The sequence below is a fragment of the Budorcas taxicolor genome, chromosome 2, assembly GCF_023091745.1.
Source record: "Budorcas taxicolor isolate Tak-1 chromosome 2, Takin1.1, whole genome shotgun sequence".
Lineage (NCBI taxonomy): Eukaryota > Metazoa > Chordata > Mammalia > Artiodactyla > Bovidae > Budorcas > Budorcas taxicolor.
The window spans coordinates 71,044,544-71,116,632 of record NC_068911.1 but is presented as its reverse complement, the minus strand read 5'-3'; the positions used below and the strand labels follow the sequence as shown (position 1 = coordinate 71,116,632).

General features: G+C 37.8%; 2 protein-coding genes across 2 annotated transcripts; both read left to right on the top strand.

The window, feature by feature from the left end:
* The first annotated feature begins 31,641 nt into the window (after positions 1-31,641).
* Positions 31,642-51,545, top strand: BBS5 (Bardet-Biedl syndrome 5). Its single transcript, XM_052664335.1, has 12 exons — positions 31,642-31,723; positions 34,690-34,772; positions 36,408-36,473; positions 37,070-37,119; positions 37,233-37,360; positions 39,788-39,923; positions 40,801-40,896; positions 44,788-44,850; positions 46,236-46,370; positions 50,131-50,214; positions 51,120-51,143; positions 51,296-51,545. Exons 1-12 carry the CDS (start codon positions 31,665-31,667, stop codon positions 51,395-51,397), a joined length of 1,026 nt encoding a protein of 341 aa, XP_052520295.1. The 5' UTR covers positions 31,642-31,664; the 3' UTR covers positions 51,398-51,545.
* Positions 51,546-54,254: 2,709 nt separating this feature from the next.
* On the top strand, positions 54,255-68,428 carry KLHL41 (kelch like family member 41). Its single transcript, XM_052636438.1, has 6 exons — positions 54,255-55,465; positions 58,888-59,045; positions 59,166-59,273; positions 62,036-62,221; positions 65,176-65,322; positions 68,094-68,428. The coding sequence occupies exons 1-6, from the start codon at positions 54,356-54,358 to the stop codon at positions 68,203-68,205; spliced, it is 1,821 nt and encodes a 606-aa protein (XP_052492398.1). The 5' UTR covers positions 54,255-54,355; the 3' UTR covers positions 68,206-68,428.
* The last annotated feature ends 3,661 nt before the right edge of the window (positions 68,429-72,089 follow it).

Sequence of the window (72,089 nt, the reverse complement as noted above, 5' to 3'; positions counted from 1 at the left end):
CATTGTGATGTTACTGTTAGCATCCTGTTAACTCTTGTCCTTCTTCCAGTCTCAGCTTAATTCTCCCAGAAGTTCCCCTTATCCTCCTAGACCAGGATAGGCGCCCTGTTACACACTCTCTGAGCACCATACCCTCATCCCAACAGTACTCACATAGTTGTTTCTGTAATTGATTGTTTCATGCCTGTCACCCCTAGTAGACAATCTACGCCATGAATCACAAATTGTGTGTATTTGGTTCAGATTTTCAGTACCTCGCACAATGCATAGCATACTGTACATGGTCAATAAATGTTTAATGAATAACTGAAAAAAGGAAAGCAAGTGATTTTCAAAAGATGTTCACCCTTGCTCACAGATAAGAAATAAAAGTGAAAACATCAATGGAATTATCAAATGAAAAGTTTAAAAATCTGATAATACATTGTGTTGTCAGCAAGACTTCACTGCCACAGGTAGCCCACGTGGGGAGTGCCATAGGTCGGCAATCTCTTTGAAATACAGTAAGTAAAATAGGTCAAAACTTAAATGCATATACTCTTTTACCTGGCGGTTTCACATCTAAACTTTTATTCTACTGTTACACTTTTATTTATATTCAAAGACTCATATACAAGGACATTCATGATTTTGCTTGAATAGAAAAAAATACTAAAATCACTCAGGAGAATTAAATAAATTATGGTACTACCATATAATAAAGTACTACATAGCAAGGAAATAATGAGTTTTTATATATGATACATATAAAACATTTAATCATATTTATAAAATATTAATATATATTTAACCAATACATATTGATTAAAAGTAATATCCAAAAGTCGTAAATGGGAAAATAAAATGCAAGACAATGTTTATCCCTTTATTGTTGTGGTTGTTTTTAAAGAATATATATATGCCTATAGGATATATCTTGGAACATACATAGGAAACTGATGAGACTTTCCCTGGTGGTTCAGGGGCTAAGACTCCATATTCCCAATGCAAGAGGCCTGAGTTCCATGCCTGGTAGGGGAAGTAGATCCCACCTGCTGCAACTAAGATCCAGCAAAGCCAAATAAATAACAAATGTTGTTGTTTAGTTGCTGAGTCATGTCCAATTCTTTTGCAATCCCATGAACTGCAGCCCACCAGGTTCCTCTGTCCAGGGGATTCCCAAGCAAGAATATTGGAGTGGGTTAACATTTCCTTCTCCAGGGAATCTTCCCCATCCAGGGATTGAACCTGCGCTTCCTGCATTGGCAGGTGGATTCTTTACCACTGAGCCACCTGGGAAGCCCAAATAATAAACAAATAAGTATTTTAAAAAAAAAACAAACTGGTAATGGAAATTGCTCCTGATGAGGGAATGACTGGGAAATTAGAATCAAAGACAGAATAAAAAGGTTTTTTTGAATTCAGGATATTTTTCTTTATTATAGCTATGATATTAATTTTCTGTTCTTTTTTAAATCAAACTATAACTGACTTATAATTCTGAGCTAGTTTCAGGTGTACAGCAAGGTGATTCAGAAACATATATAGATGTATATTTTTTTCAGATTTTCTATTGTAGGTTATTACAAAATATTTAATATATATGCTTTGTAGCATAATCACTTCTGACCTCTTTCGTCTCTAAACATCTAAAGGACAGTGGAGCCCTGGATGTCTTGAAGTGCTAGTTAAATTCAGAATACAGATACATTTTGTACAGTGATTTTAAAATTATCAGATAGCTGATTTCAACATTTAAAAGTTGGAAGATTTTTAATGGATACATGTATATGTATGGTCAACCCCCTTTGCTGTTTACCTGAAATTATCACAACACTATTAATCAACTATACGCCAGCATAAAATAAAAAGTTCAAAAGAGTTATTTAAAAAAGATGTACAAATCAAGGAAAGAAGTTGGAAGATTTTTTTATAAAACTTGGGTTTCCTGCTTTTCTTGGAAATTCAGTTTACATTTGACTGAATTCAGTTCACACTGCAGTTGTATTCTTCCTAAACGCTAAGGCTTTAACTCCTTCTTTAAGATGAGATGTGTGTTTTCCAATTCACCCACATTCCCATCTTTCAGTCTTTAAACCTTTTTCATACTCTGAAGGTGTTTGAGATCATGGTCTCTGAGTCTAACATCTCTACAGAGTAAGGGACAGATGGATGGATGAATGGATGGATGGATGGATGGATGAATGGATGGATGGATGGAGGGAGGGATGGAAGGATAAATGAACAAACTACCTAAAAAGAATCTGCCTGCCATGCAGGAGACCCTGGTTCAATTCCTGGATTGGAAAGATCCACTGGAAAAGGGATAGGCGACCCACTCCAGTATCCTTGGGCTTCACTGGTGTCTCTGCTGGTAAAGAATCTGCCTGCAATGCGGGAGATCTCTGGGTTTGATCTCTGGGTTGAGAAGATCCCCTGGAGAAGGGAGTGACTACCCACTCCAGTATTCTGGCCTGGAAAATTCCATGGGGTCACAAAGAGTTGGACACAACTGAGAGACTTTCACTTTAACCTAACATGTGGCAAAATTTACATCTTTCACATAACTCCTGCTTTCCAGGGAGCTTGACAGCTCAATTCTCCTATTTAGTCATTCTCCTTCTCTATTCTTTTCTTGTCCTGGGATTTGTTCAGAAAAATTCTGGTCTGAGTGGAGAAAAGAGATATCGTTTTCTTTTTAATAAGATTTTCCATTTTCCCTCCTAAAACACATAATGAGAATGAGGGCAGGCTTTTTTTTTTTTTTTTTTTTTTTTTTAAGTCACTCCTGTGCCTCTGAAGCTGGGAAAGTAAAAACTCAAGAGGGACCCAAGCAAGTCACAGCTTTTGCTTTGATGTGCTCCTGGTGACCCACGTTGAAGCAACACATGGCTATGGGTTCCCATTGTTAGAGTAAATGTGGGATTGTGGTTTCTTACAAAGGGGATTGCGGTTTTGATCAATTCAAAGGACCCCATGGGCAGCCAGGGATCAGCATAAAGAGTGAAAAGGTGAGTAATAAATATGCCACTGCATTAATACAATTAGGTTTATTTTTTTAAAAAGCACTGAAGGAAAATGGAACATAGGAGGTTTACAAAAGCAGCTGACATGTTCTATGTTTTAGAGAACAATTTATGGCTAATTAACTGTCTAGAATCATTCTAACTCCCGTACATAGGAAAATAAGAGCCGAGACAAAGAATGATTGATTTTAGTGGGAAAGTTCTGTATTGGGAAATGAGAGAGCAAGGGGAGGGGGGCAGCGTAAGGCAATTATTTGGAAGTATTGAATCTGTGCAACTTAGATGTGGAATCAGGATTTTGCAAGAGCAGTTTTGTTGCTGCTTCTCTTGCTCTTATTGCTGTTTGTGTTGTTTTAAAGTATCTGGTAGTAAGGCAATAGTTATATTTGTCATGGAAGAGACTGGATCACAAGATTTACTGGACTCCAACAGGAGAAGGTATTAATCCGGTCTCCTGTATACAAATTATCATGCTATCATTATGAGAGGTGAAAAGAAGAGCTTTTGGCTTTAACAGTAACTTTTTTTCCAAAATTAGTGTTACCTGGATTTCAGGGGTGCTGAGAAAGTGCACATAATAGGAACAGGCACAATCATATTTTGAAAATGCAAATAATGTCTGTTAAATCATTCTGTGTCTTGAAATAAATCCTTTCTGCTAATAGTTCCATTTGCATCCACTTTTCCTACCCTTGCTGCTGCTGCTGCTGCTAAGTCACTTCAGTCGTGTCCAACTCTGTGTGACCCCATAGACGGCAGCCCACCAGGCTCCCCCGTCCCTGGGATTCACCAGGCAAGAACACTGGAGCGGGTTGCCATTTCCTTCTCCAATGCGTGAAAGTGAAAAGTGAAAGGGAAGTCGCTCAGTCGTGTCCGACCCTCAGCGACCCCATGGACTACAGCCTACCAGGCTCCTCCATCCATGGGATTTTCCAGGCAAGAGTACTGGAGTGGGTTGGCATTGTCTTCTCCGTTCCTACCCTTGAAATACTGTCAAATCAAGAGTGTGAATGAATATCACTAACCACTAGTGAATATCACTGATTTATAGTAATGAATATACCACCAGTGAGTATCACTCTAATCCCAAACATCTACATTCAAAATAAGGCCTAGCATTAGTGATATAGTGATGAGCAAAGGTGCCTTCCAAATTACGGCCTAAGCACAGACAACAGCACCAGGATTCATCATCTTCTGGCTCTCTCTCCTCCACTCTCTCTAAAGATCAATTGCTCTGATGGTGATTACCCATCTCCTCCCTCCAGAAAGCTTCTAAGAGAAGTAAGTGAAAATATAACCACAGGAAAAGGAGGAGTTAGAGTCTGATTATAGAAAACAGGATGGTCCATCGTTGGATGACGTTGGATGACATTTAGGTTGGTAGAGGGGAATTAATATAAACAAACAGCTTGGCTTTTTTAAAAATTTTATTCATTTATTTATTTGGCTTTACCAGGTCTTAGTTGTGGCACACGGGATCTTCAGTTGTGGCATGCAAACTCTTGGCTGCAGCATATAGGATCTAGTTCTCTGACAAGGGATCGAATCCCGGCCCTCTGCATTGACTGGACCACCAGCGATATCTTCAGCTTGCTTTCTGAAAGGGAAAAACTGGGCTCTAGATTCTGTCCATTAGCTGATGCCAAGCTCCAGAAAATATAAAGTGGATTAAAGGAGTTGATTAGCATTTAGAAAAGAAACTGGAGCAAGGCTCACAAATTTATCTTTTTTTTTTTTCTGATAAGATGTCTATATTGGTAGATCAGAGATAGATATCTGATATAAGTTAGGGATTTCAGAAAGTCATGTGTCAAAGGGTTTTCATGATAGTTTTGTAGGCAAAATGGAGAAATCAAAGCAATGTGATAGGACAGATAAGATTGACAACTTTAAGATGGAAGGGATTGTCATTAAAAGTTGGCTTAAAGCTCAACATTCAGAAAATGAACATCATGGCATCCAGTCCCATCACTTCATGGGAAATAGATGGGGAAACAGTGGAAACAGTGTCAGACTTCTATTTTTTGGGGCTCCAAAATCACTGCAGATGGTGACCGCAGCCATGAAATGAAAAGATGCTTACTCCTTGGAAGAAAAGTTATGACCAACCTAGATAATATATTCAAAAGCAGCGACATTACTTTGCTGACTGAGGTCCGTTTAGTCAAGGCTATGGTTTTTCCTGTGGTCATGTATGGATGTGAGAGTTGGACTGTGAAGAAGGCAGAGCGCCGAAGAATTGATGCTTTCAAACTGTGGTGTTGGAGAAGACTCTTGAGAGTCCCTTGGACTGCAAGGAGATCCAACCAGTCCATTCTGAAGGAGATCAGTCCTGGGATTTCTTTGGAAGGACTGATGCTAAAGCTGAAACTCCAGTACTTTGGCCACCTCATGCGAAGAGTTGACTCATTGGAAAAGTCTCTGATGCTGGGAGCATCAGATTGGGGGCAGGAGGAGAAGGGGACGACAGAGGATGAGATGGCTGGATGGCATCACTGACTCGATGGACATGAGTCTGAGTGAACTCCAGGAGTTGGTGATGGACAGGGAGGCCTGGTGTGCTGCGATTCATGGGGTCGCAAAGAGTCAGGCATGACTGAGCGACTGAACTGAACTGATGTCTTCTCTATGCACCAAAAACCTGACTCAGGTTCAAAAAATCTGCATTGATTTAGTTAAGTTTATCCACTGATGTATCAGAGCACATTGTTTTCTGAATCTCTTGTCAACAGATTTTATTTTTTCTCCATGTACTCAGGGCATTAGAAAGTACCTGGCATATGGTAGTAGGCATTTAATAAAATGAAACAGATAAATGAATAAACCTATAGGTCTTTTATAATATTCTTACAAAGTTCTTTTCTTAGTCTTAACCTAGTCAATATTTTAAAGAATAAATTGGTTGAAGATACAACAAAATAAGGGATTAATGACAACTGTACACATTAAAACAACAAAGAGGCTTCCCCAGTGGCTCAGGTGGTAAAGAATCCACCTGCAGTGCTGGAGACTCAGGAGACACCAGTTCGATCCCTGGGTAGGGAAGATCCTCTGGAGAAGAAAATGACAACCCATTTCAGTATTCTAGCCTGAAAAATTCCATGGACAGAGGAGCCTGGCAGCTACAGTCCTTAGGGTAGCAAAGACTCAGACACGACTGAAGCAATGGAGCACAACAAATCCATGAAATACAATGGACAGAAAGGACATGGGTCAATGCCTACATGACAAAGTTTGAAAGTGAAAGTTGCTCAGTCATGTCCGACTCTTTGGGACCCCGAGGACTATACAGTCCATGGACTTCTCCAGGTCAGAATGCTGGAGTGGGTAGCCTTTCTCTTCTCCAGGGGATCTTCCCAACCCAGGGATCGAACCCAGGTCTCCCACATTGCAGGTGGATTCTTTATCAGCTGTGCCACCAGTGAATTCAAACAGTGCACAAAAGGAGAGGAGGTTACTATTACTTCCCAACATGAAGTAATTTACTTTGCAAAAAGAGATGACAGCTCTCATCAAAAAGACCACAAATAACAAATGTTGGCAAAGATGTGGAGAAAAGGGAACCCTATACCCTGTTAGTAGGAATGTAAATTGGTGCAGCCACTATGAAGAACAGTGTGGAGGTTCCTCAAAAGACTGAAAATAAAACTACCCTCTGATCTAGCAATTTCACTCTTTGGGTATATATTCAAAGAAAATGAAAATAGAAAATATTTTTAATTGAATGAAAACAAAATACTAACATACAACAAATTGTGGGATACAGTGGAAGCAATGTTTATAGGTAATTATATAATGATTTATATTAGGAAAAAAGAAATGTGTCTACCATATCAATAGCCTAAAAAAATTTTTTTAAGCCACATGATCATCTCAATTGATGTAGAAAAAACATTTGATAAATTCAACTTCCATCCCAGATAAAAAGTCTCCACAAATTAGAAATAGATGAGTTCTTTCTCAACCTATTGAGAAAGGCACCCTCAAAACAAACAAACCTACAGCTAACATCATACTAACTGATAAAATACGGAATGTGTTCCCTCTAAGGTCAGAAACGTGACAAGGATATTCACTCTCACCACACCAATTCAACATCATAGTAGAATGCTTAACAAGTGAAATAAAGCAAGAAAACTATAAAATGAATACAGATTTGAAGAAAAAAATAGAACTGTTTCATAGATAATGTGTAGAAAATCCCAAGGGAGTCGACAAAAAACCTCCTAGATTAGCAAGATCACAGGCTACAAAACCAAAAGAAAAACACCAATCATATTTTCATTTGGGAGCAATAAACAATTGAATACTGAAATTTAAAACACATTACCACTTACAGTAGCTCCAAAAAATGAAGTATCTATGTATAAACCTTACAAAATGTTTGTAAGAACTGTATGATGTAAACCTCAAAACACTGGTTTAAAATAGATAAATAAATGGAGATACATACTACATTCAAGGATTGGGAGACTTGACACAGTAAAGATGTCAACTGATCTTACATCAACTATCTTTTTCAAAAAACTTTTAATGCAATTCCAATCATAATTCTAGCAGGATTTTTTTTTTTTTTTTGGTTCGTATCACATAGCAAGTGGGATCTTCGTTCCTCGACCGGAGATCTAGCCTGTACCTGCTGCAGTCCTAACCACTAGGCATCCAGGGAATTCCCCTAGCAGGATTTTTTCATAAATATAGGAAATATATGGGAAAGCCAAGGAAGTAGAATAGCCATAGTACTTTTAAAAAAGAAATAAATTTGGAGGAATCACACTACTCTATTTTATGTTTTACTACAAAGCTACAATAATCAAGAGAGTGTATTATTAGCAAAGGAATAGACATAAATTAACAGAATAGAATGAAGTCCAGAAATAAAACCACACATATATTAATTTTGACAAAGATGGAAAGACGTTTCAATGGAGAAAGGATGATGTTTTTCAATAAATGGTGTTTGAACAATTGGGCATCCAGAAAAAATACAACAACCCATATCTTAAATCATATACAAAAACTAATCAAAGTATGTTATAGACCTAACAGTAAAAACACAAAACTATACAACAGTTAGAAGGAGAAAAATAAAAAGTTTCATGACCTGGGTTTAGGCAGAGTTCTTGGACATGAATGACACCAAAAACACAATCTCTAGAAGGAAAAAATCTGATAAATTGAACTTCATCCAAGTTAAAAACTTCTCCTCTATAAAAGATATTCACTGTGAAGAGAATGAAAAACAACCTTCAGATTGGGGGAAATTACTTGCAAGTTATATGTTTGATAAAGGACTTGTGTCTAGAATATATATATATATATTTTTTTAATTTTTTAAACTCTTGCCTGAGATTGACATGTACATACCGCTATATTTATTTATTCATTGACATGCACACATTGCTGTATTTATTTATTTATTTTTGGCTGTGCACGGGCTGATTCTCTAGATGCAGTACGGAGGCTTCTCATTGCAGTGGCTTCTCTTGGGGAGCACAGGCTCTAGGTTCTGGGGCTCAGTAGTTGTGGCTCTCAGGCTCTCAAGCCCAGGCCCTGTAACTGTGGCACACGGGTTTAGTTGCTCTGCAGCATATGGGATCTTCACAGACCAGGGATCAAACCCGTGTCCCCTGCATTGGCAGGCAGATTCTTATCTACTGTGCCACCAGGGAAGTCCATATATTTATAAATACATATACAGATAGAGAGATATAGATATTTTTAAATCTCAAAATTCAATAATAAAACAACTTAATTAAAAATTGAAAAAAAATAAATGTGAGCTGACATTTCACTAGAAAGGATACACAGAAGGCAAATTAGTATAGTCCAACATCTTTAGCCATTCAGTTCAGTTCAGTCACTCAGTCGTGTCTGACTCTTTGCGACCCCATGAATCGCAGCACGCCAGGCCTCCCTGTCCATCACCAACTCCCGAAGTTCACTCAGACTCATGTCCATCGAGTCCGTGATGCCATCCAGCCATCTCAGCTTCTGTTGTCCCCTTCTCCTCCTGCCCTCAATCCCTCCCAGCATCAGAGTCTTTTCCAATGAGTCAACTCTTCGCATGAGGTGGCCAAAGTACTGGAGTTTCAGCTTTAGCATCATTCCTTCCAAAGAAATCCCAGGGCTGATCTCCTTCAGAATGGACTGGTTGGATCTCCTTGCAGTCCAAGGGACTCTCAAGAGTCTTCTCCAACACCACAGTTTGAAAGCATCAATTCTTCGGCGCTCTGCCTTCTTCACAGTCCAACTCTCACATCCATCATGACCACAGGAAAAACCATAGCCTTGACTAGACGGACCTTAGTCGGCAAAGTAATGTCTCTGCTTTTGAATATGCTGTCTAGGTTGGTCATAACTTTTCTTCCAAGGAGTAAGCGTCTTTTAATTTCATGGCAGCAATCACCATCTGCAGTGATTTTGGAGCCCAAAAAAATAAAGTCTGACACTGTTTCCACTGTTTCCCCATCTATTTCCAATGAAGTGATGGGACTGGATGCCATGATGTTCATTTTCTGAATGTTGAGCTTTAAGCCAACTTTTTCACTCTCTTTCACTTTCATCAAGAGGCTTTTGAGTTCCTCTTCACTTTCTGCCATAAGGGTGGTGTCATCTGCATATCTGAGGTTATTGATATTTCTCCTGGCAATATTGATTCCAGCCTGTGTTTCTTCCAGTCCAGCGTTTCTCATGATGTACTCTGCATATAAGATAAATAAGCAGGGTGACAATATACAGCCTTGACGTACTCCTTTTCCTATTTGGAACCAATCTGTTGTTCCATGTCCAGTTCTAACTGTTGCTTCCTGACCTGCATACAGATTTCTCAAGAGGCAGGTCAGGTGGTCTGGTATTCCCATCTCTCTCAGAATTTTCCACAGTTTCTTGTGATCCACACAGTCAAAGGCTTGGGCATAGTCAATAAAGCAGAAATAGATGTTTTTCTGGAACTCTCTGGCTTTTTCCATGATTCAGCGGATGTTGGCAATTTGATCTCTGGTTCCTCTGCCTTTTCTAAAACCAGCTTGAACATCAGGAAGTTCACGGTTCACGTATTACTGAAGCCTGGCTTGGAGAATTTTGAGCATTACTTTACTAGCGTGTGAGATGAGTGCAATTGTGTGGTAGTTTCAGCATTCTTTTGCATTGCCTTTCTTTGGAATTGGAATGAAAACTGACTTTTTCTAGTCCTGTGGCCACTGCTGAGTTTTCCAAATTTGCCGGCATATTGAGTGCAGCACTTTCACAGCATCATCTTTCAGGATTTGAAATAGCTCCACTGGAATTCCATCACCTCCACTAGCTTTGTTCATAGTGATGCTTTCTAAGGCCCACTTGACTTCACTTTCCAAGATGTCTGGCTCTAGATTAGTGATCACATCATCATGATTATCTGGGTCGTGAAGATCTTTTTTGTACAGTTCTGCCGTGTATTCTTGCCACCTCTTCTTAATACCTTCTGCTTCTGTTAGGTCCATACCATTTCTGTCCTTTATCGAGCCCATCTTTGCATGAAATGTTCCCTTGGTATCTCTGATTTTCTTAAAGAGATCTCTAGTCTTTCCCATTCTATTGTTTTCCTCTATTTCTTTGCATTGATCGCTAAAGAAGGCTTTCTTATCTCTTCTTGCTATTCTTTGGAACTCTGCATTCAGATGCTTATATCTTTCCTTTTCTCCTTTGCTTTTTGCCTTTCTTCTTTTCACAGCTATTTGTAAGGCCTCCCCAGACAGCCATTTTGCTTATTTGCATTTCTTTTCCATGGGATGGTCTTGATCCCTGTCTCCTGTACAATGTCATGAACCTCATTCCATAGTTCATCAGGAACTCTATCTATCAGATCTAGGCCCTTAAATCTATTTCTCACTTCCACTGTATAATCATAAGGGATTTGGTTTAGGTCATACCTGAATGGTCTAGCGGTTTTCCCTATTTTCTTCAATTTGAGTCTGAATTTGGTAATAAGGAGTTCATGATCTGAGCCACAGTCAGCTCCTGGTCTTGTTTTGTTGACTGTATAGAGCTTCTCCATCTTTGGCTGCAAAGAATATAATCAATCTGATTTTGGTGTTGACCACCTGGTGATGTCCATGTGTAGAGTCTTCTCTTCTGTTGTTGGAAGAGGGTGTTTGCTATGACCAGTGCATTTTTTTGGCAAAACTCTATTAGTCTTTGCCCTGCTTCATTCCGCATTCCAAGGCCAAATTTGCCTGTAACTCCAGGTGTTTCTTGACTTCCTACTTTTGCATTCCAGTCCCCTGTAATGAAAAGGACATCTTTTTTGGGTGTTAATTCTAAAAGGTCTTGTAGGTCTTCATAAAACCGTTCAACTTCGGTTTCTTCAGCGTTACTGCTCGGGGCATAGACTTGGATAACTGTGATATTGAATGGTTTGCCTTGGAGACGAACGGAGATCATTCTGTTGTTTTTGAGATTGCATCCAAGTACTGCATTTCGGACTCTTTTGTTGACCATGATGGCTACTCCATTTCTTCTGCGGGATTCCTGCCCGCAGTAGTAGATATAATGGTCATCTGAGTTAAATTCACCCATTCCAGTCCATCTTAGTTCGCTGATTTCTAGAATGTCGACGTTCACCCTTGCCATCTCGTTTGACCACTTCCAATTTGCCTAGATAGGGAAATGTAAATTAACACTAGAATGAAATATCAGTAAACATATATTAGAATGGCTAAAAAATTTTACATACTGACAATACCAGGTGCTGGCATGTATGCAGAAGGACTGCAACTCTCAAATATCACTGATGGAAAAGCAAAATGGTGCAACTAACCTGGAAAGCCATTTGAAGGTTTTTGGGGTTTTTTTTTTTAGGTGTTTCTCAACAATCCCACATCTCAGTATTTAGGAGAAATGAAAACTACCTATGACAGAAACTAGTATGTGATTGGTTATAGTAACTCTATAAAAATTGTCCCAAACTGGAAACAACTAAATATCTTCATACCGGTGAATAGATAAACAAACAATGGTACAGTCATACAATGTAATACTATTCAGCATCAAGGAATGAACCAATGATACATGCAACAAACTGAATGAGTCACAAAGGCAGTTTAATGAGTGAAAAAACCCAGTCTAAAAGTTATATACCGAATGATTCTGCTTATACTACATTCTTGAAAAGACAAAACTATAACTGATGGAAAACAGACTAGTACTTTCCAGGGCTTAGGAGCGAGAGGAGGGTGTGATTACAAAGGTGTAATAGGAGGAAATTAGGGGTGGGGTGGGGGTGGAATTGTTCTGTACCTTGAGTGTGGTGGTGCTTACACAAATCTATGCATGTGTAAGAGTCACAGAACTGTTCACAGAAAATGTTAGTTTCACTGTATGTTAATTTTTAACCATATAAATTTTAAAAATAAGTTATGACCGTTTTTATTGATTACAGCTCAATATATGCCAAAAGTGTGACTTGAGGACCAACACCAGACCAACCAGCCAACAAACAAAAAACCCAGCTTTGGCTACATTAATGGGAGAATTAAATACAAATCAGAGAAATTTATAGACCCATTAGATCCTACACTGATCTGACCACATCTGTGGTATTCTGTTCTAGTTGGACATTGATAAAATTAACACCGTCTTCAGGAAGGAGACCAAGATGGCTACGTACGGGATGGTGGAAAGAACTGAGATATTTAACTTGAAGACCGGAAGGAATGACATGGTAACTCTCTCACCATAGGAAAACTGCCCACTAGATTACTAAATCTTATTCTTTATTACTCCTGAGGAAATAACTGGGTTCCCTAGGAAGCAGTTGCAAGAAGGGAGACCTCAAATCATTATACAGAGAAGCTTTATGATAGTTCAGGATGGGAATAAATAAAATGACTTGCCTAGAAAAACAGTGAGCTTCTTGTCACTGGAAATCATTGAAAATGTTTAAGCAGATGTTAAATAATCATCTGTCAAGGTTATTGTCAAAGGGACTACTTCACTGAGTAAAGGATTAATCTCTTTAATCTCGAAGGTCTCTCCAAACCCACATTCTTTATTCTAAATTATAAAGGGTATTGTAACTCACCATCACCCAGTTTGTAGCTCCAACTCCCTACAACTCATTACATTGTACATTATATACAGAGTGCTCACAAAATCTCTGTGGCCTCCTGCTCACACCAACGGTCCCAAAACAGACTTCCAGGATGTCGTAATGATTTCCAACCAGCAACAGGGAAGATGTGCAGAACATGTAAAAACAAGCAAACAAACAAACAAACAAACAAAAACTAAACCTGCACAGAGAACAAACAGGGGGCTTCTAGCAAGTTTTATGTCATAAAATTTAACAAAAGAAAAAAAATGCCTCTGTTCTTTCCTGTTCTTTTCAATTCTTTGACCTTACTCTTTATATTTTACTCTTTTGTTTTCTCAGTCTGTATTATCTAGGCCTGCTGCTGCTGCTGCTAAGTCACTTCAGTCGTGTCCAGCTCTGTGTGACCCCATAGACGGCAGCCTACCAGGCTCCCCCGTCTCTGGGATTCTCCAGACAAGAACACTGGAGTGGGTTGCCATTTCCTTCTCCAATATTACCTAGGCCTAGATCTTTCCAAATTCTCCTAAAATGAGGAGCAAGAATGCCTGGTTAAAGTCATAGTGGGCAATATAGCAGGCTTAGCAGATATCAAGCTGCCAAGGATCAGGACAAGGGGAAGGCTGTGGGGGTTAGTTTTGTCTGGCAGGGCATGAGTCAGGGCAGCTGGTACCATCTGAAATTGGAAGAGAAAGATTGAAAGCAGTAGATCAGGCACAGGTTAGACAGGCTCCGTGATAGCCTAGTAAACAAGGCTGTGATATCTTCCCACATCAGAGGCCACCGGCCTATCATCTGATTGGCTTCCTTGCCTTAGTGAAACTCTGGTTCCAAATTATTGACATTAGTGCAACTTTACTCTTTTCAGAGTGTTTATGAAGATACAATAGTTCCCTTTATGAATCCATTAAAGAATCAAAAAAATCTGTTCGGCAGACAAAAATGACCTATGGTATTAGAAGTCAGGTCAATTATGTGGCAGATAATCCCTGGAAGAGAGAATACTACGAGGAGTTCTGGGGTGCTGGTTGTATTTCTAGATCTCGGTGCATCGACATTTTTTTAAAATTCTAGTTGTATACTTATGACTTGCACATTTGTGTATTTATATTATCCCTCGACAGAAATGTTCTCAAGGAAAAAGTCCTTGAGAAGGGGCTTCCTAAAACCATCCTAGCCCATGAGCAGCCAGCAGGGCAAGCACTCAGGGTCAGCCCTGGCCTCTCTACCTTCTTCCTTTCCCTCTGTGTGCATGCTCACACATGCACACTCGAACACAGACCGGATCTGTTCAGAGACAGAAGAGGCAGCAAGCACATACCTGAGGAGAACATCTACCTTCTCTTCTCAACCCTGACCCAGATGCAGCTCCAGAGCTCAGCTGATGTCACCCAATAGACCAGGATTGGACACTCTAAACCTCTGTGTTGGAAAGGCACTCCTCCTCTCCATAGCAATCCAGACCCCCCTTGCCCACAGGTGGAACAAACAGGATAACTTTAAACATCAGTTAACTAATGATACCACATAAATGTATGCATGAATGCTTTGCAAAAAAGGAAAGAAAAACATCAAAATGTTAACAATTGTTATTGCTGAGATATGGGATACACTAACTTTTTTGTTTATCCTTTTCACTCATTTTTATGTTTTCTATGCTGATTGTACTATTTTATAATCAGAAAAATATGTGTTATAAATAAAAATGTATGTTTGTATAATAGATTATCACTTTCAAACTTAAAAGCATAAGTTTTCTCAGTGGATTCTCTATATATTTTGAATACAAATCCTTTATTAGACATCTGTTTTGCACATATTTTCTCTCAGTCTGGGGCTTTTTGTTTTTTGACCACTCCGTGCAGCTTGTGGGATCTTAGTTCCCCAACTAGGGATAAAAACCTGGGGCCATGGCAGTGAAAGTGCTGAGTCCTAACCTCTGGACCACCAGAATCTTTTCATTATCTTAGTCTCTTTTGCACAACAGAAGTTTTAAATTTTAATAAAGTTCATTTTATCACTTTTTTCTCTCATGGATTATACATTTAATTGTAACTAAAAACTTGTTGCCACCTATTGATTCTTAAATAATTCTCTGACATTATTCTCTCCATTTTGCAGATGAAGAAATTAAGACTCAAAGAATAACTAATGTGACTAAGCTCAAATGGGCAGAAGTGATGGATTTGAAACTGACAGATCCCAGTGCTCTTTTCACTCTACACTGCTGTGCTGCTATCTAGCCTTATTCTTCTTGCTTTTTTTCTTTCTGCCTCTCTTTCCCTTTTTCTTTGAAGTTTTTTTATGTTGGCTTTTAAGCCTAGGGTGAGCATGGTTTGCTGGAAGAAACGGCAGCTTACAAAGAAAAAGAGATTGATGAAGCTAGTTCAAAGATATCATAATGGCATTGTTAGAGACATGCTCTAAGGGAGCAATGTCAAGTGTTATGGGAGCAAGGAACCCATGGGAGTGTATTACTAAAGGTAAGAGTCCATTTCCCTAGAAATACATATACACATATTTTCCACACAATTTTAGGAGTTCTGGATTGCTAAATTGTATCCAATTCTTTTGCCACCCCATGGGCAATAACCCACCAGGCTCCTCTGTCCATGGGATTTCCCAGGCAAGAATACTGGAGTGGGTTGCCATTTCCTTCTCCAGGGGATCTTCCCAACTCAGGGATCAAACTCACATCTCCAGCATTGGCAGGCAGATCTTTACCACTTAGCCAGCTGAAACACAGATATATACAAAATTAGTTTAGCATATGGTCATCTGGATGAATACTAGAAAGAAATAATATCTATGAAGGCACTGGCATAGTTCCTGTACATAGGAGGCACTCAGTACATTCTCATTTAATTTGAAGTCTGATTAATTTGGTTGACAGTACTTTCTGCCTTCAAGTAGACAAGTAGGGAACCCACACCCATCCACTGTATACTATAGCCTATAATATGAATTTACCACAGGGTGTCACTATTGCTCTAAGGAATAGTTTAAATAGAATCATTCCCCCACAACCCATCCACCCACACCCACACCCTCACCTCCTCTTAACCATATGATATTACTTATATGTGGAATCTAAAAAATACAAAGTAACCTGGTTACAAGGACTCACAGACTCAAAAAACACATGAGTACCAAAGGGAAAGGAGGGAAGAGATAAATTAGGAGCTTGGGATTAATAGATATATACAACTATATATAAAAATAAATAACCAAGGCCCTATTGTATAGAACATGGAACTATATTCTTTATCTTATTATAACCTATAATGGAAAAGAATCTGAAGAAGACTATGTGTGTGTGTGTATACACATACATATATGTCTGTATGTATATGTATAGCTGAATCACTTTGCTGTACACCTGAAACACAACCATTGTAACACAACATTGTAAATCAACTATACTTCAATTAAAAAAAATTTTTTTAAAGACTAAGTAATGCCTAAGTACTGAGGAGAGAGAGGGAGAGGGCATTATTTTTGTATCCTGAAGTCTTTCAGAAGGTAAACATATTAATATAATTCATTGTGTATAGATGTTCTAAATACTGTATCAATATAATTCAGAGCACACTGCAGTTGTCCCAGGTGTTAAAAAAAAGAAGAACTATTTGTGTTCAGAGACTTCACTCCAACCCAAAGGATCCATCAGTTCAGTAGTTCAGTCGCTCAGTCATGTCCAGCTCTTTTCGACCTCATGGACTGAAGCACACCAGGCTTCCCTCTCCATCACCAACTCTCAGAGTTTACTCAAACTCATGTCTATCAAGTCGGTGATGCCATCCAACCATCTCATACTCTGTCATCCCCTTCTCCTCCCGCCTCCAATCTTTCCCAGCATCAGGGTCATTTCCAATGAGTCAGTTCTTTGCATCAGGTGACCAAAGTATTGGAGCTTCAGCTTCAGTGTCAGTCCTTCCAATAAATATTCAGGACTGATTTCATTTAGTATTGAGAGGTTTGATCTCCTTGCAGTCCAAGGGACTCTCAAGAGTCTTCTCCAACACCACAGTTCAAACGCATCAATTCTTTGGCGCTCAGCTTTCTTTATGGTCCAACTCTCACATCCATACATGACTATTGGAAAAACCACAGCTTTGACTAGACAGACCTTTGTGGACAAAGTAATGTCTCTGCTTTTCAATATGCTGTCTAAGTTGGCCATAGCTCTTCTTCCAAGGAGCAAGAGTCTTTTAATTTCATGGCTGCAGTCACCATCTGCAGTGATTTTGGAGCCCAAGAAAATAAAGTCTGTCACTGTTTCCATTGTTTCCCCAGATGCCATGATCTTCGTTTTTTAAATGTTGAGTTTTAAGCCAGCTTTTAGGGAGTCTCACTCATTTATTCATTTATCACAGATTTAATGACCATGTGATAGGTACCATGCAAATCACAATATGCCAAGAGGTTTGGACATACCTGATCACTCTCATCATAGCTCTGGATAATCAGGCTTTGCTTAGGATAGCAGTAGATTAGGAATTTGGCTTAGAATCCCTGCAGAGAACTTGGTCACCACAAATAGCCTCTCAGTTACTCAACCTGAAAACTGTCCTCAAAATCCTACATTCTGTGAGCAGTGCTATCCATCTATCACTGCTAAGGTGAGCAGCAGTCATCTGTAAAACATCCATCGAGCTGGTGCCTTCCTCCTTCTCGGCACCACTGAAGGCATACGAGACAAAGTGAACACCATTCACATGAATGATTTTGTTTTATAACAGCATTTTTAAGATACTTACATGCTGTGAAATTCACTCATTTAAATTGTACAAGTCAGTTTCTTTTTCTGTATGTTCAGAGAATTGTGCCATCATTATCACTATCTAATTTCAGAACATTGTTTTCATATCAAAAAGAAACCCACACCCACTAGCAGTCACTCCCCATTCTCAGTCTTTCTCCATTCTGTCTCTGTGGATTCCCTTATTCTGGAAATCTCATGTAAATGGTGCCATAACATGTAAACTTTTTAAGTGGCAAAGGAAAGCAATTCTTTCGTCTCCACTTCAACTACCAAGACTGGATTTTTGGGTTTCTGCTTCCAGAAAAGTGTTTAAAGAGTAGTGCCCAATATGTAATGACTCCCTCGGTGGCGGGAGAAGGCGGAGTGGATTTCTTAACTTAGCTAAACTGTACAGCCAAGTTGTAGTGAAGCTGATTTTACTCAGGACAAAAGTGGCTGAAATTAATCATCTTCTGAAATCATTAGTTCTTTTTTTCTCTTTAGTTTTGATTTTTTAAATTATGAAAGTATGATACCATATTTACAGGAGGCTTGGAAAATACAGAACAAAGTTACATATAGTTTCACTATATATTACAATGATTTTTTAAGCAGAGAAATTAAGATTTTTAGTTGGAGTTTCATTATCAAACTCTCAAAAATCAATATAATGAATACACAGAAAAGCAAAAGGAGACCTGAAAAAAAAGTAGGCCTGAACAGCAGGATACAAATGCGATTCAAGTTCCCACAGACTGTAAACCAGGAGACACTGAAACATATCCAGGGACATAAAACAAGGTGCAAAAATGAAATCATTACTCCTTAAGTGTGGTCTGAGAGAATGTGGAATCTGTTTGGGTACAATACTAGTATCTATTATCTTATATTCTGAAGTAGAGACAAGAAAAATTAACTGCAAAGCTCTGCTAGTCTCTCTTAGTTAATCATTAAGTAAACATATAAGTTCTCCACCCAGGCCCACAGGGCAGAAGGAGCTGACAATAACCTGCCTGGCAGTGGAGAATAACATCAACAGAAAGAAAACTGTGCCAAGCATTATACCAGCTGTTTCCCTCCCAACAATCCTGTAACATAAGTATTATTAAAATGAGACAGCGAGACTCAATAACATACCGAAGGCAGGCTGCCTCCCTGGTATGCAGGACTGTTGAGTAACAGATAAAAGTACAGACTCAAGAGCCACCCTTTCTGGGTTCAAATCCTGAATTCTGTAACACACTACCTGTAAGACCTCAGACAAGTTCCTTAAACTCTCTGTGCTTCAGGTCACCTCTGTAAGGAACAGATGCTAATACCTACCTTCTAGAGAGATTGTAAGATTCAAATAAGTTAATACCTAAAGCACTTAGTACAGTGTCTGGCATATGGAAAACCCTATATAAGTATTAACTGTTATTAGAATCCAGATTTGCCTGGATTTAAAGTCCTTGACCTTGATCATGCTTACCCTCTATTCTTGCCAGTTTAGAAGGTGGCTGAGGAGACCTGTAGCCTGAGCTGATCTGGTAGTGCTGCAGGATGTGGAATCTCAGCCGGTCCTGGCCTGGTACAGTGAGCACATTGGTGGTGCCACCCTGTTCACGTGCCAGACAACATCTGAAACTTGAATTTTAAGTTTTCTTAGTAACGTGTATTATCTCTTTATCTGTATAATTGCCTGCTTGCCTCCACGGGATCATTCTGGAGAGTTAATAGTGATAAGCAAATAAATCCCTGCTGTTTGTAACATTAGTGCTGCTGTTTGGGATTGATCAGTTAAATAGAAGCTCATTTTAACAGTGGACTACCTACAATTTCGAACACCTGCCACTGTGACTACACATTTGAACCCTCTGTTTCATTATTCTCCAAGTACCCAGCTATTTTGTAACTACCTAGGGCATCCCTCTGTTGCAGGAATTCCCAACCCTGGTTATACGTCGGAATCACATGAGGAGTTTTAAAAACCACTGATGCCGGAGCTGTGTCCCCAGAGATTCTCCCTCCATTTGTCCAGGGTCCAGCTTGGATCTTAGGAATTTTAAAGACTCCAGAGTTATAGATAGCTGAGTTTGAGAGCCAATGTTCAGTTGGCAGTCACACAACCTCTGGTCGTGCCTTAGTTTCAGCTGTTATGGAACATTTTTTTCAGATTTTCTCAGAGATCCCTCCATGACCAAGTGAATTTTCATTTTCTACACACCCCATGATCCATGAATTACGCTAGACAATCCCAACTCAAACTTCCAAGGCAGGTCTCCTAAGTGGGCATGAAATAGTGACTGTTAACTTTCTTATAATCTCAACTGAAAGGAACCTGATAGTTATCCAAGTTCAGAGATAATCCGAAGAAAGAGGTTGACGATAAACTTAGAAAACAGCAGGAGACTTGGGTTCAATCCCTGGCCAGGGAGGATCCCACAGGCCGTGGAATAACTAAGCCGCTCTGCCACAAATACTGAGCCCGTGCTCTAGAGCCTGAGAGCCACACAAGAGAAGCCACCACGTTGAGAAGCCCCCTTACAGTGAGCAGCCCCCGTCACCACAACTGGAGAAAGCCCATATGTAGCAATGAAGATTCAGCACAGCCAAAAATAAATAAATAAATAAATAAACAAACATTGCTCAATGGCATGATGAAATAACAGCTGCTGTGGTCACTACAAAGCTTGCTATTATGAACTCAATAGTTATCTGAAATACATTCCCAAACATGGATTCAATTAAAATACAGTTTTGAAAAGATAACCAACAAGGATGTACTATGTAGTACAACAAATTATACTAAATATCTTATAATACCCTATAATGGTAAAGAATCTCAAAAACTGAATCAATGAGCTGTATACCTAAAACTAACACAACATCGTAAATCAACTATGAAAGTGAAAGTTGCTCAGTTGTGTCTGAATCTTTGCAACCCCATGGACTTTACAGTCCATGGAATTCTCCAGGCAAGAATACTGGAGTGGGTAGCCTTTCCATTCTCCAGGGGATCTTCCCAAGGCAGGGATCGAACCCAGGTCTCCTGCATTGCAGGTAGATTCTTTACCAGCTGAGCCAGAAGGGAAGCCCAACTAACACAACACTGTACATATATACATATATATATGTGTGTGTGTGTGTATATACACACTGTACAACTATACATATATATATATACATACACATACACACACACACACACGTATGTATATATACTGCCAATATAGGAGATGAGGCAGGAGATGCAGGTTTGACCCCTGAGTTGGGAAGATCCCTGGAGGAGGAAATGGCAACCCACTCCAGTTCTCTTGCCTGGGAAATCCCATGGATGGAGGAGCCTGACACAGTCCACAGAGTTGCAGAGGGTCAGACATGGCTGAGCATGCACACACGCATAGTTTTGAACTGCAGTGAAAGTGTTTCACTTGAAAACATGAGACGCTGATAAGGCTTCTTTTTTTCTTCTTTTTTTTGGTGGCACTACGCATGGCATGCAGAATCTTAGTTCCCAAGTCTTGAGTTTTTAACCACTAGACCACCAGGCAAGGCCCAATAAGGCCTTTTCTTACCTGAGATAAAGATGAACATTAAAAAAAATTTACAATCCCTTGGTCATCTAAAAACCAAACATAAAAAAATAAAAAATAAATAAAAATCAAACATGGCCTGAGTTGAATTTGCCTTTTTTAAAAATGCTTTTAAAATAAACATTATAATTAATCTAATTAAAGAAAGCTATGGTAATTTTTGCCAAAACTTGTAGATTCCTTTTTAGTCAATTTTTCAATTTCATCCAAACCAGTAAAAACATATAACTCACTGGTTACTTCAGTCCAGTCTTTGAGAGAGGAATTTTTTAATAAATTAATCCCAGTTAATTCTGGGAACCTGGTTATTTCTGACTTTTGATTAGGAATGGACAGTGCTGAAGGGTCCAAAAGTCACTAATATTGTCAATAATAAGTGTTTGGTATGAGCTGGTAAGGAACACAGAGCTCCAATCCTTCCCTCACTAAGCTGTCTCCACTCAGCTTAGAGTGTAGCCTCACACACAGCTCATCATCCACCTGACTCTCACTCCATTAGAAGGCAGACATTAAAAACCAGTGACTCACTGAGAAAGGAATGAGTAAGGAGCTAAAACCATAAATAGAATCCTATTATGACTGCTCCTCTTTTAAATATATCTTTGAAGAGAGTGAGAGGGAGTGAGTGAGACAGTGAATGAACTTAAATGCATGTGAATTTGAGCAACAAAATAAACCTCTACAGGATTGTTAATACTCCAAAGAATAAATTAAGTATCCATGTGTCCATATTGACACATATAAATTATTGGCTAAACAAATAAATGGAATAGAAGGGATATCTTTCTTACAGAATTCCAAGTAATATATTTAGATACTTCCTCTTCCAGGATAGGAGCTTCCCGGTGGCTCCATCAGGAAAGAATCTGCCTGCAATGCTGGACACTGAGGTTAGATCCCTGGGTTGGGAAGATCCTCTGGAGAAGGAAATGGCAACCCACTCCAGTATTCTTGCCTGGAGAATTCCATGGACAGAGGACCTTGGCAGGCTACAGCCTATGGGATCACAAAGAGTCAGACACGACTGAGCAACTAACAACACTTTCCTCCAGGATATGGACCTTACTTCTCTTTCCCTTAAGTGTGGGCTGGACTTAGCAACTCACTTCCAAAGAAGACAGCATGGAAAAATAGTAACTTTGCTGTGGAGAAACCTGGGGCAGACACCACCTTACCTAGTGATCAAGGTTGACATTACCAGTAATAAGTCAGGTTGATATCTATATTCCCTCTGATTTGATACCTACACACAGAACAATATATGCAGTATGACCCCTTCTCTTTATCTATATTCTTGCCTCAGTTTAGGGATATGTATGTGTAAGAATATTCAGGAATATATAAAAGAGTTTTGGGAGGAAATAGACCAAACTATTAACAATGGTTACTTTGGGGATGAAAAGTGCTATTGGAAGAAAGGGGGCAGATGAAGAAGTACTTTTACTCTTCATTCTATACCTTTCCGTATTGTTTTATGATTTTGGAGCAATCATTTTTGTCATTTTTACTAATTAAAAAAAAAAATAGAAGTGTTCTCAAAGAGAGAGTGTGAGTTCTGTGGAGGAGTTTGCAACTTTTTACTCTATTATCTCCTGTTCCCGCCTAAGTATGAAGAAATTCTCTCATAAAGGATCTTTTGAAGATCTTTCCCGATTAGTCATTCTTTACTGTCACTTATTTTCAAAACCCCTGACTCCCACCAACACACTTTAATGGTACTTTTAAATCTGAATGTTCATTTCACAAGTATAAATTTTAATGTTTTTTCTACCAGGGATATTAAGGCTTAGTTAGGTAGCAAGTGCCTATGTCTAAACTGCTCTACAGGCCTCTTTTGGCAAATCCAGGATGAGGCACTGATATACATCAGATGTTGAAGTACCTAAGATCTAAATAATGTCAAATGAAAGAAAAGTGAACTATAAATGACACATTGTTATATGTGATTATATAACATCAAAGTCTCTCGATGTCAAGATGGTAAAGTGTGAATTTATGTTTCCCTCTAATGTCATATGGATAGAATTTTTGGCTATTTTTTTTCACAAAGCTGAATAAATATGTTAATTAACTGAAAAATAATACTGCGCTGAATGCAAGATAGTGTTATATGGCAAATGCTATTGGAAAAGATAAATAGGAACTCCCAGGGCACTCGCAAGGAGTCCAAGTCCTAATCTTTGCCATTCCCAGCTGATGCAAGCAGCAAGTATGTGAAGAAGAGAATACTGCCTTACAGATCAAGGGAGTTCCCTGGTGGTCTGGTGGTTAGGACTTGGCACTTCTACTGCCATGGCCCAGATTCAATCCCTGGTCATGGAATTGAGACCCTGCAAGCCATGTAGGGCAGCCAAGTAAGGGAAAAAAACAAGCAAACGTCTTACAGACCAAAGAATCACTGTAGCTAGAATATGAAACCTATGAGAATAACTATAAGGGGAAAGACCATTCTACCTCTTCATTGAATTTCCAAGATATCATTATACTCATATATGAAAATAGGTATTAATCTATATGAACCTCAGGTGTCAGCTGTATCACCTTGCCTATAATACTGAGATAAGACTGGCTAAAACATTACTCCAGGTTTTCTGCAATATCCAACCATGCACCCAAGATGTCTGATATCCCAGAGGGATATCTTCTCACAGTTACCAGCAGCTCCAAGCTTTCGCTTTCCCTGAACTAAGGGGTTCACATCATGCATTGCTGTATTTGCACACCTCCCTGACCCTGTTCTGAACCATGAAATTTAGCACCACTTTCTAATTTCTACAGGGGAGAAAACATTTCCACAAAGGCTTTGTGTTGGAGATGAATGGTGTTTACTTCACAATTCTATAGATAACTTAAAATACAGAGTTAGATGCCCTTGCCATTCAAATTACCTTCTGCCATTATACTAAAATTGCCATTTCCACTTCAGCCTACCTCCAGGCCTCACCCCTTCTCTCCCTCACTTTCCTCCTCCCCTCACATTATGAACATTCTAAAAGTATATAACTTGACAGCCTCTGGAAAATATTTTTAGTACTATTTGCTTTTTTATTAGTACAGATAATATTATAGCTGTTAAAATGGATTTTCTAAGCTTTACTAGTTATGTTGCAATCAGTAGATAATAGAAATTCTAAGAAATAGACAATAACTATTTTCTTCTTTCTATAACGTCTTCAATCTTTAAAATTTAACCCAGTGGTTAATGTACCGTAAATAGTTCAATATCATCAGATTGTTTTTGTATTTTAGATTTGCATGAAAGAACAATAATGATTAAATCCATTCCATTCGTAATGTTTATGTTTAATGCTGTGAGGAGTTGCAATTTTATCAGCCCATTGAGCACTGAACCTCAATTTGAGTATATAAATCATACTGTAAAACAAAATAATAACCTTCTAAATGTGTTACTAGTACTAGTAATGGCATGCTATTAAAATAATTGTGGGTATCACAGTGGATTTACTTTGCAGGTATGAGTTTAAATTGTTTGTAAAAGGTTTTATAAAAATGACTAATAATGAAATATAAATAATTACATTTTCTTTGTCCTTTTTAATACAGAAGATACACAGGAGCCATGATGTAGATCAACTTAGATCAAGGACATACAATGTGCTGAGTGTAATGGATATTATGATAATATAATATACATATAAATGACTGACTTACTGTTGGTACGGTTATTGTCACAGAAATGTCAATCATTTTGTCAATGATGACCAATACGCAAAAGCTTGCACATTTTTTAGTGGAGGTTTGAAGTAATATATATACAAATTCAGGAGTATAACTTGATAGTCTAATAGGTTAAGATTAGGGAGGTGGGTCTATCCAGGCAGAGAACAGCATAAAAAAAATCATGAAAGAAAAAAAAAAGAAAAGCATGAACACATATTGGGAATCAAGAATTCAATAGTTCAGAATTCCTGACCATTGGCAAATAATGCAATATAACATTAGAGTTCTGGGGTAACCTGGCTGTGTTGGGGTCATGAAGAGTCGGACACGACTGAGCAACTTCACTTTCACTTTTCACTTTCATGCACTGGAGAAGGAAATGGCAACCCACTCCAGTGTTCTTGCCTTCAGAATCCCATGGATGGGGGAGCCTGGTGGGCTGCCGTCTATGGGGTCGCACAGAGTCGGACACGACTGAAGTGACTTACCAGCAGCAGCAGCAATAATGATACTGAAGTCTTTTAAAGTTTAGGGAAGAGACACTGAAGTAAGGTAAATGTAACCAGAGTGATACACTTAGGAGTCATCAGTTTGTTTCTAATTTGATCTGACTGGAGACCAGTGGAGCTGTTGTCATTGAGAAGAAAAGTGACCTGATTTCTCCCATGACTACCGTCAAAACACAGGGGCCAAAGCTATTACAAAGACATCTAGGTGTCTCAGTAGGAAGACATGAGGTGATGGGTACATAGCCTTCCTCTCACGCCCCACTAACCTTTGCCGTCCCCATCAAAACTGGGATTCACCCACTTCGCATAATCCGCTGCCAAACTCATATACAAAACATCAACTCAATCCAATCGAGCAAGAATGCATATAGTTTGGATGTGATACCTTAAGAAAATGAACTTTTTTTGAGGATAGCATACTATTCCTAATGGCATAGATTAATTGCTCATGAGTCTAGTCACAAATTGAGAATTTTTGTGTTTCACTAGGTTACATGAGCAGCGTTAACCTTTTCAGTGACAGAATAAAATGTCATTTAATAAAGCATTCTTTATGAAGCCCAGGAAAACATCCTACAGAACATCTTGTATATAAGCCATAATGTTTCACTTTATTTTGCATAAGCTTGAAATCTGAAGTGGACTCCATAACTTCTTTATGATAAGAAAATCCTTGCTCAACAAAGAACAAAGGAGTCTATAAATTCAACATTTCAGTATACAGATTAAATATTTTAAAATAAAATGTTATATAGTAACATTAAAACTCTCTTATAGCTCCTCTATATTGTAAAGTAAATTAACGGAGATGGCAATGGCACCCCACTCCAGTCCTCTTGCCTGGAAAATCCCATGGACAGAGGAGCCTGGCAGGCTGCAGTCTATGAGGTCAATGAGAGTTGGACACGACTGAGCGACTTCACTTTCACTTTTTACTTTCATGCATTGGAGAAGGAAATGGCAACCCACTCCAGCGTTCTTGCCTGGAGAATCCCAGGGACAGAGGAGCCTGGCAGGAGGCCGTCTATGGGGTTGCACAGAGTCGGACACGACTGAAGCGACTTAGCAGCAGCAGCAGCAGCATAATAAACACTGCTCAGGAACTTGTGACATGTATCTAATAATTGTCTTCACACAGAAATTAAGGAAAAGTCAGAGTTAAGGAATAAATCAAACACTTGGAATAGGACAAATATAATTATTCCTCTCCTTAAAGCCTTTTTGCTTAAGATCAATTTTCTAGTAGTTGTACTTGGAAAGTTGTTGCTAAGTGCAATAATTTTGCTTCAAGATAGGAATATATTTCAATAACATCAATTGCTATTTAACTCAACAAAGAGTAAAATGTTTGCACTGAAGCATATTTTTATGCTATGTAAAATCTAGATTTTAGATTTTTTAAATCTTAAGATTATAAAGTATATTTTGGCTTAGTGAATACCTTCCTAATAAGTTGCATCTTTTCTTTACAAAAGAAAAGACAACATCTTAGGGCATCTAAAATACTGTAGACACTCAATGAAGATGAAAGCTGACACCTTAGAGCAGTGGTCCCCATCCTTTTTGGCACCAGGGACCAGTTTTGTGGAAAACAATTTTTCCATGGATCAGGAGTCGGGGGAGGTTTCAGGATGATTCAACCACATTGCATTTATTGTGCACTTTATTTCTATCACTGTTACTTCAGTTCTACCTCAGATCATCAGACATTAGATCCTGAAGCTTGGGTATCCCTGCCTTAGAGGAAAATTTCTTTTTATTACCCATGAACTTTCAACATTAATAAAAGCAACCATTTTTAAAAGGAGATGGGTGGAGTAGGGAGAAAAGATGACTCAGTGACATAAGGATAAAACTAGCTTTTTATTCTTGTTTTGACTCTTCTGTGCTCCTTTGCTATCCAGAATATTCATTGTTTCACTAGGCTCTAATGTTACATATTTCCCCCTAAGGCCTTAATAGGTGTTTTTAAAAGGAGCAGGGAGGCAAGAGTGGTCCAACAAATGGTGCTAGATACTACCCAAGGCAATCTACCAATTCAGTGCAATTCATATCAAAATAACAATGACATTTTACACAGAACTAGAACAAATAATTTTAAAACTTGTATGGAAACATGAAAGACACTGAATAGACAAATAATCTTGAGAAAGAACAACAGAGTTGGAAAAATCACACTCCCTGACTTCAGACTATACTACAAAGCCACAGTTATCAAAACAGTATGGTACTGCTATAAAAAACAGACACATAGATCAACGAAACAGAATAGAGAGCCCAGAAGTAAGCTCACACTGCAGTCAATTAATCTACAACAAAGAAGGCAAGACTATACAATGGAGAAATATAAGTCTCTTCAATAAGTAGCACTGGGAAAACTGTTGAGCTGCATGTAAAAGAATGAAATTAGAACGTTCTCTAACACCATATACAAAAATAAACTCAAAATGGATTAAAGATCTAAATTTAAGACCAGAAACAATAAAACTCCTAAAACTCCTATCATTTATACTGATCGACATAAATCATAGCAATATTTTTGTGAATCTGTCTCCAAAAGCAAAAATAAACAAATGGGACCTAATTAGACTTAAAAGCTCTTGCACAGTAAAAGAAACCATCCAAAAACCAAAAAGACAATCTATGAAATGGGAGAAAATATTTTCAGAGATATAACCAATAAGAAGTTAATATCTATATCTATATCTATATACATATATATTTTAACCAAAACAAAAATAATGAAAAAAAATCTGCTGTGATAGAAAGCAAACAACTTGTTTCTAGGATTTGAAGTTAATTTCAAAAGGGCAAGAAAAAACCTTTTACAGTGATGGAAATGGTCTGTAGCTTCATAATGGAAGTGGTTACATGGATGCATACACTTGTCAAAATTCATCAAAGAGTACACTTAAAATAGGTACATTTTATTATATGTAAATCATATCTCAATAAAATTGATTTTAAACGTAAAAACACACAAAAGAAACTTTACTTATGAAGGCAGGAGAAAAAAAGAGTCTGGGAAACAAAGAATATGAGGGTCCAGTTAGAAGGACCAAAAAATAGTCATTTCAAACTTCATTTCAAAGGTCCTACTGAGATGTCAGTGTATTAATTTAATAGTGCCATAATAAACTGTCACCACCTTAGATGTTTAAAACAATACAAACGTAATGTTTCACAGTGTTTTCTGTGGGTCAAGAATCTTGGCAGAGTTATTTCTCAGGGTCTTACCTGAAATCATATGTCAGCAGGGATGTGATCTCATCTGAGGTTTGGGGACCTCTTCGGGGCTTATTCAGGTTCCTTGGCAGAACTGGTTCCTTGTGGGTGGATGACAGGAGTCACTGTTTTCTTGCTGGCTCTTAGCTCTTAAAGGTTGCCCTCAGTCCCTAGCTATGTAGATTTATCACAACTTGGAGACTATTTCATTAAAGCCAGCAAGAAAATCTAGTTTCAGGGCTCACCTGATAAGTTCAGGCCCACCAAGAACAGTCTCCCTTTTTCCTAATTCAAAGGGCATTAATTGCATCTGCAAAACTCTTTCATCTTTGCTACACCACACAGTCTAACCACAGAACTGATATCCTTTCATATTCATAGGTTCTTCCACCTTCAAGGAGGAGGGATTACATAAGGTATGTATACCAGGAGTGGGAATCTTAGAGGCCACCTGGGACTATACCTATAGCCCTCAACAATTCATGCCTCTTGCAAAGGAAAACAAAAGACAACAACAACAAAAAATGTTCTCTCCTTCCCAGGGTTTCTCTCTCATCACATTACAGCATCAGTTCAAAATCCAGGAGCTCCCTCTATGATCCACCTCCCAGAATACTGGAAATAAAAGCAAAAATAAACAAATGGGATCTAATTAAAATTAAAAGCTTCTGCACAACAAAGGAAACTATAAGCAAGGTGAAAAGACAGCCTTCTGAATGGGAGAAAATAATAACAAATGAAGCAACTGACAAACAACTAATCTCAAAAATATACAAGCAACTTATGCAGCTCAATTCCAGAAAAATAAATGACCCAATCAAAAAATGGGCCAAAGAACTAAATAGACATTTCTCCAAAGAAGACATACGGATGGCTAACAAACACATGAAAAGATGCTCAACATCACTCATTATCAGAGAAATGCAAATCAAGACCACAATGAGGTACCATTTCACACCAGTCAGAATGGCTGCGATCCAAAAGTCTACAAGCAATAAATGCTAGAGAGGGTGTGGAGAAAAGGGAACCCTCTTACACTGTTGGTGGGAATGCAAACTAGTACAACCACTATGGAGAACAGTGTGGAGATTCCTTAAAAAACTGGAAATATAACTGCCTTATGACCCAGCAATCCCACTGCTGGGCATACACACCAAGGAAACCAGAATTGAAAGAGACACATGTACTCCAATGTTCATCGCAGCACTGTTTATAATAGCCAGGACATGGAAGCAACCTAGATGTCCATCAGCAGACAAATGGATAAGAAAGCTGTGGTACATATACACAATGGAGTATTACTCAGTCATTAAAAAGAATACATTTGAATCAGTTCTAATGAGGTGGATGAAACTGGAGCCGATTATACAGAGTGAAGTAAGCCAGAAAGGAAAAAAAAAACAGTATACTAACACATATATATGGAATTTAGAAAGATGGTAATGATAACCCTGTATGCGAGACAGCAAAAGAGACACAGATGTAAAGAACACACTTTTGGACTCTGTCGGAGAGGGAGAGGGTGGGATGATTTGAGAGAATGGCACTGAAACATGTATACTATCATGTAAGAAACGAATCACTAGTCTAGGTTTGATGTGGGATACAGGATGCTTGGGGCTGATGCACTGGGATGACCCAGAGAGATGATATGGGGAGGGTGGTGGGAGGGGGGTTCAGGGTTGGGAACTCATGTACACCTGTGGTGGATTCATGTCAATGTATGGCAAAACCAATATAGTATTGTAAAGTAAAAAAAAAAAAGAAAAATCCAGGATCTCATCCTCGAAATCATTTACATCTGAGCAAATGAAGCTCCTGAATATTCACAGGAAGGACTGATGCCGAAGCTGAAGCTCCAATACTTTGGCCACCTGACGTGAAGAGTCGACTCATTAGAAAAGACCCTGATGCTGGGAAAAATTGAAGACAAAAGGAGAAGAGGGTGACAGAACAAAGATGGTTGGATGGCATCACCAACTCAATGGACATACGTTTGCGCAACTAAGGAAGATAATGAAGGACAGTGAAGCCTGGAATGCTGCAGTCCATGGGGTCACAAAGACACAGACATGACTCATGGACTGAACGACAATAACAATAAATGAAGCTCCTGGCTATAAGCCATTAAGTACATTTCCTTGAAGCACAATTCCCCCTGGTGACCTGTAAAACTAAAGACACCAGCGCTCCCAAGACTCCCATCATACAACGGTGGGACAGTCAGAGGAGAACAGAGACATTCCACTTCAACAGGGGGGTAGAGGGGAAGGTACAAATGAAGGACGGGCATATAACAATTCTGACATCCACCTGTGCAAATGTTGGGGTTTTATTGCTTAAGTTTTAAGATCTGGGAATAATCTTCCAGGGCTCTCAGACTTTCTACGTTATCCTTGCTTTTTCATTAAATGTAGCACATGTTTACAGGTGAGTTTGCCACGTCCTGTAGCTTGCAACATCTTATTAATAGGTCTCCGATCAGGGATCAGACCCGGGGCCCTCAGTACTGGAAGCGCCAAGTCTTAACCAGCAGACGCCCAGGGAAATTTCTTAAGTTTGAATTTTTTGACAGGGTAGAGAAATGGAAAGAGTGGTTGCGACGAGCTCTAAGGAGGCGAGGAAGGTCACTCAGAAGTCAAGCACCAGCTCCTGGCCAGGGGTCAGCTCGGCTTCTTTGAGTCGCAGAATCCTGCCTGGAGCCTCAAATCCTCAAATCCGACAGGGCCGGGAAAGCGCGACGTTACCTCGAGGAAGTTTGGGCCTCGGCGCCTTCCGTAGACATCGTGACAGGGGCGACTGGTTGCCTTGGAGCCGGCGGGACGCCACCCGGCCTCCACCGCTGTGGTCAGCATGTCGGTGCTGGATGCGCTTTGGGAGGACCGGGATGTCCGCTTCGACGTTTCCTCACAGTGAGTCGCCAAGATTCCCCAAGGGCCTGGAGCCTGTAGGAGGCGTCGCAACGCGATTTCCCGACCCGCGGACCGAGTCTACGACCCCGCGGCTCACGGGCCTATCGAGGGTGGGAGGAGGTTGTCGCTGCTGGGCTCGCCTCAAGAAACCCCAGACTGGCCGGGGCCCTGCGGCCCTCCCGAGGCCCCACAGCCGGGGCTCTTCTAGGTTGTACGCCGTTTCGGTCCCGTAAAATCCTAGGGCTTGGCTTGGCCCGGGTAATCTATCAGGAAGCTTAGCCCAAACACGGCCCGGACCGCCGAGGGCTTGGGCGTCTAGAACACCCTAGTGAACTTGCCGTGCCAGTTTCTTATGGTGGAAGGAACCTGGGGCAGCGACTCAGGAAACGAGGATTCTAAAACTAGGTCTAAAATAAGGACATACATTGTGGGCCCTTAGAAAAATGACTTCATTCTAAAGCTTGAGTCTCCGAAGGAAGAGGGAGTAAGCATTCTCCAGAATCCCCCAGCATGCAAACTTTATTCCCATGGTAAGCTTCCAAATCACCAACAGTAAGAAGGAACCTCCTTTTGAAGTCTCGCAAACAGAAATCCTGTTTTAGGAAATTTAATGTTTTAAAGAATAGTTAGAAACTTCCTACCAGCATTCCAGGAAAAAATGCCCATTGGGTATTCAGTTTAGTCGCTCAGTCACGTCCGACTCTGCGACGTTATGGACTGCAGCACTCCAAGCTTGCCTGTCCATCACCAACTCCCGCAGCCTACTTAAACTCATGTCCATTGGTGATGCCATCCAACGTTGAGTGTTAAGTATTGAAAAATAGTAAAATTAAGGTTTTTAGTAATGGTTTGCTGCTTTTTAGCCACTTCTTATGTTCTTTATTATGAACAGAATTTTCTTCGGTGGAAAAAATGAAATATTAATTTCCCAGACTTAGTTGTGGCTAGATGTCTATTACTAAGATGGTCTTGGATCATTTAAGACAGTTGTGAGAGAAGGGAATTTATAGTTATGTGACAGTAATATGTTGCACACATTCTTTGACTTTTTCTATTACCCTGGAAAGTTCTTAATCAAGCAGAGGTCCATTTCATGAACGTTTTCAGTTTATTAAACATTTATAAAATCCTTGGTATGTGCTGGTTACTGTGCTGTTAACTGGGGCTTCCCAGGTGGCGCTACTACTACTACTACTAAGTCACTTCAGTAGTGTCCGACTCTGTGCGACCCCATAGACGGCAGCCCACCAGGCTCTCCCGTCCCTGGGATTTTTCAGGCAAGAACACTGGAGTGGGTTGCCATTTCTTTCTCCAGTGCATGAAAGTGAAAAGTGAAAGTGAAGTCGCTCAGTTGTGTCCGACTCTTAGCGACCCCATGGACTGTAGCCTACCAGGCTCCTCCGTCCATGGGATTTTCCAGGCAAGAGTACTGGAGTGGGGTGCCGTTGCCTTCTCCCCAGGTGACGCTAGTGGTAAAGAACTCGCCTGCCAATGCAGATGTAAGAGAAGCAGGTTGGATCCCTGGGTGGGGAAGAACCCCTGGAGGCGGAAATGGCAGCCCACTCCACTATTCTTGCCTGGAGAATCCCATGGTGGGAGATGCAAAAAATTTAAAAAATAAAGATACAAAATAATAGGAAATGACACCACCCCACCCCACCATTCTAGTGCAGGGATACATACAGACAACTATTTAAAATGTGGTAAATACCATCATTGAAAAAAATGAACAAAAAGCTGGAAGATTGTAGAAACAAAAAAGTGCATTATTCCTAGGGAAGGCCTCAAAAAATAATCTGAATTGAGCCCTGATGAATGAGCAGGGCCTTGCTAGAGGAGACAGGAGGAGAGTATTCCAAAATCTCATTGGCTAGAAGGCAGGATCTGGCAAGTAGAGGGAAGAGGTGCAAATAGAAAGGTAAATTAGCCAGATTATGAAATATTCAGTTGAGGATTTTGAACTTCCTTCTTCTAGGCATTGGGATAACTTACTTGGCTTTGAAGCAGGAACTTGATATGATCATGTCTGTATTTCCAATAGATAATTGAGTTAGCTTTATTGAGAATGTGTTACAAAGCTCCACCACATATTCTGCTGGGTTTTTCTTTTTCTTTTTTATGGACACTCTAGATTGCATTCTGTCAGTCAGCAACCTTTTCTTCATTCTTTATTTTCTTGTGTCTCCTTTATCTGATTTTTTACCAAGTCCTACTCTTGCCTGGAAAATCTCATGGACAGAGGAGCCTGGTGGGCTGCAGTCCATGGGGTCGCCAAGATCGGACATGACTGAGAGACTTCACTTTCACTTTTCACTTTCATGCATTGGGGAAGGAAATGGCAACCCACTCCAGTGTTCTTGCCTGGAGAATCCCAGGGACGGGGGAGCCTGGTGGGCTGCCGTCTATGGGGTCGCACAGAGTTGGACATGACTGAACCGACTTCGCAGCAGCAGGAATGTTGCTTTGCTTTAATCCGTTCCTTCTGTAACTGCATGACTTCTTTGCTCTATACAGAAACCTCTGGGGCTTCTCCACTGTACACCAGATAAAACCCATATCTGTCTGACTGGCATTCTAGTTCTCCATAATCTGGTTTGTTGTCACTTATCCTATTGTATTTTTCACTCTCTCTTAACATGTACCTTCTTCCCCAGCCAGGCCAGTCTCCCCACATTCTCTTATCATTTCTTACTTCTGAGGTCTTTAATCATGGATTCTCTTCTCTCTCTCTTATTTCTCTAAATGCTTTCTCTTTATTTCTGGCTTCTCTGCATGTCCCTGGTCACTCCAGGCCCCACTTGGTCACCAGGTTCTTAAAGTTCTTGCAAAGCTTATTTTCAGATGGCTGAGCATTCGGTACTGTATCATTTACACTTTTGCCTGTTTTATATACAGATGTCTTTTCCCTCCCACGATTGTAAGTGGATGTTGTAGCTAAAATATTAAAGCCTTTATATTTATTTTAGACAAATGAAAACAAGACCTGGAGAAGTCCTTATTGATTGTTTAGATTCAGTTGAAGACACCAAAGGAAATAATGGGGATAGAGGTGAGTATATTTCTAATGTATTTTATGTTTCTGGTTTAAATTTAAAATGTTAAGTTATATTAGCTGGAGAATAAGACATGAAACAGCATTATATGTTGCTTATGGTTCCTGATACTATTGTAATAAGTTCTTCTGTAAACAGACCTCAGTTAACCTAGTTTAAGAGATCCATCTCATTTCTGTTTGACCCCAGTTGATGGGTGCAGTCCAGAAGACCATTCTTCTGTGGTCTTGTGGGAACTTTACACTCTAGCCATGCTGGGTGACTTACTGTTTGTCAAACATATCATGTAATGCTCCAGTTTCCCTTGAGATGCCTTCCTTTGGTTTTAGAATCTCCTATTGCATCTCATTCTGGCATTCACACAGGCTTCAGTCAGTTCAGTTCAGTCGCTCAGTCGTGTCCAACTCTTTGCGACCCCATGCTTAGTTTCTCTGATTTTAGATAGTCTAGGGGTTTTTTCATGGAGGAAGGAGTATGTCATGGCTATAGATTACTCATCAAAAGAATCCCATGGTTATAATTTGGTGAAGAAATGCTGTGTGAAACAAAGTTGTTGTTGTTCAGTCACTAAGTCATATTAGACTCTTTGCGACCCCTTGGACTGCAGCATGGCAGACTTCCCTGTCCTTCACTATCTCCTGGAGTTTGCTGAAACTCACGTGCATTGAGTTGGTGATGACGTCTAACCATCGCATCCTCTGTTTCGGTGAACCTGCCTGCCAGTGCAGGAGACCTAAGAGGTGTGGGTTCGATTCCTGGGTTGGGAAGATCCCCTGGAGGAGGCCATGGCAACCCACTCCAGTATTCTTGCCTAGAGAATCCCATGGACAGGAGCCTGGTGGGCTACCGTCCATAGGGTTGCAAAGAGTCAGACACGACTGAAGCAACATAACACACACACAATGGTATTTTATATTTCTAAGACATATAGTTTACCATGCATAGATTTACTTGATTTTTTTTTTGCCTTGGGGCATCTATAGGGACTACTGTTCTATAGGATATACTTTGAGAAATGAAGCTTATCTAACTTTGAGCATATTTCAGTGTAAGAACATCAGTTTGAGGCTAAAGATGAAAAGCATAAGCCTTTAACAGACTTCAGCCTAGCTATAACTACATATGAGGAAAAAATTTGTTCATAGGAAAAAAAAAGGCTCATTTAAATGAGAACTGCTAAGAGAGCACTCATATGGCAGGGATTCATGTGTATATGAGAGTTCTTTGAGAAATGTAATTTCACTGAATGGCTTAGTAATTATACTGTCTCTCACACATACTCAGTTGGACGCATATGACCTGCTAGGACCCCCAGAACAGCTTCTATCAGGAAAAAAAAAGTACAAACTTTTCTCGTTTATCAGTTGAGTCAAACCAAGCTGTTGGCAGTGAATACCTGTATTTTTTCTGTCAACTGTCAGATTTTGTTTCTCTGGGATTCTAAATCACATATTTTATACCTTACCTAGAATCTATATGCTCAATCAATATTGTCAATTAATAAATGTGTGAAAAACATCTACAAGTGTTGCTATTGTTGCTGGGCCAGAAGTTTCATGTCCATCTCATTCAGTATTACAGAAGTGGGTCCTCAGGTAAGGTAACCTGATGTTCTGTTTGTTTGCTTTTAGGTAGACTCTTAGTAACAAATTTAAGAATTATCTGGCACTCTTTGGCATTACCCAGAGTCAATCTTTGTAAGTATCTTTATTAGAAAGCATGCAAGAAAAAGTGATTTGCCACATCAGCTTGCACAGTGGCTCTTGAAACCAAAAAAAAAAAAGCTATACCATGAAATATGTGAACAGTTTTCATTGATAAAAACTTAAGAAATCCTAGATTAACCACAGACTGCATGATAATGCAAAAGAAATGTTTTTTCAATCTGTCCGCTTTGTCTCTTGGATGCTTATAAGATTAATGCTTTTACATTGATTTTTGGTTTTGTTTTTTCCTCTGCTTTGAAATTTTCTATAACCTGTTTCAAGGGAGATCTAAATTCTAATAAAAAGTACAACCTTTCATTGTGTTAAATGTTGTTTCACTTGTTTTTTAAACTATTGTAGATTATCCAGCTAGACTTTATTTTTGTTTGTTCAAAAGAGGCAGAATTAGCTTTATATTTCTTTTAATTATTTAACTTATTTGTAGATGTTTCTTAAAATTTTTTAAAGTTGTGTTTTTATATATATTTGATTTTTTAAGCTTAGAGTTCTGTGTATATATATATATATGTTTTTTCCCCTTAGTTCATTGTATCATGTTCTTTAAATTCTTTACTTTTGAATTTTAGCTATTGGTTACAACTGCATATTGAATATTACAACAAGGACTGCTAATTCTGTAAGTCAGAAAAATCTTATTGAAATATACATAGTGAGGAAACAGTAGATATCTGAGATTGATGTTTGTTTTCACTGTAAATAAGAAATTGCTCTTAAAATTTGTCCTTACAGAAATTACGAGGCCAAACTGAAGCTCTTTATGTACTAACAAAATGTAACAATACTCGTTTTGAGTTTATATTTACGAATTTGGTTCCTGGAAGTCCTAGACTTTATACTTCTCTGATTGCAGTACACAGGTATGGTAATACTTGATAGATTATTGAATATTTTTAAGGTAATTTTATGATATAAAGGTTTAGAGGATAAAATTTTGACATATAGTGCTGCCTTCCTCCAAGGTCTGTTGCAGACTTCCCAAAGATACATAGAACATGTTGCATTACTGTTTAAACACTTTGAAGGTCTTTCCTGGTGGCTCAGCTGATAAAGAATCCGCCTGCAATGTGGGAGACCTGGGTTCAATCCCTGGGTTGGGAAGGTCCCCTGGAGAAGGGAACAAGTTACCCACTCCAGTATTCTGGCCTGGAGAATTCCATGGACTTTAGGATTGCAAAGAGTCAGACACGACTGAGCAACTTTCACTTTCACTTTGAAGTTATTTATAAAACACATAAAACTGTTAAATTAGCTACCAAGATAGTTTAAAAATGAAACAGAATTCATTCAACTTAATTCATCAAATTAAGATTATTCAAAATAATCTTGGTAAATTGAATAATTCAATTAAGGAATTAAGATTATTTTTCTAACAGTAGAAGGCATGATTGGGTGATTTCTCTAAAGAGTTTTGGATTTTTGTTTAGCTATTCTCTTCTTTACTACCTCAGCTCTTTTTTTTTTTTTTTTTTTTTGAACCAGCCCTAATTAGTGTGGTTTTCTTAAAAGTTTGGCTAAGATGCCAGGCCAGGAGAAAAAAAAGTATATACACACAAGATTTTTTTTTACATGCAGATATATAGTATGTGTATGTGTGTGTGTGTGTATATATATACACACACACACATATATACTGTTGTTTTAATTTGAATTCCTTTTATTACTAGTGATGTTGAAATTTTTCATACTCTTTGGCTATGTATATAGTTTTCTGTTGTAAATTTCTTAATTTTACTGGTATGTGTATTGAAAATTTATTAGTTTCCTAGTTATTTTTTAAAATTTTGTTGATGACTTTTTAATGTATAATGGTTTGATTTTCTTGGAGATAGAATTCACATAACATGAAATTTACCATTTTAAAGTTTACAATTTAGTAATGTTAGTATATTCACCACTACTCAATTCCAGAATATTTTCAGTACCCCGAAAAGAAACCCTCATAGTAGTCACTCCGTAGTCCCTCCTCCCTGTGGCTCTTGGCAACCACTGGTTTACTTTCTGTCTCTGTGGATTTGCCTATTCTGGGAATTTCATATAAATGGAATCACAGAACATAGTGGCGTTCTGTGTCTGACTCCCTTCACTTATGTGATGTCTTCAGACATGCTGCATGCTGTGTCATATATCAGTACATCTCTCCTTTTTATAGTGGAATAAGATTCCACTCTATGGACACATGTTTTGTTTATCCACTCATTAGCTGATGGACATTTGGGTTGTTTCCACTTCTTAGCTATTAGGATGAACATGCATATACAAGTTTTTGTGTGAAAGCATATTTTTTTTAGTTCTCTTAAGCATATACCTGATTCATATCTCTTTATTTCACTTAGAGAAGTAATATGAAATGGAGTATGAAGGGAGCCAGGAAGCTCCTTTTTCTTAATAGTATAAATATGTTGGGTGTTTCCCCAAAACAATTTATAGATAAATAATTTCCATTTTTTCCACTGGTTAAATATTGATGTTTACAGTCCTAAAGGAAATTAAGATTTATGGGCAAATGCTAAAATTCTGCTTTTTCATAATTCATATATTAGAAGATTAAAGTAACACTCATTAGTTTAACAATACATGTTATAACTTATATAAATGACATTTAAAGTTGTTCAGGCCAGGAAAACACTTTAGCTTTGATAAAAGGGTAAATTAGCTTGTATTTTGTGGAGTTAAAATTAGAATTAACCAAAAGTTAATCAGAATTTTCTTCTGTTTTTGTTATTGATCAGTAGGGAAACACAGAAAGAAAAAGTCTAGGAATTTATTATGCAGACACACACAGATACATACTCTGTCTTAGAGTTCCTTTTGGAGTTGGTACAGATTCATTCTAATTTTCTGTATATAGGTAGATGTGGGCATAAATTTTCAGGTTTCAGTGGAAAAGTAATTGTACTCCTATTTATGTTAAGAGAATAATTGTGCTTTTACCTAAAACAGAGAAATGAAGGGAAGCTTTTTGATAGAAAAATTAATATTCATGTCTATTTTTACAAGCATTGTTTTTCAGCTTAAAGAAAAAATTTGCTTCTTCTCATTTGTGCCATACTGTTAGACATCTCAAATTTAGGTTACTGAGATAAAATTTGTAAATACTACACTGAAATGACAAATATAGTACAAAAGACTATAGTCACCAAAACTTATCAACCAAAAGCAATTTTTTAAACTTACCTTAATAGCTATTTGAGTGATGTACAAATGTGTATTTTTGTAGATAAATAGACATAATCTAAGAAAACCACATTTTCAGTTTGAATTAATCTTTTATTCTTTTTTTATAGAGCATATGAAACTTCTAAAATGTATCGTGATTTTAAATTGAGAAGTGCTCTAATTCAAAATAAGCAACTAAGATTATTACCACAAGAAAATGTATATAATAAAATCAATGGAGTATGGAATTTATCAAGTGATCAGGTACCATGCAAAGAACTAACGAACTTTTTGGGGCAGTGCTTTCTTTGATAATCATTTTTCCATTTATGATTGGGTTTGTATATTTATTTAACTCTTAATATTAGCATTATAGCTCTTGATATAAATATACTCTGATTTTCATATTCTTATACTCTTTTTAGCAACAGTTGTTTTATGTAAACTTTAGAGCTTACATGGACCTTAGAGGATCATCTAGTCCAGTCTCTTACTATTCACTTACAGATGAAAAACTTAGGCCCTAAAGACTTAGGTGACTTCCACAGCTAGTTTATCCCACAGTCTCGCTCTTTCTCCCTTACTACACTACCCTCCACACCAAAACTTAGGCTAATTGAGGTGAGTCATAGGGTGGACTGTCATGGAAGCCTTTTAATCCAGTCTTGATGGAATTAAACATGTTAACTCACTTGGTGACTCCTACATCCATTATTGTAACTTTTCATTTCCTCTTGAAATTATAACCAGATGAAACATATAAGCAACTAATAGTTGGAACAAGTAACAAATCAATTTCTAGAAAAAAATTGTCTCTTACTAAGAATAGTTTCCAGCCTTCATGGGTGTTACAGCCTAGTTTCAGCTGATAACCACTGTGGTAAAACATTGTGCTCTTGCTAAACATGGAATCATAAGCTTAAATTGTGAGTAAGCTTTGCTCACTTGAAAAGTTCTAGTTGTGGACTATGATAAATATGTTATAGGATATAGACAGCTCCACATCTGAGTAACTCCTCATAATGCTCAATTCTGGTATTTTATGCTGCTGTGATAATCAGAATTATTCTCATGTTTAGAAAGTAAAGAGTAAGTATTCAGACATGATCACTGATGTCCCTCTCATCATTCTCCTTCACAGGGAAATTTAGGAACCTTTTTTATTACCAATGTGAGAATTGTGTGGCATGCAAATATGAATGACAGTTTTAACGTCAGTATACCATATCTGCAAATTGTAAGTACATGCATTTCGATGACCTTATTTTAATGTAGAATAAATAATTTCTATTCAACAGTTAACAGGACTTTGGGGATTCTCTTCCCCTTTTTAAGTGACAGCAGTTTAGCTGAGAGCATACTTTTTAAATGTTGATAATCAGAAAAGACCCAATTGTATTTACAATCAAGCGAAACAGCACCATTATCAGCTTACATTTCTGTTTTCATTAAGAGAAAAATATACTGGATTCTGGGCTTGCCAGGTGGCTCAGTGGTAAAGAATCCACCTGCCAATGCAGGAGGTGTAGGTTCAACCCCTGGGTCGGGAAGATCCCCTGGAGAAGGAAATGGCTGCCCACTCCAATATTCTTGCTTGGAAAATCCCATGGACAGAGGAGCCTGGTGGACTACAGTCCTCAGGATTGTAAAAGAGTTGGACACGACTTAGCAACTGAGCATGCATGCACATGCTGGATTCTAAAAGTTTAAATAGCACAGATGCAGAAGATAAACGTATGGTTATTGGAAGGTAAGAGGGAAGGATAAATTGGAAAGTTGGGATTGACACATGCACACTAATGTATGTGAAGTGAAGTGAAGTGAAAGTCGCTCAGTCGTGTCCAACTCTGACCCCACTGACTATATAGTCCATGTAATTCTCCAGGCCAGAATACTGGAGTGGGTAGCTTTGCCCTTCTCCAGGTGATTTTCCCAACCCAGGGATCGAACCCAGGTCCCCCACATTGCAGGTGGATTCTTCACCAGCTGAGCCACAAAGGAAGCCCAAGAATACTGCAGTGAGTAGCCTATTCCTTCTCCAGCGGATCTTCCCAACCCAGGGATTGAACCAGGGTCTCCTGCATTGCAAGCAGATTCTTTTACCAACTGAGCTATCAGGGAAGCCCCCAGTGTATATAAAATAAATAAGGACCTACTGTATAGTACAGAGAACTCTTAGTACTCTGTAATGGTCTATATGGGAAGGGAATCTGGAGAAGAGTGGGTATATGTATTTGTATGGCAGATTCATTTTGCTGTGTACCTGAAATTGGCACAACCTTGTAAATTAAGTATACCTCAATAAATTTTTAATTTTAGATAATTATCACACAGATTAAGGTGATTTTTCTTAGATTTTATTCAAAGTACTTTGCAGGGAAGCTTATAGAAAAACGAACAACCTTTTTGGCCAACCCAATATATAGTGTTCTTTGGCATGGCTCACTGACTCACACACTTTATGGCTTGCTACTTTCCGCTCAAACCCTTTTAAAGCCAGAATAGATTCATTGATTCTGTGAATGAAGTGTTTTTATTGTATTCAGATACAGCCTGTAGTATAAGTTGGATTCATACCACAGGTTTGGTGAAAGGAATCAAGATGGCTTTTATTGATAATGATTTTAGCTTAAGTTAAATTAAAGCTGTTAGAATTTAGAATAAGAACTATTTACATCTGAGATCAATTTGTTTTGGGAGTGGATAAAAGTGATTCTTTTAACTCTGCACTGCTTAAATGGTAAGTATGTGATTCAGTGAAACAAATCGTAAACTCCAATAAGCTGAAGGATTTCATTTTATATATTTAAAAAACTGCTCATCAGATCCCAGTGCAAATTAGATGAAACATAAAAATAGTTAATAAAAATCCTGTAAGGTTATCCTGTGATGATCACCCTTATTGTAGAATATAAGTAGTCTTAAGACTAACCAGTTTCATTACTAAATGTTTATTGAGTATTAGATGTAATGTATGTGATACCTGGAAAGTTTTATTTTTAAGAAAGATTTCTTGACCTGTGAGAAAGATAATTATTTGCAAAATATTCCCAAGCCTATCTTTTGCTAAGTTGTTTTATATGTGAATTACTTTAAAGTATCTGATCATTGATTTGCCAAATAGTGAGCACTTACCCTGTGCTCAGTAATGAAAGTCGTGAACCAGAACACAGTTTCTGCCTTTAAGAAGCTTCCAGTCTGGTGGAGAAAAGCAATACATTAAACAAAAAAATGTAGGATCTGATAGGAAGAAAATTATTTCTGGTCATCTAAAGAAATATAAGAATTAACACCATAGCTAGGAAAATGTGAGAGTCTACACAGGCATTTGATATAATTGATGTTAGTATTGTTCATTGCTGTTTTACATTGCATTTACATATGCTATAGCTTGCTCAGCCTCTATTATGCTGAAAACTTAATTATTGAGTAGTAAACAACCTGTGCTTTCTGTTCTTCAAGTAGTGTACTTTTTGTTTTTTTAAGAATACAGTTGCCAAATATGGACTCTGGAATGAATTCAGCCTGGCCTAAACAACTTGCAATCTGATACTGCCAGTCTGTCACGGAGGCAATCATTTTCTAACTTCAGCTCTGTGCCTCAGCCATTGCCCTGACTCCCCGCCTATCAGTTCAATTGCTCATTCGTGTCCAACCCTTTGCGACCCCATGGACCGCAGCACGCCAGGCTTCCCTGTCCATCACCAACTCCCGGAGCCTACTCAAACTCATATCCCATCAAGTTGGTGATGGCATCCAACCATGTCATCCTCTGTCATCCCCTTCTCCTTCCACCTTCAATCTTTCCCAACATCAGGGTCTTTTCCATTCAGTCAGTTCTTCGCATCAGGTGGCTAAAGTATTGGAGTTTCAGGTTTAGCATCAGTCCTTCCAATGAATATTCAGGACTGATTTCCTTTAGGACTAAATGGTTGGATCTTGCAGTCCAAGAGACTCTCAAGAGTATTTTCCAGCACCACAGTTCAAAAGTGTCAGTTCTTCAGTGCTCAGCTTTCTTTATGCTATAACCAACCTAGACAGCATATTAAAAAGCAGAGATGTTACTTTGCCAGCAAAGGTCCGTCTAGTCAAAGCTATGATTTTTCCATTCCTATAGATGTATATATATATGTATATATATACACACACACACACACACATCTTCTTGCCAGTTTCTTTCTTGACAGCCTCTGTCAACCTCAGTCACCTGGTTACATTAGCTGTTCATAACCAGGATGCCACTGTTCTATGGTTCTTAACCAGGACTCTGTATACGCCTGGCAGGGTATGAAGTAATCTAAATGGAAGGCCAGGTTTTCATTACAATTACCATTTAGTCTGTCTGTCTCTCTCTTTTTCTTTCTCACCTTACAGTACCCATCTTTTTCTGGGTATATGATACCCCATCACCTACCACAAACACTATCCTTCTAGGGCCTTTGGTCTGCTGGTCATAATGTTAGATTCTCCATGGTTCTCTCTAACCCTACCAGTGAGTACATTTTGTGTCACTTTCTACAGGTCCTGCATGTCATTATGCTTCTGTCCCTCTACCCTTCTTCCAGGTCACTGGTGTCACTGCTCCCCTGCTAGCCAAATTTCATCCTCATGTCACACTTAACGTTTGACCTATCCCAGGCTTCCTTGATGCCCAGTGATGAATACCCATACTTTCTTTTTTTTCTTCAGTAAATGGAATGGGGGTTCTTTCAGAATTTAGCCATCTATGATATAAGAAACAGGAGGCACATGTGACTTTTAAAAACTAACCTAGCCTTAGAAACCACCAAAGACACTGGCTTTCCATATCTAAAAGATTGTTGGTCTTTGGTTTAAAATATTCAGGGAAGTTGTGGACTCCCTGAAGCAGGGAACATTTAAGTCAGAATTTTGTGCATATTTCAGCGGCATTGTCTTTGTATTACCTTACAAATTTGTTGCCTATTTCCAGTATGAGAATTTTTATTTACTTGATCTCCATGGGAGCGTGAGGAAAAAGAAAAGGGAAGAATTCTGTTTTTCAAACTATTAAAAGTAGTTACTGTGTAAAAGTTGGAAAACTACTGTTAAAATGTCACTACTGTCAGATAAAAACAAACATTTTTTTTCTTTTTCGTTTTACATCTAGCGGTCAATAAAGATTAGAGATTCAAAATTTGGTTTAGCTCTTGTCATAGAAAGCTCTCAGCAGGTAAGATGTTTTACATTTTTATTAATCTTTAATAGATTTTAAAAACTGTATGACAGTCTATGTTTTTAGTTTTATTTATATAGTAACCAGTTTATATCCAAGAAGAATATTAGCTGTAACATGAGGTTAATTGTTCCCATGGAAAGAATCCTGCTTATGTTTCTTTATTGGGCAGACATATTAGTTATGATTATGGTCGTGACATTATTTCAGTCTTTATACAACCCTATGATACAGTTACTATTTTTCCCCATTTTACAGTCAAGGAAACTGAGGCTTGGAGAAGTTAGGAACCTTGTCCATGGTCTCATAAGTAGTAAGCAGTAGAGCTAGCTTTTGCTTCTAGGTCTGACTGATTCACAAGACTGAGCAGCAAAGGTATACACAGATACACACACCCTATTTGAGATTTTATACTCCCAAACACAGGTTATACTGTATCTAGTTAGAAACTGCTGTGCCCCATTATGCCAGGCGTAATTTATACTTATAAATTTTTTGAAAGAGGTGTTTCTCTTCTGAATTCTAAATTTAAACAGGAATGTCTGCTCCTTTCCCCTGGCCTATAGATTGGTAGCTGCCATTTATTGAGTGTTTACTGTATTCACAACAACATGATAACCATTTTATGGTTAGGAAATTAAAGCTTAAATGGGAATTCCCCAGCAGTTCAGTGGTTAAGAGTCAGCACTCTTATACTGCCACGACCTGGGCTCAATCTCTGGTCAGGGAACTAAGAGCCTGCAGGCCTCGTGGCACAGCAGAAAGAAAAAAAAAAGAATCTCCCAACATCACACAGCTAGGAAGTTTGTTGTAAAACCAGGATTTGAGCCCAAAAACATATACTCTCACCCCAGAGCAAATTGCTCTCAACCATCACCATATGGGTACTTAATTTTTTTAATACTTTTTCTCCAACAACAGGTATGCCATTCCCTTTTGTCTTTTAATATATAGTCTATTCATTTTCAAGGTCAAGCTCAGGAAAAACTTAATTCCCTTGACCTTCATAATCTACAGTAGTGTATTTTTTTAATCTTGAAATATTACCTTTGATATTTACAGATGAATTTATGTGATATCTGGATACTTCAAAATAATTCTGAGTGGGTAAGGGGAGGAGATTTGGGGGATGGGAAAGTTAAAGATGGAACAGAGTTGGCCATATGTTGTTACTTTTTGAAGCTGGATGATAGCTACATGGACAGTTATTGTACTCTTCTATTTTTGTGTATGCTGGAAGTTTTTATAATAAAAAATTTAATTTAAAAAAATCAGCTTACATATTGTGTTCTGAAATAAGAACAATTAGAACTGTAGTTTATCATATGTTGTAAATGATTCCTCAGGCTTGTTTTCTGGTTTTTCATTATTTTTTCTTGTAGAGTGGAGGATATGTTCTTGGCTTTAAAATAGATCCTGTGGAGAAACTACAAGAATCAGTTAAGGAGATCAACTCACTTCACAAAGTCTATTCTGCCAATCCTATATTTGGAGTGGATTACGAGATGGAAGAAAAGGTATTTTGTTCAGTGTGTGATGTATAGAATTTGCTGAATTGTCTTTATATAATCTATAAACTTCAGTTAGCTTTATGCAAAATTTAATTTTAAACCATGTTTAAAATGATGAATATACAGACTCTGCTTAGTCGGTATGGCTGACTCTTACTTGTGCCTACCACCTGTCTTCTCCCTGGCTGCTTCACCATTCATTCCTGCCCATCTGTGTAGCAGTCTATCCAAAGATGTCCCCATATGCAAGGCTCTTCTGATGTACAGAGACTTAAATCTCTCGTTCTGATAACTTTATTTTTATTCTACTTCAGCCACCCATCAGCATTTGGTCAAACCTTACAGGCCTCACAAACACTGTTTTCTTCCCCTAGTGACCACAGTATAGCAACAGCAGGAGACTGCTTCATCAGTGTGGCCTGTGTCAGTTCATATTTATCAGAGCCTCTTCCAAGTCAGTTATGAAACACTTTGAATATCACGCTTGCCTGTCTGCTCTTTGTCTTCCTCGTGACTTCTAGTTTCTGCCCCAGTCACTGCTCTCCGGGTCCATCATCTGTCTTTTGGCTTTACTCTTCAGCCTCTGCCCGTGGGCCCCTCGTCATCTGGTGGTTCACTGGTGTCCTCCCAGCCACTCCATTAGAGACTCCTCACCATCTGCTCTGACAGCAGTACCCTTGCCAGGGACGCTCTGTCCCAGGCTCCCTTGCTCTCTGTTCTTTTGCTGAGGCCCTCACTGTCTGGTTTATTGCTGGTGTCCACCCACTCTTTCATCAGTATCCCAAACAGTACTACGCATGTCGAGCTATATCGTATATCACACATATTATCTGTCTCTTCTCCTGCTCTTGGACTACTACAGCAGGTGGCCAGGGAAGATCAAAAAGTTGGATTGGACAGCTAAGTACTAACTCATACCCTCTGACTTCAACTTCGTTGTGCTTCTTTTTTCTCTCCCTGTCAAATTCCATATATATCCCCTTCCCCTTCCAACTGAAGTTTGCCTTTGGGTTGTTGACACAGTATTGGACACTCTTCGGTATTTTATCTCCTTAACCATCCTTTCTGCTTTCTTCCCAGCCTGCACGGCTTCCAGCATTCTCCCTTTCGCTCTGCCTCCTCTGTATATTCCTCAGCAATATCACTTGCTCCTCCAGTTTCTTCAGCTGGTACTTATGTAGATGACTCCCAGATCTTTCTGACCTTGGCATACTCTCTCAGCTTTTCATGGTTCCAAGTATTATTGAATATTTTCACATAGATGAACATTCAAATAACATGAATTGAATTTCTCCTTTAAAATTTTATCTTAGTAATTTAATCAATAACTTTCCAAATCAGTGAGATACAGTAGGACATGATTGAGTATCTCAAACTTGGCATACCTAAAATCTTGTCATTTTTTCTCAAAATCAAAATCCTACTGATTTATCTATTTATTTACTACCTTATTGTTAAAGTCAGATGTGCTCAAAACCCTGGGATTTACCATTATTTATTTTTCCCGTTATCTCATTTTAAACATTCAGCCAATTATACCATCCTCTCCCCTGTCCCTATCCCTTTCTTTCCATTCAAACTGCAGTTTCCTTTGCTACTTTTGCTTGTAGAATAATGTTGTAGAACAACCATGGTCCTTGGAACCTGACAATTCTGACTTCGATTCTAATTTCATCATTTATTTGTGATTCTAGGTGGATTTGAGCTTCAGTTTTCACATTATAAAATAAAGATAATCTCTTTCACAAAGTTATTGACTGTGTCCATAAAGTGGCCAGCACCTGGGAGACGCTGCTACCCATTCTCTTGCTACCTTTCATTTTTCCTTTTTTCCCTACTTTGGCCCTCAGTGTGTAATAACAGTTAGCCATAGTAACTCGCTGTGTCACTACGTGTAAGTCCTACTCCAAAGACACCTGTTGAGGGAGGTCTTCCCTGACTATCCATCTACAACAACAACCCCTGTCACTTTTTTATCCCTTATTTTGCTTGTTTATTTGCTCTCTCGCTTGCTTGCTTTATTTTTGGTAACACTAATCAGTCTCCTCCACTATAAATAATGTTCACGAAGTCAGGGATTTCTGTCTATTTTCTTTAACCACTCTGTCTCCAGCAATCAAAAGCAGCACATACTAGACTCTTAGTGAATAGTCATAATTGTTGAATGACTGTGTTGAGTGCCTACTCTTTGTTGTTCACTGCTCTGAGAATTTTAAATGCCTCATCTCATTTAATCCTGCCAAAAACACTATGAACTGTATCATCATCGTTATTATAATCTCCATCTCACAGTTATGGAGACCGAGGCTTAGATAGGTTAATTTACTTAGACACAGTCACAAGTTCTAAACGTGGTTGAAATACCAGCTGTTCTCAGACTAGGGAATCAGGTCAACCTCTTGTCAGCACTACACTCCTACATTAACTCTCCCCCACAAATTACCCGTAAATAGTCCACATTGTCTGAGCTGGTATTTAAAAATTTCAGTAGACTCCAGTCTACCTTCCCCACCTTATCTGCACAACCAGTGTGAGTGATACTCCTTGGCATTGTTCAGTACAATATTCCTGCTTAGCTCCTCTGCCTCGTGGGACTCTCATGTTCTGACCATGTTGTATTATTCCTCTTCAGCCAGATCCTGTGGTTTCTCACCTTTGCTGATGCTGATCCCCTCTGCCAGGAATACCCTTTCCCCTAATCCTATCTGTGAAAATCATCCTTGTCCTAAAAGCCCTCAGTCACATGCCAGCCTTTTCTTCATGAAAGTTTCTGGTATGCACAAGCCAGAAGTTGTGCTGTCGCCAAACTCTCCTATTACAATAGACACTGCATTTGTTACAGCTATTTTCTGTAGGTTGAACCATATGATATTATTAATATTTGACCATTTTAAAAAAGTAAAATGGCAATTTCTTATAGTTCAACTTGATATTTAGTTACTTATAATTGTATTTTATCCTTCACTCCACTCCAACTATATTACACACCTTCTGTGGTAAGGGTGAAAACTTTATACTTTTGGTAGTACCAGCATGGGGGTTCCCAGGTGGTGCTAGTGGTAAAGAATCCGCCTACCAAAGCAGGCGATGTAAAAGATGTGGGTTCAATCCCTGGGTCGGGAAGATCCCCTGGAGGAGGGCATGGCAACCCACTCCAATATTCTTGCGTGGAGAATCTCATGGACAGAGGAGGTAGCCAGCATAGCACCTCATACACTAAAGATATTCAAATATTTGAAAAGTGAATTAATAGATATCAGTACTATATGTACTTTGCTTTACTTTTAGAATATTCCATACAAATCTTAGTTCTTTTTTCACGAATTTCTTTTTTCACAAATTCTATTCAATGACTGCTTCGAGGAAATTTTAAAATATGCTATTATACAAGTTAGGTTTTTAAACTACCAGAGAGTTTTTAACTATCAGAAAATCAGATAAAGCCCAATGAGAGTTTTTTTTCTTTATGAATACTTCTAAGTATCATATCAAGTTTGTGTAAATTTTTCATTTGAACTCTTTTGATGATACTAACATCAGATTTAAAAGCTTAGATTTAACTGACTCATTATTCATGTAAGTTTTAATATAATATAAATTATGCAGTGATTTTTGTAAGCCTTGAGTAGTTGGTAATTGTGATATCCTTTTACAGGTATTTACAACTCTTATAGCACATTCTACTAAAATTATTTATTTGTTTAATATGGTCTTATTGATGCACTTTAACATCTACTGATTCTTTTTAACATCTACTGATTTTCAGCCACAGCCCCTTGAAGCTCTGACTGTCAAACAAATTCAAGATGATGTAGAGATAGACTCTGATGATCACACGGATGCTTTTGTGGTGAGCATTATGAAGGAGCATCACTAAATTTCTTGTGTTTTTCTTTTTTTTAACTCTGAGTCATGTTCAATTAAATAATGGTTTAAGTGTGTAAAATATCATAAAGCTTGAGACTTTTTAGAGTGTTTTAAACATGAGTTGGAGAATTTTTTTTTCCGAGGTAGGGAATTTTTTGTGTGAGAGAATACTTTTAAATTACCAAACTGGGAAATAATTTGAGAACATAACTTATTCAGAGGATTTCAGATAATGTGAAAAGTGTTTTCATACTTTAAGATAATAGAATATGTTAAATATAGTTGACCTCCCTCCTTTTAATTTTATAGGTGTATTATTTTAAAATGGATTTGTATTTGAACAGTAAAATTTCTTGTTTGCAAATCTGTATTATTTAATAGCCAAAATAATAATAATGCTTTCTATATACTGTGGTCTATGAATCTGACTAGCGTACTGCTCTGGGAATGAAAAATTTTAAGCTAAGTATAAGATAGTTAATTGTAAACTATTACAACCTCAGTGTGTGTGCATTTGCTGACACACTGAAGCACTTACTGCTTTGTTTTGTTTTGCCAGCATCTTTTAAGCCAAAAGTCGGGGTAAAATTTTATATCTGCTAAATCATTCTCTCATCTACTTTCAAGTTAACAATGCTAACTATTCACCGATTACAAAGCACAGTTTTAGCACTTAAATTTAGCATAACTCTTGAAGACATTAATATTGACAAAAGTGCATTCTGCTACCAGCTTTGTAAAGATAGGTGAGAAAACCATTAAAAACACAGTAACAGAATATAAAATATAGTTACTTCCAGAATTTTTCTGTAAATTAATTACCTGTTCCTTAACCTCTTAATCTATTATGTGTCAAGTATGTGAAATATAATTTTCTTTGTCTTATAGGCTTATTTTGCTGATGGCAACAAGGTAAGGATATTTTACCTACAGTGTATGAAAAAAACTTTCTATATTCCAGTGTTCAGTATTCACACACTTATGTGAAACCTATTTTTTGTTTTTTTTTCCTCTTCCTTGCTCACCTTCTCTATTCCCATCTCATCCTCTTATCTCCCAAAAAGCAACAAGATCGTGAACCTGTGTTTTCAGAAGAACTGGGGCTTGCAATAGAGAAATTGAAGGATGGATTCACCCTACAGGGACTTTGGGAAGTAATGAGTTGATCTTGAGTTGAGCTGAATTTCTATTTACAGATATCTCAAGATTAAAGATACTAGTCGCCTACTATAAGGCATGGAATAGTTTTTACATTTACAGAAAAGTTTTTAAGAGAGTTTTTTAATGATTAAGAAAAAGATCATTTATCTAAGATTTTACTGCCAGTCTTCTAAAAAAATTATATTTGAAATTGTAATCGAAATCTTTCTGGTTTGTTGTAAATATGTTTATTTTGTACCTAGTACTTATAAATTATTAGTCTGTGGATATTAAAAGACTGTATTATATTGAGCTTAATAAAGAGTTTATGCAGCACCATTAAATGTTCTGAAAATATTATTTGAAAGTATAAGACTCTTCTTATGGAGAAATCAAATACTGCTTTCTTAATTATAAAATTCTGGTTTAAATATATTTATAACAATGTAAGCCAACTCTAATATAAATTACAAACCTTAAGCTTACCATTTTTAGGTAATAATTTATGTAGAAACCAAAAATTATAGCTAACTTTGGAGGATATCAATTCCCTATGTAAAGTTTTGGGTACTGTTTTGTAAATAATTTCAATATCATTTTGGCAAGAATACATTTATAAGAAAATAACTTTAAATAGTTTGTAAATAAATAGTTCATTTATTGACTTTCTCTTTGTATTCCTTGAAACTTCCTTGAAGTGTTCAAAAGTTCAATATTTTCTGATTTCTTGGTCAGGTAAGATTTGGTGACTTCTCTGGCATCACTTTTTTTTTTTTTGCCTTTGCTTCAGTATAAAGAAATGTTGTAAGGAACTTTTGTCAAAACATTAAAATTAAACAAAGGAGCCCTATTTCTCTAGAGTGAAAAAACTGAGTGTGTAAAATCATTTAAGATAATGCAACTGTATGCACAACCATAGACATGTAATAATCAAGTGCTAACCTGAGTGTCTCTGGAGAAGGGAATGGCAGTCCACTCCAGTATTCTTGCCTGGAGAATTCCATGACAAAGAAGCCTGGTGGGTTACGGTTCGTGGGGTCGCAAAGAGTCAGACACGACTGAGCAGCACACATACACACAACCTGGGTTTAATAAAAATCAATAAACAAAAACTATTAATTGGTTCTGTATTTAAATAGGAAAGGATTTTTAAGGGATGGAGTTATAATAACCTATATTAGGGGGAAAGTGTGCTTGAAAAATATATACAGATCACAAAATGAAGCTCGGAATATTATTTCAATAGTTTTTCAAGCCAAACAGACTATAAAGTTGCTGATTAGTAAGTAATAATCTCAAATGTCATATTATGATGCTTGCATCTGACTCATTAATCTTTTCAAATGTTAGGTGTTACGTGTAGAGAGAAATGAGTCATTTATTGTTTAAACAAGAGAGCAGCTGTTAGTTTTTTCTAGTGTTAAAACCTTTAGTGGCATCTATAAATGGAAAAAGAGTCAACGAACTCTTCTCTCAGCTGTTGTTTTAGCAGCTGACAGTACCATTGACTTCACCGTGATGTAAAATAAGAGGAAAAAACCTTTACTCATGGATGGAGAACTTGAAATTTAAAAATACATATTTCCCTAATCTAAGGACATTCATTCATTCCTTCGACAAATGTTTATGGAGCACTCATGAGGTCGTGTGGCTATAGCACTGAACAAACCAAACCTCCCCAAATCCCTGTGTTTATGGAGCTTATGTTCTTTTGAGCATGTTTAAGAATACCAGTCTTTGAAAGTACAATATATTTTCACCCTGACTGAGTTTTTTATAATGTGATAACAATTTTATAATAAAATATTTCATGAAGAAGTATATGATGCTATTTGTGTATAAACAAAGGATCAGTTTTTTTCAAGTCAGCCTTCTGCATCCCATACTTAATATGGTGTGTTCTATTATAGTCAACAGCTTATATTCTAGTTGTATATTCTTTTTTTTTTTTCATGTATAAAGCCTGTTTTTCAAATAATACGAGGCATGTAGCACTTCGTCCTGATTTTGCTGTGTTCTGTTGATTACATTGTTCTGATAGGGTTACATCTGTTCCATTTTTTAAATTTTTATTTAATAAGAGATCACCACTTAAAACTGTAGAATATCTTTATTAATCATAGTGTATATGTTGTGGGACTTTTTTTTCCCCTAATGTCAACTTTTAACCTTTTTTCCTGGTTTTATTATTGTTGTTTGCCACATCAAATCCTTTGCAGAGCAAGGCAGAGTGTGAACGAGTAATATCATAATTTAATCAATACTAATTATAGTTTTTCCGCTTAAGAATAATGATAATTTAGGATATCTTATAAAGTTAGCAGTTTCTTTCCATTTAATTTAGTCGTGAATTGGGGGGGTATTATTCTTTTAAAGGTTTTTTCCAAAAAAATAATCTGCCTAAGTAGCAGTCTTTAAGTTTCCTACTTCTCAAAGAATATTATATATCCTGCTGTTTTAAGTAGAAAATAAACATTTATAACAGTTACTGGAAAGAGGATCTTGCTTATGAGTATTCAAATGAACTCACCTGATATTCTTGACCTTTGCATCATTAATTCAGATAGCCAAGTAGCTTGCCACTAGACCAGTTTTAGCAGACTGACTCATTTTTATGATTCAGTTTTCTGTTAGTTCAATGAACATTTTCTTGTGGTATCCTTTATTAGCCTATCTTCTAACGCTTTATGTATTTTAAAGCTTTCCACTTCATTTAAATCTCTCGTTTCTTAGCTGTTTCCTTAGTGATTAAAAGTTCCAGTTGTTCCTTTCAATCTCTGACAGCTGCAAGAGCAACTCTTCTTCCAAACTAGCTCTCCTACATTCCCGTTGTTAGCACTGGTTTCTATATTTAGCTGGTGGGATTAAATTGCAAAGGCTTCAAGCTGGGCAGAGCACACTGATCTGCCTTTTTACTGCTAGACCTGTGTGCTGTGAGGAGCTAAGGCCTTAGTGTCCCCTTCCTTACCCAGGTTACTCACAAAATGGATTCCCAGCGGGAACTCGCAGAGGAACTGCGGCTTTACCAATCCACCCTTCTTCAGGATGGTCTAAAAGATCTCCTGGATGAGAAAAAATTCATCGATTGCACCCTAAAAGCAGGTGACAAAAGTCTTCCTTGCCACAGATTGATTTTGTCAGCTTGTAGTCCTTACTTCCGTGAGTATTTTTTATCTGAAATTGATGAGGCGAAAAAAAAGGAGGTAGTATTAGATAATGTGGATCCTGCTGTACTGGATTTAATCATTAAGTACCTATACTCTGCCAGTATTGATCTCAATGACGGAAATGTGCAGGATATTTTTGCATTGGCCAGCCGCTTTCAGATCCCCTCCGTGTTCACTGTCTGCGTTTCTTATCTTCAGAAAAGACTTGCTCCTGGTAACTGTCTAGCTATTCTAAGATTAGGACTTCTTCTTGACTGCCCGAGACTTGCCATCTCTGCCCGTGAATTTGTGTCTGATCGCTTTGTACAGATTTGTAAGGAAGAGGACTTCATGCAACTGTCTCCGCAGGAGCTGATCTCAGTCATTTCCAATGACAGCCTAAATGTAGAAAAGGAAGAAGCAGTATTTGAGGCAGTGATGAAATGGGTGCGAACAGACAAAGAAAATAGGGTTAAAAACCTTAGCGAAGTGTTTGATTGTATTCGTTTTCGCCTTATGACAGAAAAATATTTTAAAGATCATGTTGAAAAAGATGATATAATTAAAAGCAACCCAGAACTCCAGAAAAAAATCAAAGTTCTCAAAGATGCCTTTGCAGGCAAACTCCCAGAACCTAGCAAAAACACAGCGAAGGCCGGGGCTGGCGAGGTGAATGGTGATGTTGGCGATGAAGATTTACTTCCTGGTTACCTGAATGATATTCCCAGGCATGGAATGTTTGTCAAGGACCTCATCCTCCTGGTTAATGACACAGCTGCTGTGGCTTATGATCCCACGGAAAATGAATGCTACCTTACCGCGCTGGCTGAGCAGATCCCCAGAAATCATTCCAGCATCGTTACCCAACAAAATCAGGTGTATGTGGTAGGAGGGCTGTATGTGGATGAAGAAAATAAAGCTCAGCCCCTACAGTCCTACTTCTTCCAGGTAAGAAAGGCTATCTTCACATATGCAGAGACATAAGGGAAGGATGTTAGTCACCATCTGGTTAGCTGATTGTGAATTACTTAGGCTCCTTGTACTGTATTCTATCAATACTTGACGTCCTATTCCAGTCCCTTGCATTTTCATTAAGTACTGACAAATATTTAGATCAGTTAGCTGCTTGTTCATATTTAATAAACATTTTCATGAAGAATGAGGTTCTAATTCATGTACAAGTGGTGGCTCATGATTTTCTTTATGCTCTTTTACCTAAAATGTCATGTTTATAGTTGATTGTGACTGTAATCCTTTAAAGTCCAGTATTTTAGTAAAAACAAAATTTAATCTTGTATCCTCTTTCTGAAAAATAGGTATTTTCCAAAAATCAAAGTACTCTACAAAAAGTTATAATTGATCAGATTTTCTACCTTTTTCCAAGTGCTTGATTTGAAATTCTCAGAGGTAGCATTTCATCTCTTAATTGTGGCTTACTGCCTAAAATACAATTATATTGAAAGTGAAAAGAACTTGTATAAGTATTTTACACACTTTGGATTACCTTTGAGGAAATACTATCTATACAAATGTCACTAGTTTGAATCGATTAATTGTATTTAGAAATTTTTATTTATGATAAATGATCAAATTTCTTTGGATCAGAGTTGTACTTAGACATTATTGCAACTTAATCTGTTTTATGAAACCATAGAAGTTTCCAAGAAGAGAGATCCTCCTAAACAAACTATCTGTAGTTTGTTTGAAAGGCATTAGTTTCATGTTACCAACACATTATACTTTACCAGTTTATGAAGGAATCAGTGACTTTATCTTTAATACCAATACTAGTACTTTGTAGCTTACAGATAGTTCAAAAGGGTTTGTTTAGGTCATGGCTACTCATGGCCTATAGTTTATGGGCCTTGAATTCGAAAGGCCAAAGATAAGTAAGTATAGAATGTCACACCACAGTCACTGAGCGATTTCAAATTGTGTGACATACCGAGCGTTTATAAAACACACTCTTTAACCATCTTCTACTAATCTCAAAAAAATGTAATACATTCAATCATGCTTCTTAATTTTCCAAATTCCATTAAAGGATGTTAACTATGAAATATAAAAATAACAATAAAAGCTGTAATCATAAGTATTTGAATGTGGGCCAGAAAACTTCCTAAGGGCTAGTTTTAAATTCAGATAAATTTCAGAAAGGGTAAAGTCAATTGAAAAGACAATAATATATCTAGGAAGTAAAAGTGACATTAAAATACAAATAACCTGGAAATCAGATCCGAAGAATACTTCTAGCCTTATCTTTAGTCCCTTCTATCCTATCGCTACCCTTGCTTTTATTGACATAGCCTCACATTTCTGGTTCAGGAAGCACGCTTGATGTTCCTTATAGCTACAAAAACAGTTATTCAAAGTTGAAAAGGTCAACTCCCTATTATTTCGTATGCCTTGCTCCTTTAAAAGGCACAAATAGTGAGACAAGGATAAAATAGTGAGCCAGGATAAAAACACCTGTGAAAGAGGATTATGACTCACGAGAAAATGTGTGAGAATTTCAGGTTTTGTATTTTCTGCTTTGTCACCTCTGTTTAAAATGTATTAAGTCAGGATTCATATGACCTTTGGTTGTATACTAGAATTAGATTATAATTTTTTTACCTAGATAAGAGAGGGTTTTTTCCCATAGAATTAACAGTTTCATCAAATCTTTGAACAGCGCCACATCTTAAGTATTCTGAGTCCAAACTCTAATTTTAGGGATGAGAAAACTGAAGCCAGAGAGGTTAAATAGCTTGACAACTCGTCTGTAAAAACACCTGGCAGGCAGTCTACTGTAGGAAGTGCCCTATCAGGGGTAGTATGGGAAGGTAGACAGTATTGGGTAATGTGGGCAGTAAACCCTCTGATTTGGGATTATGATGGCTGCTGCTCCCATTGAAAAAAAGAAAAAAAAAAACCAAACTACGAATTTATATAGCTTGCATTGAGTATCACTTAAAAGCTCTGTGAGCTTGGGCAAATTGTTTAGCCTTCCTGTGCCTGTTTTCTCCTCTCTGAATCAGGGATAACAAAAGAGAGGACTAAATTAGATTTCCTGCATAAAGCACCTAGTATGAAGCCTATCACAGAGTAAAAAGCCCTTTGCTGTTGTTTAGTCACTCAGTCATGTCCGACTCTTTTGTGACCCTGTGAACTGTAGCCCACCAGGCTCCTCTGTCCATGGGATTTCTCAGGCAAGAATACTGGAGTGGGTTGCCATTTCCTTCTCCAAGGGATCTTCCTGACCAAGGATTGAACCCACATCTCCTACATTGGCAGATGGATTCTTTGCCAGTGAGCCACCAGGGAATCCCAAAAAGTCGATAATTGTCATTATTATTGCTTCTATACTACCTACTGGTTTCTTGATAAAGGACTTTTTTCCAAAAATGAATACATTAGTGATCACCATCTCGATATACCACAGACTTGAATATCTGCATCTGTTCTTGGTATGCAGTTATTCTGGGTTTTTTTCCTTTTTCTTCTGCTACATAGAAATAGCACTAGAGAGAACAACAATCTCTGACTGCACTCCCTCAGAAAGCAGCATTCTTATGCCTTGGTGTCCTAAAATGCAAAGTGGAAAATCTTAAAATTACCAATAGTGCTAAAGCTGATGCCAGCCATATTAGAATCAATCACATATCCCAGAGCATGGGCTCTTGGAGGCTGTCTTAGGCTCACAGAATTCGCAATAGCAAAAACAAGCAGAATTCCTTTCTAATTAAAATCAGAAAGAGAGAAACAGTGGGAGGGAAGGAAAAGAGCATTTTAAATCACTCCCACAAAAACCTGGGAGGTTATAGGCTATAACACCTGCCTGTATCTAAAGTAATAAAGTGAAGCATGGAGAACTTAAAAATGTTTAAGGAAAGAAGAAAAGATAATATCTAACGTCCCAGTTGTCTGTGAACTGAGCGACAGGTCCAGCTGTCCTGGGCACCAGCTTGGAGCTTGTTAAATATAGCTTGCGGGGGTCACTCACATACTGTGACCCTCCCTACAGTGACAATCTATTTCCCCAATGTCCTCGAAGTATTGATTCCTTTTTCAACCTGAACAAGGTAATGTGGGAAGAAAGTTTGACAAGAAATCTCACAGTTCTAACTAAGCTCTGGTGACTTTATTTTATTCTCGCTTTCCTTTTCCCAAGTTCTCCAGGTTTGAGTATTTTTAGCTATTTGGTAGGCTGTGTAGATTTTCTCATTTTTCCTGGTAATTCAAAGGTAAAATATGATCCTTTCTGAGTTATAGTTTTAAATTTATGAGATCTTCTACTATCTCAATCAATTCCAAACAACAAAGTATAGCGTATTTTTTGGTACACCTATAACAAGCTTCACAATTCCTCTTTTTTTTCTTTCTTTCAGCTTGATAATGTAGCATCTGAGTGGGTTGGACTCCCACCTCTGCCTTCAGCTAGGTGTCTCTTCGGTCTGGGAGAGATAGATGACAAAATCTATGTAGTTGCAGGCAAAGACCTTCAAACAGAGGCTTCTCTGGATACAGTATTATGCTATGATCCTGTGTAAGTTGGCATATTTTCATTTCCTAAGCATTCAAGTATATGAGTGTCTATAACAAAATCATAATTTTAGAACCTGAAATTTACTGAAAGCATATAAATTCTATCATCTTCTGATTTTAGGGCAGCCAAATGGAATGAAGTTAAAAAGCTTCCTATCAAAGTCTATGGCCATAGTGTGATTTCACATAAGGGGATGATATATTGTCTTGGAGGAAAGACAGATGATAAGTAAGTACCCTAAAATCTTATGGTTTATATCCAGGTGATTTTTTATTACAAGAGTTCCCTTCTGTTTATACTGGAATGATACTTGGTTCTCACCTTTAACATTTTGGAAGCAAAATTTTAAAATAAAGTTTTGAAATGTTATTGGAGGATAGTAATAATCACTTATGAAGGAAAACTGTATAAAATTATTAAACTGCTGAAGTCAGTTTGTATATGCCCAATATATTGCTAGGAATGAGCATAATAGCTCCATCATAAGCTTTCTTACAATGGAAAAGCAGCATTTAGGAGCATAATCAAGTCTTTTATTTGGCTAATTTATAATTATATTTTACTACATTAAAACCAGTGGACTTTTTATGGATTTAGCCATAAGTATTGATAGATAAAAATTAAGCATATCTCTTTAATATAGCATTTAAAATATAGCTACTAAAACAATAGTGTATAAAAAAGTCATGGATTTTGTACTTTACATTCATAACAGAGAATTTAGATAGTTGAGTTTGAAACTGAAAAACATGGTGACTGAAAAGCAGGCAGCTCTTTCCTCAGCAATGTTTCACATATTTATTCCTGGACAAATGATATTCAAAATATTTAACAACTGGTCACAAACAGGCACTGATCAAACAGAAGAAATATACCTGGAATACTCAGTAGCACCCAGTCTCTTAGGAGAAGAAGAGGATATAACTTGATTTTTAGATACTTCTCAAGGGGTAGGTAATTAGGAAAGAGATCTTATGGAAGAAGTGAGTTCAGAGTGCTCCAGAAGTCCGTTAAGCCAGTAGCCTGTTTGATAAAATGATGATTTTTTATTTCAATAATGATAACAAATTTCCTGCCCCTGAAAACTCTGCCTAATTTGGTTTGTATCACTTGCCCAGGTTAAAAGTTGTCCAGTCCTGGAAAGGAAGCTAGAATTAAGAATTTAAGGACTATTCTCTGTGTCTCTTTTTCCATTGCTGCCCTGCAAATAAATTCATCAGTACCATCTTTCTAGATTCCATATATATGCATCAGAATACGATATTTATATTTCTCTTTCTGACTTACTTCACTCTGTATAATAGTCTCTAGGTTTTGCAGGGCAGCAGTGGAGAAACAGACATAGAGAACAGACCTATGGACACCGGGTAGGGGGAGGAGGAAGAGCGTGAGATGTATGGAGAGAGTAACATGGAAACTTACAATACCACATATAAAATAGAGAGTCAATAAGAATTTGCTGTATGACTCAGGGAACTCAAACAGGGGTTCTGTGACAATCTAGAAGGGTGGAATGGGGAGGGAGATGGGAAGGAAGTCCAGGAAGAAGGGGACATGGGTGTACCTATGGCTGATTCTTGTTGGTATTTGACAGAAAACAACAAAATTCTGTAAAGCAGTTATCCTTTAATTAAAAAATAAATAAAGTGGCAAAAAAAAAAAGCAGGAAAGGAGAGTAAAATATGGAAATGTGCTAGAATTAAAGAACTATATTCTAGAGTTAAAAATTAATGGTATGATTCAATTAAAATGATATATATTATAGAATATGTGATTTTTAAAAGCAATGAGTTTTTATATAATCTATATTCAATGATAACATATTCTGAAATCTTGATATCCTCCTTAATGCCAGATATTCCCATTAAATAAACATTTAAAGGAAGGCCATATTATAAACACACTCTGTGCTAAATCTTATTTGGGGCATTTTTCCTCAGTAAATGGAATGGAAAATCTGTGTTAAGCAGTGTTTTGACTTTGCAAACATAGTGACCCTGCCAAATAATTTAAATTGTTTCCTTCAAGTAGTATTAGTAACTAGGAAATTGATATGTCAGTAAGAAGCATATGGTCTTGTCAGTAATATATTCATCTTGAGAATATGATTAACCAAGACAACATTGCTTGACAAATGCCAGAGTCAAGAACTTTGAAATGAGTCATTATCTAAAAGCAAGCACTGAAATATACTGGTTTTTGCCACTGAGTGGAGTTTTAAGATAATACTCATAGTCATATCTTACAGGAAATGCTTCTACTCCAGAAATCTGGTCTTTTATAAAACTAGTGAAAAAAAAGTTGAGGTTTTGTTTTGTTGCTCTTTGCTTTACCAGATATATCCAGTTAATTGTTATTTGAAATTCAAACTCCCATCAGTAAATTATGGAATAAGAACCTAAGAAAGATAATTCAGATGGGTCCAGGTTTTTCTGGTAGCATTTAGCATGTAAAATTGTTCTTGTTACTCATCAGCTCAGATGACTAGTTGTCTAATCTTTAGTCCCAGATTTCTTAAAATGTATTGGTATATTAGTGATAGAATAAAATGTAATGAACATTGAAAATAGGTACATTCACACCTAAGTATTTTTTACGTTAACTGATTCATTCTTAGGATATTCAGATAATGAAATGAATAAACACTTTTGTAACGGAGGCACAATAAAGAATTTATGAAATTTGTTAACTCTATTCATGTTTTCCATTTAACTTAGTAGCAGATAGGATTAAAATCTATGCTTCCTGGGCCTCTAGGCAATTGCCAAAAGTAAAGGATGCTACCTTCCAGTAGCATAATTGTTATAAAATAGTTTTTGGTTCTCGTATTATTGTCCTTTGCTTGGTGGCATATGTTCAGATTAAGAATTTTTCTGATCCTCACTATATTACATATTTCAAATGAGAACCAAAGCTAAGTGATTAGTCAAGTTGTTTTTTTCAAAAAAGGAAAATTCTTAAAGGACCATTTTGTTGTGTTTTGTTTACAGAAAATGTACAAACAGAGTATTTGTCTACAACCCCAAAAAAGGAGATTGGAAAGATTTGGCTCCAATGAAGATCCCTCGTTCCATGTTTGGAGTGGCAGTCCATAAAGGCAAAATTGTGATTGCTGGAGGTGTCACTGAAGACGGTCTTTCAGCTTCAGTTGAAGCTTTTGACCTCAACACCAATAAGTAAGCTGTTACCTCTTACTATGGAATATGAATCACTGTATGCTTCAATTTCTAATTTGGACAAGGGGAAAGGAGGGCAGGGAGGCAGGGACTGAAGAGGAAGTGTCTTTGTCTGTATTTCTTTTGGTGTTATAGGCATGAAACACCTAACATTTTGATGCATTGTGTGTGTTTGTAATTTGGAATACATGACCCTCAAGTTAATGTTGGAGTAACCAATTTGCCCTCACTTGTTATTAATTTTGTGAATCTAGCCTTGCAAAGGTAATACTTCTGAATAATTACATACACAATAGTGGATATACATCTCTCTATAAGGTTATTTGATTTGGAATGTGTAGTTTCTTTAAATATTAAAAGACCTCCACTTAGTTTGTGATATTTGTAAAGGATGAATGCTTCAGATATTTGATTCTTTTGTGTTCTTTATAATTTTCTCTTTTTTTCACTTTTAAGATTGTATTGGCTTAAAGTTAAATGTGAAGATACAGGACATATATTCTTTATATAGAATTAGTCCTTTTCAAGTTTTTGAGCTCATATATCTAGATGAGTATATAGTTTTTATGCTCCTAGTTTAGCAATAAAGAAAAAATTAGAACACTGTTATTACTTTTTTAAGGAACCAAGTATGCCTGATTACAAAATAGACTTTCAGTTCAGTTCAGTTCAGTTCAGTTCAGTTCAGTCGCTCAGTCATGTCCGACTCTTTGCAACCCCATGGATTGCAGCACTCCAGTCCTCCCTGTCCATCACCAACTCCCACAGTCTACTCAACCTCATGTCCATTGAGTCGGTGATGCGATCCAACCATCTCATCCTCTGTCGTCCCCTTCTACCCCCACCTTCAATCTTTCCCAGCATTAGGGTCTTTTCAAATGAGTCAGCTCTTCGTACCAGGTGGCCAAAGTATTGGAGTTTCAGCTTCACATCAGTCCTTCCAGTGAATACTCAGGACTGATCTCCTTTAGGATGGACTGGTTTGATCTCCTTGCAGTCCAAGGGACTCTCGAGAGTCTTCTCCTACACCACAGTTCAAAATAGACTTTCAGTTCAGTTCAGTCACTCAGTCGTGTGTGACTCTTTGTGACCCCATGAATCGCAGCACGCCAGGCCTCCCTGTCCATCACCAACTCCCGGAGTTCACTCAGATTCACATCCATCAAGTCAGTGATGCCATCCAGCCATCTCATCCTCTGTCGTCCCCTTCTCCTTCTGCCCCCAATCCCTCCCAGCATCAAAGTCTTTTCCAATGAGTCAACTCTTCGCATGAGGTGGCCAAAGTACTGGAGTTTCAGCTTCAGCATCATTCCTTCCAAAGAAATCCCAGGACTGATCTCCTACAGAATGGACTGGTTGGATCTCCTTGCAGTCCAAGGGACTCTCAAGAGTCTTCTCCAACACCACCATTCAAAAGCATCAATCCTTCAGCGCTCAGCCTTCTTCACAGACTTTAATTAATCTATAAATTACAAGGAAGTTTTATGGAATTGGATTTTTATGATCATTAAAAATCATGTTTTTGAAGACTATATAATATGGGTAAACACCCATAAGAAGTTAAAGCAGCAACATATAAAACTGTAAATACTCTATATTATTAGTTTTGTACGTATGTATGCTGCTGCTGCTGCTGCTGCTAAGTCGTTTCAGTCGTGTCGACTCTGTGCGACCCCATAGACGGCAGCCCACCAGGCTCCCCAGTCCCTGGGATTCTCCAGGCAAGAACACTGGAGTGGGTTGCCATTTCCTTCTCCAATGCATGAAAGTGAAAAGTGAAAGTGAAGTCTCTCAGTCGTGTCCGACCCTTAGTGACCCCATGGACTGCAGCCTACCAGGCTCCTCCATCCATGGGATTTTCCAGGCAAGAGTACTGGAGTGGGTTGCCATTGCCTTCTCCAGTACATATGTATAGATGGATATTTAAATTTATATGCATTTTTAAATGACAAATATAGCAAAGTTTTGCTTATGATTATATTTGAAGGATAGGATCATGGGTGATAGTTGTTTTCTTCTATAACTTGTTTCTCCAGATTTTCTACAATGTACGTATATTATTTCTTATAGTTAAACAGATGATATATTTAGAGAAAAACTATGAGGTCCACTTTTAATGCCAGAGTACTGGAAGAGAGCTACCAAAATGACTAGCTCATTCTAGACTTGATACTTCCAACTATTTTGATTGATATTATCTTTAGTGGTCCTATTTCATACAGCCATTAACATTAAAAAGTTCCCATAAATCCTTTATTTAAAAGGATGAAGGATAAATTATTAAAAAGAAAATTTCCAACCCTAGTTTGTTAACTGTCCTCATATGTGCTCAGTCGTGTCCAACTCTTCATGACCCCATGGACTGTAGCCCACCATGCTCCTCTGTCCATTGAATTTTCCAGGGAAGAATACTGCAGTGCATTGCCATTTCCTCCTCCAGGGGACTCTTTCTGACCCAGGGATAGAACTTGTGTCTCCTGCATTGGCAGGTGGATTCTTTACCACTAGTGTAACTTGGGGAGCCCGAAACTATCCTTTTCACATGCTTTATTAACAAGGGTTTGGAGATTTCTTGAGACACCATGGAGCTCAAAGATTTTTAAAATTTGTATTAGCATTCAAATGAAACCCAACACAGTAGGGCCTAGGAACCCTAGAATTGCCCCCCCAATACTCCACTATTTATGGCACACAGTTTGATAACCACTGTTGAAGGTGCTAACTGATGAAGGTGAAGTATTTTTGGATTGATATATTGAGGGCCTTAAAATCGCATCTGGTTAGACCTTTCAAATAAAGGAATATTTAGATATTTTCCAGTAGCAAATTTAATCTTCTAATTTTGGATGCCTATGCTACTCAAAATTTTTCACTATTTTTTTTATAGCTATTCAGTAAATACATTTGGCATTTTTTTTAAGGTTTACATTAACTATATCTTCAATGATTCCCAGGTGGGAAGTAATGACTGAATTTCCCCAAGAAAGAAGTTCCATCAGTTTGGTCAGCTTGGCTGGATCCCTGTATGCCATCGGTGGTTTCGCCATGATTCAGCTGGAATCTAAAGAATTTGCACCCACTGAAGTCAATGACATATGGAAGTAAGTTTTGCTCACTCCAGTTTTCCGAACTAAATATTAAGCCAAGTAAGACAAAACGGTTTTGAAGTACAGACTTCAAAATGTACTTTGGGAAGCCAGACTTTCCCAAAATGTACACTACTTTTTGGTGGTAAACACTCTTAGAACCTATTGAACTTTTTCACATTGCCACTTACTTAATCAAGTACTGTTTCTAATTAGCTGTGAGCTTGGGAAAGAACTTACTGGGGCCTATATCTTAATCAATAATTAAGAGCTGGACAACTCATCCTTTAAGCTCCCTTCCAGTTTTAAAAGTGTAATGAATGCTCTAGGCATCCCATAGAGTAAAGCCTTCCAAACCACTTACCTTCCTCACACAGAGTATTTCCTAAGTGAACAGGTCTCTGAAGAAACATTTAACCTCTTGAGTTTTCCATGATTCATTCATTCTATTTTGAATCTAATTTAAATATGTTTCCAATTTTCAGAGTGTTCAGTTATAAAAACTTTTTAAAAGAGAAGTGAAAAGCATTGACCTCTAAGATCGGTGCTGGGCAGGTCTCCCAAGTATGACACTTACAGGTGTTACTCAATTGAACTATTTTACAGTTAAACTTAAAATGAATGTATTTATAAAGAAGGTGTGTGTGTGTGTTTTACCATAGTTTCTAATGAAGTGAATAGCATATAGAGACCAGTGTATCCAGAGGTCTTGGGAGAAGAAGTGTAACTTGTATCATAAAAGAGAGTCACATGGTAACACAGTTGAGGCAGGGCGTACAGTATGTAGATGTCTAGTCACTATCAGGTCCCCCCCTGTGTGGTCTTCAGCCTAGGCGTCATGCTTGCTGATCTAAGTTTATAGGAGGTAGATCTCAGTTGCCTGAGGTGAGCGTGAGTTCACGATATATTTTGTGGTTGTTCAGTCTCTAAGTTGCATCCAACTCTTTGTGACTCCATGGACTGCAGCACTCCAGGCTTCCCTGTCCATCACTGTCTTCCAGAGTTTGCTCAAATTCATGTCCATTGAGTTGGTTATGCTAACCATCTCATCCTCTGCCATCCTTTTCTCTTCCTCCCGTTTCCCAACATCAGGGTATTTTCAAATGAATCATCTCTTTGCATCAGGGTCAAAGTATTGGAGCTTCAGCTTCAGCATCAGTCCTTCCAAAGAATATTCAAGGTTGATTTCCTTTAGGGTTGAGTGGTTTGATCACCTTCCAGTCCAAGGGACTCTCAAGATTCTTCTCCAACACCACAGTTCAAAAGCATCAATTTTTTGGTGCTGAGCCTTCTTTATGGCCCAACTCTCACATCCACACATGATTACTGGAAAAACCATAGCTTTGGCTATACTCATCCAGAAACTGCCAAATTTATGCTTTAGATTTGCTTACAGATTTAAATTTATAAGTACAGTTTTGGAGGCATACCACTAAGCCTAAGAGAGAAAAATGGATAATATTTGTTCTATACCTGAACCAGTACATGCCTTTTTCCCAGCTGGTGAACTGGAAGGCTCAAAGGCTGGCAGCTTAACCAAACAATTATTTTGTGCATCAGACATCATTTCTCTATGTTATTGTAACAGTAACTAGCTGTGTAGAGGGCAAGAGAAAGTGGCTATAAAAGGAAGTTAACTATTACTACTTTCCCTTCAAAAAAGAGGGAAGAAGATAAAGAAACTGGAGATCCCCAGGGAGGAAAGACTCAGCAAGAGGGTGAGATGGGTAAACACTGGAAGCGGCAGAAAAAAAGGATGAAATAATGGAGGGCTGGAAAGGTTAGGGTTTTTGAAAAACAGGGATAATAATTCTTGCTTGGAAAACAAGAATAGGCAGTGATTCTCAACTCTAACATAGGCATCAGCTAATTTTTAAATTATTTTAAATCTCATTCACTCATCACAGAATGATTTGGGAGTATTTCCTATGTGCCAAGTATTGATAGCTTCTGGAGAAGGGAAGATACTAAAGTGAATAAAGTACATGTAACTTTGAGCTTGTTGAAGACATAAATATAAAAACATTAAAATAGGATGATAATTGTTATCATCAATGGATACCATACAAAGAACACCGTAAGAAATGAAGACAAAACAAACTCTGCTTCAGGAAGGCGAGAAGGGCTTCAGAGAGAAGGCAATGTTGAGGAATTTCTCATGCAGAGATGGCATTTCAAGCACCAGGCACCAGGCAAAGGAAAAGCACACAGGTCTCAAAGGGACTCAAGTCGTCTGTGTCTTCATGACCCTGAATATTCAGAGAGGGTGACCAGTTCTTACCTAAGGTCCAGTGCAGAGTCTAAGAGCAGCACTCACACAGGACAGTAAAGGGGAAGAGCAATAGTTTCTTACAGAGTGACCCCTAGTGTCAGTGCCTTGCATCACACTGGTGTATGGCTACAGCTGAAATCACAATCAAGGTGACTTAATTGTCTCTGCTCTTCCCAGTTCTTACTCTTTGCTGACCTGGATTCATGGGGACCAGCCATCTTTAGCAGTCCAGAGGTGAAGGATTAATTGCCTGTTACTTATCATCACTGGACAGTCTTTGATTCCCAGAGAAGGTTTAACTGCCTAAGCATCCAGATCAAATACCGTGGCAATAATTTGGGTATATGCTCAGAGAATGCACATTTTTGGAGGAATTCAAGGGTTAGTCTAAGAGTCAGGTGCATCCTCCTCTGGGTAAGATCAAATGGGGTTTTCTCAGAGAAATATTTAATACCAGGAGATCTATAGAACTGTCTACTTTAAAACAACTTATTACATTCTTTTTCTCCATCAGGTATGAAGACGATAAAAAAGAATGGGCTGGGATGCTGAAGGAAATACGTTATGCTTCAGGAGCTAGTTGCCTAGCAACACGGTTAAATCTCTTCAAACTGTCTAAGCTATAAACAAGAAGGTGAAAAAATATAATAGATAGGGAGGTGGTCTGTTTGGATCATAGGGCCTTAATTTATTGTTTTTAAAAAGCCTATACAGAGATTCCATGTAGAAATTATCTACTTTGTTATTGTCCAAGAGATTAGCAGTGGGCATCAAAACCTCAAAGTTACTGAATTTTCAATGTAACAATCAGAGCTTAAAAAAATAATAAATGTTAAATTGAACAGATTATTTCTCTTGTTAATCTGTCTCAATATAAAGGAGCTTCCTAAATTTGAGTTTATTAATCCTTTCATTTGCATTGTTAAGGTGCCTTTACACTCCTTTTTCTATTACAAATGAAACTGGAGAATGAAATATGTACATTTACATTAAAAAAAATTTTAAATAGCAAAAACCTTTCCTCATGCTTCAAGATATTACAAGAACCCTGTGCAGTATATTAAAGATTATATGCTGTGAGAAGACTTTGGAAACGGAATAAATGGATTTCATTTGAAAGGGAAAAGTCTCTAAGCAAAAATAGTCAAATTCAAGTTTTCTTTCTTTTCTCCCCTTTCTTTTTGCAACACTGGTATATTGTGATTTAAATCAAATTTTAAAATTTTAAATTAAAAACCAGTAAATCACAGTCTTCAAGTCCTTAACTGCAGTATCTGTAGGTTGGGAGGCAATCTTAGGAAAAGGATTGATTCCTTAATTGCTGGGGCAGAATTTGGGGCCAGCAGGTGGTATGGAGAAAGGTGTGTATTCATTGCTTTGAGTTTTATCTATAAAGAGCTACCTATTTGCAAATTTCTGATAGAAAGAAGGATGACTGTATTATTCTATTTCCTGGGATGTAAAACCCTACATTCAAATTGTCTGTTCTTAGCATACATAGTAAGATGACATCTCAGTCTGTCCAAAACCATAACATTCTACTGTCTGCAAGTCATGAACTTAATCATGGCATATGGGTCTCATGTGCTTTCACAGACATGTTTGACTTCTAGCCTTATCTGTGTTATTTTCTGAGAGGCCTGAATTGGAACTGACTTGGAGTATTCCATTATTACTTGTTAAGAAACTGCATAAAAATATGAATGTTCATATTTATAAAATAAAGCTATAGCTTTATTTTCTGCATCATAAATATGGAAACATTCAATAAAATTTAGTCTTACTATGGATCTCTGAAGTATAATCTTGAGTACTTTTCTATATTGAACTGCACCCTGAGTATACAATCAGCAAATCCCAAAGGTGGGCAACTACAGGTTATTTAGCAGATAAATTGTTAAAGAAGGAGAGATGCTAATAGATTAAGACAGACTTAAAAGCTGGGGTAGGAGGGACTTCCCTGGCAGTCCAGTGGTTAGGACTCTGCACTTCCAGTGCAGGGGTCTGGGGTTCGATCCATGGTTGAGGATCTTCCTGAATGCTGCATGGTGTGGTCAAAAAAATTAAAATGCAAAAAAAGAATGTTTTTAAAGATTAGGTAGAGAAAAATAAGGTAGGGGTGGGAAATTATGATGTCTAGAGATGCAAACTTGGGTGACAGAATTATTAAGGGAAAGTCTTTACTATAAGAACATGATGGTGGTGATAGAATTATTAAGGGAAGTCTACTATAAAAGCATGATAGTGGTTACTTTGTGGGGGAGAGTGCTGATCTATGTAGACATGAGATTAAGTTGTAAAAACAACGCTTTGGGATGATGTTCTAGAATAACTGTTCTAGAATTAGGTAGTGATGACGTTCTAGAATAAATAACTGTTCTAGAATTAGGTAGTGGTGTTGGTGGCATAATCTTGTGAGTACACTAAAAACTGACTATATAAAGTTGGATTTTATGGAATATATAACAATCAAAAAAAAGGGACATTTTTATTTATAGCAACCAAAGTTATTTAGATAGAAAAATCATCAAACAGAAATATAAGGACATAAAACCATTTGCATCAGGCAGCTTAGAGAAAGGGAAGTAAGAGATGTACATGAGAAGTCAGATGGTACCTTAAGGGTCATTTAATCAAGATTTCCATGTATGAATATATTAATCATACAAAAACTGGGTTTTAATTTATATCCAAAGGAAACCACTTATAACCCTCATCAGCTTAATGATTTAATTCTAAAAGTTGGACAGTAAGATATTTCAACCTACTTGGGGGTTTAGTTCCTATAATCATTTGCTTGGGAAATAAAACACACTCATGAATGTGGATAACAAGCCCTTAGAACAGGATTTCAGCAAACACAAATGAATATCATGAGGAAATTCAAAATGAGGGAGATGGGTTACAAGGAGACATTTTCCATTTGCTTCCAATTCTGATTCTGTTTTTCAAAGGTTCTGTGAAGTTCACATTTTGGAGCTCAAATCATGCACAGTAATTGGATATTTTAAACAAGTACTTCAACTAAGCCTAAATTAAATATCAATGGACCAAAACACGTGCAGGTCACATGTTCTAAAGCTATGCTTAAGATTCAAGGCACTCTGGCTAACAACTTGTTTTGGGACAGGATGAATTTAGAGGGTCACAGAGTTGGAAGATGAAGTTTCAGATGGCCAATGACCTGCACCCCCACCAAGTAGCCTGTGGGTAGTTACAATATGGCTTTCTGCTAAGCACACATATATAACTCTTGGAATAAGGGTTAGGGAGTTTATCACACAGTAGGCTCTTAGTAACTGTGTTATGAAATAAATATAAGACAGAAAGAAAATCATTATTCCCTCAAAATGTATGGGATCAGACCAGGTCAAGATTGGCCTACTTTGGGGGCTTCCTGGTGGCTCAGTGATAAAGAATCTACCCACCATTGTAGGAGACACAGGTTCAATCCCTAGTTTGGGAAGAGCCCACATGCCACAGAGCAACTAAGCCTGTATGCCAGAACTACTGAAGCCTGTGTGCCCTAGAGCCCTAGTGCTCCACAAAGAGAGAAGCCACGGCAATAAGAAGCTCAGGCACTGCAACTAGAGAGTATTCCCCTGCTCACCACAACTAGAGAAAAGCCCTCACAGCAATGAAGACCCCAAAATAAATAAATAGAAACAGTTTTTAAATAAATGAAACAAAAGTTTTTAAAAGATGGGTCTACTTTCCCCTTAGCTACGACCCCCTTTCTTTGCTTCCATTTGTAAGAAAACTATCTCCTCCCACTTTTTCTTAAAGCAGTCAAGCTTTCATACCCACCACTTCACCAAACGTACTCTTTTCAAGGCTAACAATGATTTGCATGTTACTAAGTTTAATGGACACTGCCCAGTCCTCATCTTACCTGAACCATCAGCAGCATCTGGCTCTTCCTCTTCTTCTTGACTTCATGTTGGGGGGCCAGGACTTCAAATCCTCAGACCTCTCCTCCATTCACACTCTCTTCTAATCACATTTTAGCGACTCCATCATCTCTCATCACATTAAAAACTGCTGTCACCTGACAAATGTATAACTAAGGCCTGGACCATTCCCATGACCTCCAAATTCATTTATTGAATTGCCTGCTTGATATCTCCTCTTAGATGTTTAAAAGGTATCACAGACTCTATATGTCTAAAACCAAACCCATGATCTTCTCCTACTCCACCCCCTTCCTCTTTTCATAGACTTCCCAATCTCAGTCAATGGCAATGGCATCCTTTTAGATGCTCCGGACAAGAACTTAGAATTATCTTTGACTCCTTTCTCTCATACCTCATTATCCAATCAGTGAGCAAGTGATGTTGCTTCTGCCTTCAAAATACATTAAAAAACTGACAACTTCTCGTTACCTCCACTGCTACTACTCTCTCCAAGTCACTTCTCGTCTGGATTACTGCAATCATCTTTTAATGGATTTCCCTGCTTATACAGTTGCCCCACTGCAGTTTTTTTCTCATCAGCTAAACAGAGTAGCAAA

What these genes read in the sequence shown, in the direction of transcription:
- KLHL41 (XM_052636438.1), top strand. Translation starts at nt 54,356, where the DNA reads ATGGATTCCCAGCGGGAACTCGCAGAGGAACTGCGGCTTTACCAATCC. An exon ending in GTATTATGCTATGATCCTGT is followed by an intron (nt 59,046 to 59,165) that starts GTAAGTTGGCAT and finishes TTCTGATTTTAG; the next exon opens with GGCAGCCAAATGGAATGAAG. An exon ending in TTTGACCTCAACACCAATAA is followed by an intron (nt 62,222 to 65,175) that starts GTAAGCTGTTAC and finishes AATGATTCCCAG; the next exon opens with GTGGGAAGTAATGACTGAAT.
- BBS5 (XM_052664335.1), top strand. Translation starts at nt 31,665, where the DNA reads ATGTCGGTGCTGGATGCGCTTTGGGAGGACCGGGATGTCCGCTTCGAC. An exon ending in GGAATTTATCAAGTGATCAG is followed by an intron (nt 39,924 to 40,800) that starts GTACCATGCAAA and finishes TCTCCTTCACAG; the next exon opens with GGAAATTTAGGAACCTTTTT. An exon ending in GTATACCATATCTGCAAATT is followed by an intron (nt 40,897 to 44,787) that starts GTAAGTACATGC and finishes TTTTACATCTAG; the next exon opens with CGGTCAATAAAGATTAGAGA.